At 35.1% G+C, this 69,004-nt stretch overlaps 3 protein-coding genes across 3 annotated transcripts in view; 2 read left to right on the forward strand and 1 right to left on the reverse strand.

The window, feature by feature from the left end:
• Smp_160700 (putative set domain protein) overlaps nt 1-1,388 on the forward strand; it is a gene marked incomplete at both ends in the record, with an annotated part of 34,176 nt that extends 32,788 nt beyond the window's left edge. Inside the window, one exon of the mRNA XM_018796981.1 lies at nt 1,323-1,388. Coding sequence (XP_018652068.1) covers nt 1,323-1,388 — 66 coding nt within the window. The remainder of the gene's footprint in view (nt 1-1,322) is intronic.
• Nucleotides 1,389-21,869: 20,481 nt separating this feature from the next.
• Nucleotides 21,870-52,009, forward strand: Smp_160680 (hypothetical protein; the record flags this gene model as incomplete). Its single annotated transcript, XM_018796982.1, has 18 exons — nt 21,870-21,886; nt 22,088-22,166; nt 22,202-23,400; nt 24,723-25,193; nt 27,730-27,939; nt 28,493-28,589; nt 34,471-34,872; nt 36,962-37,199; nt 38,663-38,862; nt 39,031-39,094; nt 40,896-40,981; nt 41,680-41,959; nt 42,535-42,770; nt 43,346-43,564; nt 44,790-45,119; nt 47,086-47,172; nt 49,482-49,853; nt 51,770-52,009. 18 exons carry the CDS (start codon nt 21,870-21,872, stop codon nt 52,007-52,009), a joined length of 4,827 nt encoding a protein of 1,608 aa, XP_018652069.1.
• Nucleotides 52,010-55,008: 2,999 nt separating this feature from the next.
• Nucleotides 55,009-69,004, reverse strand: part of Smp_160670 (putative paired box protein pax-6) — a gene marked incomplete at both ends in the record, with an annotated part of 20,902 nt that continues 6,906 nt past the window's right edge. Inside the window, 4 exons of the mRNA XM_018796983.1 lie at nt 55,009-55,778; nt 57,986-58,789; nt 60,405-62,196; nt 66,728-67,074. Of these exons, the coding sequence (XP_018652070.1) occupies nt 55,009-55,778; nt 57,986-58,789; nt 60,405-62,196; nt 66,728-67,074 (3,713 nt within the window). The remainder of the gene's footprint in view (nt 55,779-57,985; nt 58,790-60,404; nt 62,197-66,727; nt 67,075-69,004) is intronic.

Below are 69,004 nucleotides of genomic sequence, written 5' to 3' on the forward strand. Positions count from 1 at the left end.
GGATGCGCAGTGCTGAGGAGTCCCAGAATGAGACGAAACGGCCGTCCAGTGTTTCCAAGTTTTCCTTGATGGTCTAGCTTCAATTGACTCATGCTTTCAACTATGCAGATAATAATTTGTTTATTTTTATCCAAGCTAAAATATTGCCTTTATATGGGCTAGCTATTGAATGAGAATAGCTATTTTCACCTACGTTGACTATAAATGAATGTCGGTTTCATATTCAAAAGTATTCGTCTTCCTGACTTTAAAATAATACGGTTATTGATAAAAACTCTATATTACATCAAATTCGCATATTTTCTTCCGAAATCTGATTTTTTTGAGGATACAATGGTCGTTTTTCCGCAGCGTTCAAATGGATAGATAGAAATGATCAAGTTGTTTAAGCTGTCGTTCTTAAATTTACCATCTTCGTTAACATTTATCCAACTTTTCAAAGTGGTTGTAGGGGAAAATCCGTTGTCATGATCAGAATCTAAAATAGCACTCTTCTAATCCTTACGTTGTATGCTTTTAATATCTACCACAGACTTAATGTGTCAAACTTGCATTGAGTATATCGTTTCACTGGGATTGATATTACCAATAAGTTTATGCACATTGATAATTTATAAATTAGCTAGGGTACGGAGAATTCCTATCCTAACAACAGTATTATCTGTGCATTGCGCATTACATTAACTAACGATCTAGTTCATCAGGATCTATGAACCTCCTAAGAAGCATCTAATGATAAATACTAATAGGGAGAAAAGGTTATGATAATCAATTTTACACGTTATACCACTAACAGATTAGTATTTTCACAACTTGTCTTCTTTTTACCACTGTTTAGTCGTTTTTTCAAGACAAAAAACTATAAAGTGATAATCATTATTATTTAATATTATAAATATTATATTGCACATTGTAAACAGAAAAAGTATATGTCATGATAAGTAAGAAAGTAAAAAGAAGACAGTGACGATCAAAAACGCATATCAACTGTTTACAAATCTAATCATTATTAATGAAACAGCAATTAAAATAAATTAAGATATTAAAACAAAAAGAACTACATCAAGAATAAACTACCCATTTACATTTACAAAAGTTCAATATTTGACATATCAATAATAATTATCTATTATGAGATTATTTTATTTATACAAAGATGCAAACCATAAATATAAATGAAATGTAGAGAATAAGAAACAAATTGTAAATAGTTGATTGAACAAATGAACAATTCACTATTAATATTTATTTCTCTATCTCTAAATAAAGAAATGATACATTAGAAGATCCCTAATTGTTTTCTAATTCTTTTGGATTGTCAGAAGCCTGCAGAAGAGGAAAAAGAAAGGTTGAATATGAGAGAAAAGGATAAGATAGGAATGTCTTAATTCATTACTGACTCAACGTAAGTAGGTTTACAACAATCGATATAAACTGTAGGGTAATGTTTTTCTACTAAGAAACGGAGAGAACTAATTGTCTGCTGAAGAAAGACATTGGCATAATTAACTTGAGGCGATCTACGTTTAAATAATTGTAGAGATAAACAAATGAAGAGTAACAACAGAACAATGACCTCAAGGTAAACATAAACAATTCAGGGGGCAACATCTTCTTTTGAATCTTTTTTGCTGACCTGTAATAAATGATAATAAACATCAAAGTATGCATAAATAAGCATAAAAAGATATATTTTATAATTGACAGGAGACATTGAAAATATGAATTAAAGCCGAGAACAATCGTCACTGTCAAATTCGAACAAGTCAAAACTCAAACCCCATATAAATTCAGAATATTGATAGTTGGGTTAGTGGTTTGAAGCTATGCTAGCGGATGGAAATCAACAGTGAGAGCCTTGAAATGATTATCAAATTTATCTATGCTAATAGTAAAAGCCATACAGAATAAGACGATTGACTCTGGTTTTCATCAGGTTTCAAAGTAAGATTTAAAGTAATGACACCAAAGTCAGCTATTATCAAAGTATGAATAAATTCATCCTTACTAGAGTTTACATTAAACTCGTTCATTAAAACAGTATCTCGAAGAAATTTCGAAAGAGCAAGAAGATAGGATTGGCCTTAAAAATGTGATTTATATGTTCTATATGTTTCGAACACTGATTACACCTTTACTTCCCAAGGTATTTCTTGTGAAAGGTCAAGTGATAATTGACAGTTAATTGAAGATAAGGTACAGCATAAAGAGAATTGAAAGATGTTACACTATTCATGGCATTCATATGTTAAGGGCCATCAACGCAAGTTTAAAATGAAAACAAATTGTTCCTGAACGTAAAGATTAGTTTTCTTAATACGCAAGATTTTCACTAATTTAAGGACGTATACCAATAGAACAGATTTTTAACCCCTATGTAGAAGGTTTGAAAGTCTATTCTAATTTGAACGTTACGAGATGTGTTCCAGTTATGAGCCATAATATGAAGGGACCTATCTATCTATTTCCTGTGTTCATCTGAGAATGACACTGGGAAAGCTTGAGACCATTCTAATATATGTCCAACCACCACCCTCAAGTACATACCTCGAATACTCCCCCCTATATCCGTGTGCACACGCACGCACATGTGAAGGAAGTCGAATGTGTATCGTAATTGTCTATACAATGTTTGAAGTTGTATAAAATCATAGGTTTTCTCTTTTTAATAACGATCAACTGGGCAACATAACCCCTCCCCAATCATTGTTCTCAGTCTCCAATTGGAAACTATGCTGGCTCAGTCAGTCACAAAGTAGGACCAGGTACATATATGAATTGGTTCAAGTTGCCACACCTCATTAGCACAACCAGATGAACATCAAATTCATAGTAGTTACTTCAATTGTAGTATTATATATAAGATTGTGTATAAGGATATAGCACAAGAAAGAATTAGTTCGTAGGAAGAAAGATATAAAGCAATTTTAATCTCATCGTTTAAAGGAAAACAAAGAATGAATACACCTACACCATTGTCATCGGTTCTTTTATTTATTTGAACACAAATATTGGTACAAAAGGGCACCGAATAGATATGCGCCAACAAGTCACTTGATTTGTGAATGGGTTGTGATACAGCCCAGTTTCCCAGACCGATTCTGAACCATGTCACTCAGAGTCTCCAACCATAGGTTACGACAGTCGCACGAGCCCCAACCAAGTAGTCGGCATCAACCAACATGGCCGCACCTAGTTTCCTCCCAACCATCTCCAACACTAGTCAGGATTGTGTGTCGCGGTAATCGGTGTTCAGGCATACGTGAACAAGTCACTATCACCATCGAGTAAAATCACCAATGATTTTAAACACTGACAAATCAAATAACTTTAAAGCATATGTTGGACTATCAAAAATAATTATTGGTTTTTGATCTGGTAATCTATTAACAATCATAATGTATTGTACGCGCGTTAATTTTGCTTATGAAAGTTTCCATATTAAAAGGCTTTCGAGTAAATTATTTTGAAAGAACCCTTTACTCACAGTAATTCATTAAAAAGATTGACAGAAGTGTTAACATTTAGCTAGGTGTTGAATTATACTTACCATTTATCCCTGCCACTGACATTGTTTTATGTTGAATTAAATGCATTGTAATCGGCTCAGAGGGCAATTTCAATTCTGAAAATGAATTACACATAAATACATGCTGAACACTTAAAAACAGAGGTGAATCCTATCTAGTAATTTCAATACAACTGTTATGTAGCGATTCCACAGCCAAATCCATTTGCTTCAGTCTACACAATAGGTATTTTTAGATTCTATATAAATGTCTCTAAGCAGTTTTGAAACAGAATCTCCGAAAACTAGGATATTTCAGGAAAGTCATTAGTTCAACCACATAAATCTGCACTTGATGATTTCAACAATAAGATAATTCATTACGAATGCTAATTAGTTTGCCATCGGACAAATGATACTCGCTAAGAAGTGGATGGTGTATAGTTTCAGTAGACGTAACTACTTGTTCACAATGTGAGTCTGAGAAATATAGGCTTAAAATGGGGTTGCATAATAAGATTGCCTGCTTTTAGTTATGTATAGAGTATAAGTGAGTGCCTTTATCCCCGGGAAATGGGGTTGCTGGGACTAGCAGCTGTAACGGCAACGAACAGTTGTCTAATTGGTTGTAATATAAACTGTGATAAGTGGAGTGGAGAGGAACAGGTAAGAACAAATAAAGGGAGGAAACAAGTAAATCCACTACTATATTAAAATAACCAAATGAGAAGGGATATTAAGAGATAAATTAGGGTACATGTTATTTATATCGGGAAATAAGGTGAAGGTAAGACTGACCAGTACAATAACTCTTTACTATGTGCACGTGTACTTAACTTCTATTCTAGGTATAATACAATAACCCATAACTACATACACGATTATGTAGTCTTAAACTGTCTACAGATGTTATTTCATGTGGTATGGGAGCGTTCTGGGTAGAACACTCGTAGGGCGGAAAAATGAGATTTCGCTTCACCCATAGCTTTAGGTGAGTTAATTTTCAAAGGTTACTTTGAGGATGCGACTGCAGGCTCCAGGTAGAATAACTTAAATCATATAGCCTGGACTCAGTATGTTCTATAGCAAGATCAGACCGTTTCTTCTAAAGCCTAACGGCAAAACCGGTTAGTGAAATCAATAGCCGAACGGCTCGTTTATTTTATGTGACTTATTTAGCTGAAGATCTATATGCCAAGCTGATTAAACCTAACTTAATTCCTTAGTACTAAATCGTAAATAACTCGTTCATGCTTTATAGTGGATTACAACAGAGCATGACACACATTATCAGGAAAAAAACAAAGACAGAAAATGACGTAAAGTAGAAGCATTATAATAAGTACACTGACAAGCAATCAAATACTCGTGGGGCAACATACCTGACAGTTTGAGGGCGCCAAGCAAAAATCGGCCTTGGAAAATAAGTTTCAAGTGATTTGAATCTGGCCTCTTTCCCAAACCTATGGTATCATTACTAGCACTAAATGACTTACAATCAGGCCAGTCATTGAACAACGAAGAAGTAATTTGTTCAACTGTAGTATCTTGGTCATATTTATGCTCAAAGAATGATCCATCCGGCATCAATAACTTCAAGTGCACCTACACAAGGACAGAAAATACAAACATTTAAACTTACTGCCATTGTCACTGCTACTGACACAAAACTATTACAACAAGATTTGAGAGCTATGGAGACTACATTAAGCTTCACCAGACTGTAACCCAGAAACTTGGAATAGCGCCACCCGTATTCTACATAATGGGATATTAAAATCAACAAACCATCTTAACACTATGTGGATATCAAACTACTCAGTAAAGTAAAACTCACATTTTGTAGTTGGTGGCTCACTGCTAACCTTTACTTCTTTATTCCTTTTAGGGTCTTTTGACTCCTAAAGATTTTACTTCTATTTAAGGCTGGTGATGTCCTTTTGAAGTGATATATAAGATCATGAAGGGCATTCAGAATTTGATCAGCAGTTGTGATGTTCTGGCAGCTATTGGTCATCAAGTGCATCAATGCGTTGTTTGTATGTTCTTTTCGGTCTATGAACTTCTGTGAACACAAATAAACTCCATTACATCCTACAAGACACAGAATAACGAATTCAATTCGTTCACGTACCATCATCCAGAAGCCTTTCATTGTTGTCTCCACCGGATGCTTTCACAGCTGACAGATTCTCATCACAATTTATCTCAGTATCGACTGTTATTAATGCAACATGAATCACAACTGAAGTCGTTTTTTCATTAGCAAGTTGACTGAACGAGAACATGTTATGTTTTTTTCACAAACGCCTTTCACATTCTATTCCACTCCGGTTCTATATCGATCTGTGACAACCAAGAACCATTTGCAGGTTCGCTGTTGCTCTTCTTCTACGAACACTTTCATCGACTTTTACCAAGTTCATCTCATAGGTCAAACGAAGTAACTAGTGATACCGAATGTAAACGCAGAGAGCACGCTACTCACTTGTATGTCGTAAGGTATTTGTGTTTGCCATCAATCATGTTGGGACACTTGTTAAACAATCAACGAAGTTTTCACACATAGATTTCAATGGATTTACTGTTTCTACATAATTAGACATATATATGAGAATGTTTCACGTTTTGTTATCGAGCAAGGCGGTAGTTTTTGGGAGATTTATGAAAATACAAGTACAGTATTATGCACAGTCAAACGGGATACTTTACATATATTTGTCTGTAAATTTATCCCAGAAACACGAGTTAATGTGGGGGGGAATCGTCTTTTCTCCTTAATTTAGGCTGTCGTCTCGTTTATTTCTCCGGATTTCGCCTTAATTTCTTTTTTGCTGGTTGCTAAGGGTATATTTACAAACTAGTTTTTTGTGATAACTGTCTGATCATTTTGTAGTTGATTTGTTTGGTACACCACGGTGCTGGACAACTTCTATTTTTCCTAACATTTTGACCTTATTGGTCTTTACGTTAAGTAAATATCCTATTGTTCATACCACTTGTTCCGATAACTTGACTATCTCGAAGAGGTAAAAGTCACATTTTCTATTTGACAGCAACATGTGTTGTCTCTAAAAATCCTCAATACTCATGAAAGTAAATTGACAGGTGAGATTTTGTACGGTTTCGGAATGCTTATGCGACAATTATCTTGCAGTTTCACTTTCGAAGCTAATTTAATCGGTCTAGCTTCATTTTAAGGTATCTAATGACTCTATCGACCCGGTTTAAGACTGCTCAGATGTTGTAGCGTTGGTTTGATGACGATACACATCTCAATTCATGCAGTAACCGACCTTTGCTTTCTGATGAAGAAATAAGTGGACGAAAAGTGTTGTGCAGTGTAATAACGTGATTGGTTTGAATATACATTTGTGTGAATTCTTTCTTGAAGGCAGAAGGAATAAAATTATCTTCCTTCCAAGCCTTTAACCGATTAGTTGATTTAGCTGCAACTGCCGAACAAATTATATTTCAGGTTCAAAGCAGCTCTCAAACGCAAATGTATAAATGTATGTCTAACAAAATAGCATCATAAAAGAATGGGAATAATAATATCCAAATTAAGGAGTTGGAGAAAAAATGGAATATGGGAGTTGTGTTTAAAGTGCATAAATTGTCACGTAAAAAAGAACGTAGCGGTAATTTTTGCATTGAAAGAAAAATTATGTTTAAAAAGATAAAGCACATGTAGGGCCAAGTGTTAGTACTTTTCAGATGTAAAATTAAGCGAGATAGTGTCCGCAAAGTTAACTTTCATTGTTTTTTATTAGCATCTCTCTTACCTCTTCATAAAGCTCGAGTTGGTGACGGAAACTTTAGAATCTATAGCAACTAGCATGGTATTAAGAGAAACTATACACACCTAGGTGTATAAGTGGCAGGAAAAGGTAGCGTTCCTAAAAAATGGATTACATCAAAACACCCTTATATGTTAAAACTTGAGCTGTGATTTACTCTTGAAACTGAAAATTTATCACAAACGATGAATGCAGCCGAACTTTCATAACTAGTAGTAATTATGACTTGTCTTAACTGGCTTTAAACCGGTTCTAAATAAAAATGTCGCTAAAATATAATCTTATGGAAAATAATTATGCCATACTGATTTCCTTTATCTATTGCCATGCCTGTAATATCATAGTTTGTGGATTCATACAGAACAGTAACTAAATACGACTTCAATCTATCTTTGCTTGATGGCTTTTCAATCAAGTTTTTGGCGCGAAGAGTTAGAGCTGCTGTCTGGAAGCCTCTAAGTGTCTCGTCAGGCGTCACATTCTGTAGATAATCGATACTAGTACTGGAATGACCATCTGCAGCACCGTATGGTTATTGCTAATATTTGTGTGCATAAACAACTTAATCGGAACTTTTGTCTCCTATGATCAGTATGCCCCGCAGGAAACTGTGATGGAGCCACACACTCTACAGCACGAAGTAATCCAGTATCGGTAGTCACTTCTCGTTTTATATACAGAAGCCAGCCTAATGGTTTCAAAACGTCTTCACTTAGATTACGAGACAGATCAGTCGAATCCTAAAGTTAAAAAAAGACTCGCGTGAAAAGTATGTCTATGTAGAATTATGGTCTGCTTCGTTATCATTACTGCTCTTATAATAGATGTAAAGTTGTAGATATGTTATGATGTGACGGCCAATCTATAAGATCTTGTGTGGAAGTCACATCTTTGTTTACACTGACTCATCATATCGTAACAATTAACAATATGATACTCAGTACTTCTGAAGAACACATTCGGGCTGAAGATAGAATAATATATTTAGTGTGAATAAAAGCAAGTTATACAGAATGATCACGTCTGAGAGGTTGAGCTATGCCATCCGACTGAATGCATGAATATCCCCGCATTCATCATTGATGGCCTTCTTTCCGTGTAAAATGTTGAATATCTATTTTTACAGTTATCTCATGTTCAGCTTTGGGGATAGTGCGGTTAGGACCAGTACCACTACGTATATACTCCATCGATTTCCCTCTAGAAAGTCTAGTGTAAACGTTATCTGAGACAGTTTTCTCAGCATCAGCAACCGTATGTCTTAAAATAGCCTCTATTAGAGCCTTCGGAAACGACTGAAGATAGCTGGTATGAGCATTAATGACGAAGGCGACATTGAAGATTACCCATAAAATGAAGATAGCATTCGTTCTTGTCATTACGGGGTTGAACATCGGTTATTGTTTTATGGCTATAGGCAAAGGGAAGGAAAAGGTGTCGCGGAGTATGTTTAGCGCCTGGAAGAAATATACCTATTAATATTTCCAAAGGAATCGCTCATGTCAGCAGAAAAAATCATCTTACTCTAGTTTATAAAATGTTCATTAGATGATGAAGTATGAGAGCAGATCATATAGATCAACTCTCAGTTCGGAGATGATGCTCGTTGGAATCCAGGAGTATGGGTGTAGATCTGTGCTGTATAAATCGATCTCCATCTAAGGATATCACATGGTCCACAGAACAGCAGACTTTGGACGCCTCAGCAACAGCACAGGAATCTTAGGTAATATTCATTACATATACATGGGTGGGATATGTGATCAGCCAGTTCCGTATGCCCAGCACCTTGCAGTGGCGTCGAACCAACCCCAAGCACATCTGCTTTTGTTATTCCACTCTTGATTCAGCTAGACAGTAGTATTCGCAACAGGAGTGGATTATCTGCTGTGGTTAGCGCCATGAACCGGAAATATGTTGTGACCAATAGAAGTAGAGGTGGTTCGCACTTTTCTCTCACTGTGTGATCAATTCAACACATATCAAACTTATAAGAAAATGTCACTTCCCGAACATCACCTGGTGCTGTTGTGGAAACAGTGGGGACGATTGGGGTATTGCGAAAAGAGCGGGCGAACCGCGTAGCTTGTGAGTGTTATGTGGTGAAGAGATTAGAATGAGATTTGATAGTCAGATATGAGCGATTCACATGATGTAGGGCTCAGATAGGCACTGACAATATGGGAAGCAGCTGCTGGATTTGAGAAACGAGGCGTAAGAACCCCGGTAAAGCTGATGGTCAATACAAACGAAAAGGGCTAGTAGAACCATCATTTTTGGAGGTCGCAAAAGATCATCCAGCTGAAGATCACAAGTTACTGGAAGGCAATTCAAAAGCCGGTACATAGAAAGATGGAGTATTGGGGGTACAGTAGTAGTAAGGCGTCAATTCGATACCAGCAGTTCTATGCTCATTATACAAGGTCTTCAGAGAATTACAGTGCAAATTCAGTCCGAATTGCCCCGTTTGGTAAAAAAAGACGTTGGATAAGAGCATAATTATATAGCTACTAAGAGGAAAGCCGGAACAGTGTAATTGTGATTACGGAAGACAAAATTCGATTATACGCAATGATCCATTCCCCGTACCACTCAATGACGAAACCTTGTGGAAATCGGAGAGTGCCTCATGGATTTCAACCTTCTGATTAGCATCAAGCAACCAGCAAGTCAGGGTAGACTCTAAAAAGAGTGTCATGATAGCACTTGTTGTTCAGACGGGGTTATAGGTTTAAAATGATACCCTTTGGGCTAACCAACGTTCTTGGAGACCTAGTTACGAGGCATGTATTGAATACTCAGGCGACATTGTTGTTTTTAGCAGTGTATCAAGGAACATCCCCATCTTTAGCTAGCCCTAAAGTGTCTTCGTGATGTTGTATAGAGATCCAGCCTAACAAATGTCACCTGCGTAAAGAAACAACCTGATTCGGCCGTTTGATTGAACCCGAAAAGTGTGATTACCTTAAGAATTTTCCTATTTCAAGCCCACCGAATGAAGTACATAGTTTCCCGGGACTGGGAGGATACTGCTGACGTTTGTAAAGAACCATGCAATATTAGTTAGCCCCTTCACGCGCTTGACAGAAAAAAATATAAACTTTGAGTGGTTGAAAAACTCCATTAATGCGTTCAATATCTTGAAAGACAGGCTTTGTTCAGCACCCATATTAACATTACCAAACACTTCAATCAATTGAGGTGTGCATGTCATATCTGCAGATGGAATTGGATCAGAATATCTTGTCTCCGATTAGAGCCTTAGGAAAAGAGAATATGGAGGTACGACATAAAAATGATTTGAAAAGAATTACTGTGTTAAGCGAGAAAAAGTCAGTACCTGTTGTAGAATTCATATGAAAGTACAGAGCGTACCTTCTTGACAGATATTTCATATTAGAACCTCAACTACTCGGAAAGGTAAAAAGCAATTTGGCAAGAATAATGACATGAGTTTGGTTTCGAGTGTATCCACATGCCGGGACACAAATAAAGAAATGCGAATTCCCTATTGCGTTGGCCAGTTAAACCACATGAACTCTGTCTCGTGTAAACCATTGACTTCTAGCCCATCTCAGTATGACTTAGGAGTACAAGGTGATTACATATACAGTTCATAGATGCGGAAACATCTTTGCCTCATCGAGCTGTTTGACACAGTGTACGAAGGCTAACCGAAATAGAAACCAAGTGTAAAAGTTGGGCGACAAATTGTTCGTGAGAGTTGTGGAACCGGCCAGTATTATTCAAAGAAAACTTATGTGTTCAACCAGGTATAAATTATGGACATCGAGTAGAAGTACTACAATCTGTGATTTCAGTGATCTCAGAAATATTCCATGGAGATGTCTGACATGCCGGAAAAAAAAGATTGTCCTAAAAGTCGGATAGAGATATTGGTAACTGCGACCGCAGCAGGACATCCAAGAATTTCCTAAATTTTGTCGCGTTTGTGACCGCATAAAATCCAGGTTAGAGATAGGGAGTGCAGTTAATCTGTATGAAGGATGGGTTCTGAGGGATGTGCTGGTAGTAGATATACTGGGACCACTGTGGAAGATAACTAAAGGAAGCAAGTAAATTCACACGTAACATCACTGACAAATGTGGCTTCAAAGTGATGAGAGCAAATTACTGACATTTTTTCAAATCTAGTGTTTAGAATAGTGTGCTATTACGAACTGGCCACGTTAACTGTCAAGGACAAACCCATAATGGGAGTATATTAATATAATGGATTCTGAGTTCGTGATACTGTCTCGACTTTTATCATTATAATCGATTGGGGCGTCTTATGTTTTCCTTGATTTAAAATATAAAGTGAAACTAATTTTTTGTATTCTAAATGACAACTTTTGTAATATGATACATTCTGTCGAGTTTTAATTTAATCTACAGATGTCGCAGACATCAAGTGTTTTGCGACTCTTCTGTTCAACGGTTTATACGTAGAATAGTTGATGCGTCGAGAGGCATATGATTTATTCTGACCAGTTGTTGCGAGGAAATCATAACACGGCTTGTTCAATGGCAACCTGGTGTGGTTTCGAGACAACACCTTCTTCTAGGGTGTATTTAGCAAAACAAATGAGATTGCGTTATTTTAAGTCTTGCCCACTAGTGTTGTTCACCAGCGATGATATTCTGAGTCGAATCATTGGGGGCCTACTCGAGTTAAACAGGAGTGGTGTGACCAACCAGCTAACGCTGAAGTCACACCTCACGGCTAGTGCCTGACGGGGATTGCCCTTTCACCGTATTCAGGTACTATGGCTACCTTAATGACCGTACAACATAAATGACGTTACTGCAGAAATGTATTAGTAAGAGTAGGTACATAGAACAGAGTGCAGCCACTGCTGGATGGGCTAGTCCATGGCCTGCAATTAATTGATGCTCGTTGACTGTCCCTGTCCTTGACGATGATCGGTAAATTGTTACGTATTTTGTGATCAGACTCGGATAACATTTCACTGACTTACAGAAATCTTTCTTGCGAATTTACTCGCCACCACCTATTATTTCTGGGTTCGCCACAAGAACACTTAGAAATCATAGTCAAGATGGTGTAAAGCTTTTGTAAACAAAGACCAGGCGTTTCGAATGACTAGGCTGAACAAATAGTATTGTCTCACTGTTGAAAAAGCAAAAAAATCTCTAAATAGATGCCTGTTGTAAGGAAAAATGTGGGTTAACTACAGGCTACATCTGTATCAGAAGTGATAGAGTTACAAGAAGCAAGGGGGGAGCCATAGTGTTATACGTTAGGGAACGCTTTCGCATACAATCGATCATATCGGAGGCGCATGCTAGTGGTACGTGTGAGGTAGCATGTTGTACAATGAGGTCTAGAAACGGGTTAGTGACCATAGGAGGAATATATCGTAGTCCATGTTGTCTCGCTGATGATTTTATCATAAGACACGTCTGTTCTTGGAGTAAGGCAGAATGTTGTCTCATCGTTGGAGACTTCAATACACCCCATATAAACTGGATAGAGCTCACAACTCCAGGTGGGGGTTTCGATAACGTCCTTCTGTCATCTATTATTCAGTGTGCACTTGTACAATGTATCGTTAAGCCGACGCATGTAGACTTGGAACATAATCCGTCATTGATAGACCTTGTCCTCACACACCACTGTGAAGATATCGTCGACATTCAACACCTTCCCCCACTGGTGAATAGTGACCATGTAGTACTTTCCTTTAAGTTCCGGATACATGGTATTGAATTTGCATCTGCTCCACCCCGTCCTAATATCTGGAGAGCTAATATTCCGGCAATCAGGGACTATGCTATCTCGATTGACTGGTCGGTCGACGCTGATGGACCGATCGAAGACGAATTGAATAGGTTTAAGGCTACGTTCGAGTCCGTAACTCAACCGTTGTCAACACGTAAGCTATCACATTGCCCTCCATGGATTAATAAGGAAACCCGGAAGCTGTTGAAGCGTAGGAAACACTTCTGGGACTTATTCTTGTCAACAGGACAGGCATCATTTAAGCGCGAATATAAAAAATCCGGAATATATGTAAAAAGACCATAGCTAAATCCTGTACAACTTACGAACGACAGTTGACATACGACAGCCGCAGCTGTCCGAAGAGACTATTTTCGTACGCTAAAAGTTTGAAAAAACGTAGTAATGGTATCCCCTCGTTACTGTTAAACGAAAATTCAGATTTACTAGCTGAACCCAGATTTAGCAAAAGCTGAGACATTTGCTAACTATTTTAGTGAAGTGTTACAGCTACTTGTCCCATTTACAAGGAGATATTATAGGATCTATACATGTGACTGAGGAGATTGTTCTTCCATTGATAACTAACCTCAAACCTTGTAAGATACCGGGCCCCGATTGGTTACACTCACGTTTGCTGTCATCGCTTGCGGACATTATTTCAAGACCGCTCACGATGCTCTTCACATGTCCCTTTCACAGGCTCAACTACCTAGAGACTGGAAAGACGCCATAGTTAGTCCTATATTTAAGGATGGTCAGAGACGGATCGTATCTAACTACCGGCCTGTCAGCCTGACCAGCATAGTAGTTAAGTTGCTTGAAAAGATAATTCGGGCTAAGCTACTGAGTCACATAGATTCGTACAATCTGTTAACTCCCGAGCAACATGGGTTTCTTAACAAGCATTCATGCTTGACTAACTTACTCATTGCGAGAGAGGATTGGACAGCTGCCCTAGACAACGGCCTGTCTGTCGATGTGATATTCATAGATTTTAGCAAAGCGTTTGATAAGGTTTCACACTTAGGTCTTATGCAAAAGCTCACGAACTTTGGAATAATAGGTGCTATACAGGATTGGATAGGAAGCTTCTTATGTGACCGCAGACAGAGAGTGAGGGTCAATGGAACGCTATCCGAATGGAAACCGGTCAAAAGTGGTGTACCCCAAGGCACCATCTTAGGCCCTTCACTTTTCCCTCTGTATATTAATGAACTACCTTTATTACTTAAGTCGTCGACGTTATTGTTTGCGGATGATGTTAAAACCTGGAGAACAATAAGAAATAAGACTGATCGTTGTTATCTGCAAGCAGATTTAGACGAATTAGTTAGGTGGGCTCATGATTGGGGCCTGGAAGTTAATTCCAGGAAGAGCGTGTTCATGCACATCGGGCGCGATATTAGTTACCACTATACCATTAATGGTACATCTCTTCCACGCCTTCAAGAGTATAAAGACTTAGGAGTAATTATAAGTCACGACTTGAAAACTACTACGCACTGCAATGCGGTTGCTTCCAAAGGCTCTCGTGCGCTATGGTCGCTTCGCAGAGCATTTAAATGCTTCGACGAGGATATGTTTCGAATTTCATATCCCACCTATGTAAGGCCACACTTAGAATACTGTATCCAAGCAGCTAGCCCTTGTCTGATAAAGGATACTAAATCGCTTGAGCGTGTCCAGCGTGTAGGGACAAAATTAGTGAAGGGTCTTTCTAAACTCCCTTACGATGAGCGTTTAAAACGTCTAAACCTTTCCCCCTTATCTTATCGTAGGACGCGAGGTGACCTTATACTGGCATTCCGTATCTTTAATTATGATTCGGGTGTTAATGTGTCTTATCTTTTTACTCCCTCCAGCACTGATAATCTCCGAGGTCACAGCAAAATGGTTCTGGAACCGCGATCTAATAAACTAAAGGTGGGGTCCCGTTTTTCTGATCGAGTGATCAATGACTGGAACGCATTACCCGAACAAGTGGTATCAGCACCAGCAGTGAACATTTTCAAGGAGAAGCTGGACCTTCACTGGAAGGTAATCTGTCAGGATTAACACAGGTTCATCAACCTACTATCCTTATTACTGAAGACTGAAGAGTTAGTGGGCTCGAGGTCAGATGAGGGTCGCGGAAACTCTGTGCTGGATGCTTCGCGCCCAAGTTGTATAGTGGAAGTGTAGCACGTAGTATTAGCGTTTACTTGGAAGCAGAAGCAATCTTAAACAATAACACAACAGTCAGGACCTGTAAATGCCTCTGAAGTAAGAACGCAGCGTACTGGCAAACATACATATTTAAAACTGAAAGACGTGGTTCGAGTACAAAAAAAGAAAACTTATCAGAAAATAGTTTTATCCATTGTACTGCAGGTTCAGCTTATGTAGGGCCTGTTCCTCTTTCTCTGGTAAGTTTACTCTTTTATGCCCTGCAATAAGAAAAACAGACTCGCGTTAGTAACGTCACATATAATGGTTTTTAATTCTGCTATATAAGACCTTACCTTGTCAACTAGTTTCGATTATCAAATTATCTAGGTAGACTATAATATACCGACAAACCAATGAAATTAAGGGTGGCAAGTCCTGGAATTTCGGTGTGAAATTCATTCATATGTAAATGGCATTTCAGCATTACATTTCATCAATCTGTATGAACTGTCAAGTTTTGGCTTGTGTTAACCTCTAGATCGGTGGGTTTTCTACAAGGGATAACACGACTTTGGTATATTATGTCAAAACTTACAGATTCGTGCCTTTGGGGCATTTCAAATAAAAGGTGTTAAATGTTCATTTTAAAAACCTACGTATCTTTTAAGCATACACTTTTCTGATCTGGTCGACCCACAACTTATTATGTGAAGTTAATACATGCATTTAATCAGATTAGGGTGCCGTAGAAATTGTTGGGGTTTGTAGTTTCACATCGAAAACTGATTTTCAATCATCTAATTGAGTTCAGTCCGCAACGTTAGACTACATAATATACCCATGCAAGTACTGACCGGGCCAAGCGTTGCTTAACTGTCGTGATCGGACGGGAACTGGTGCTTCCAACGTGGTATGGTGAGAAAACCACCTTCTCATATTTGGGCACCCGGGAAGTACCATAGCCCTCACACAATAAATATGGCGCATATCTATCTGATGCCCTCTTGTACCAATGTTTATGTGTTCAAATAAATAAATAAGCATAATATACATTGTGGTCTCAGTTGTCAACATTTTTGTTCATAGGAAGATTACAAATGTTAATAAAAGAACTTTTCTCTAATTTTTCAAGCTGGGGAATGGGAAATCTTGATTCCAAAGCAATGATGTACACGAGCTTCAGAATTATGAGGAGACAAATGGCGCATGGACCTATTGTTAGTCGTCGGTTGCCACGGGATTGTATCTCACGTCACCTCACTGCCCTGTGGATTAGATCTATAGGTCAAATGCTCGGTGGAGTGATCACCCGTTTCGGTTTGGGTACCTAGACAACATTCCAGGCCACACAAATTGAATGATAACTACTTTGTGTGACGCATATATATTTTGGTGCCTCTTTGTACCGATATTTGTTGAAATAATAATAATTCAAGCTGTCCTTAGTAAGACTTAGTTAAAGGTTAATGAATAATGTCCCTCCGTTTTTTAAATCATCTATTTTTCTACAAAGATGGATTTAAACAGGTACCGCGTGAAATCTTATTCAAAGTTTGAACTAACGTTAAGTTAATGGCGATGGCAACGCGTACTTCATGGTTTCTACATATGATGATAGACCATCAACATCAACGCTTCTAATCCTTTTGGTGCACTGCTTTTATTTACAGGGGTACTTCTAGGTTCCTAACGAAGTGTACCTTTGGTTTTGTGTCATGATTGAATACAACGGTTCATTACACCATAGGCAGTTGCAAGAGTGTTTGGTGATATTTTATATTGGTTTTTTGTATAAGAAACATATTTGTTTTATTTAAGCACATAAATATTGGTACAAAGGGGCACCAGATATATATGTACCACACAAGTCTCATTTGATTTGTGTGAGGGCTGTGATATTGCCCAGGTGCCCACGCCGAAGCAAATGGTTTTCTTAGGGGACCACACCCGGAGCCTTTAACTTAAAGATCATATCCACAAGGCAGTGGAGCATCGTGAGGCGATGCATTCCCACGGTAGCCGGTGACCAACAATTGGTTCATACACCATTCGTTCCCTCAGGATACTGGAGCCCATGTGCACGATTGGTTTGGAATCAGGGTTTTCCAACTCCCCTAGGTGGGCTTTCCGTGTCCACCAACCCGGTTAAAGTGTCGGACATTCACTTTTCGTCCTCTCAATTTCGTAAACAACAGTAATGCCACGAGAAGGCAGTGAGTAGGACTTCCCTGGCAGACCCGTTCTATATATGTAGAAGACCCGAATACACTTGTCTCCCTCAATCGAGCAGCAATTTGAGGTCAATAGACAGAAAAACTGAGAATAAATAAATGAATGAAAGTATGGTTCCACGGTGATAGTTTCAGACTAAGGTTGGTATGTTTCCGTACTTATTATCACAGTTTGTGCGCTCTCTGGTACTGTTCACATATCTTAGACCAAAACTGCTCTCTTAATATGGCAGTCGGAAATGCCTATCGCAGTTACGCAACTGAGTTATGTTGTCTGGAACATGTTCTTTTGAGTTGTGCCATGTCAGCCAAGTCAATTCAGTTAGTCAGTCAGTCACAACATCGAACTTCGTACGTACGTACATCAGTTCGAGTTGTCATATCACATTAGCACAGAGATGCAGTTGTCGATTCAAATCCCATAGTGGTAGAAGTAGTAAGAGTATAAGCAGTAAACCGAAAGATTAGGGTTTGAAGATGTTATTGAAGGAGTATAATCCAGAGAAATAAATTTGAAAAGAGAAAAAAGATACAGACATGAAGAATTCAGAAGATTAGAATTTGGTAGAACACAAAGAGTGGATGCACCTTCGTCATTGCAAACGATTTTGTGCCATGTCATTCAAGGTCTCTAACCATCGATTGCTATCATCCCGCGAATCCCAACCAGGTAGTTTACACCTACCAACATGGCTCAGTCCAATTGTCAGAGACTTCATGGGTTTGTGCCACGTTTTGGTCTGGCCGCCCCTAGCTTTTTTCCAACCTACTCCTACACCATGAAACATTGCACCTCGGGGCAGTCGGTGATTGGGCATACGTAACACATGTCCCAGCTATCTCAACTGATGAAGTTTCACTACTTCATCAATCGATTTGCCATCCTTACCTAGTACCCGTTTCCTAACAACTGCATTACTCACCCGGTGGTCCCAGGATATACGAGCAATGCTTCGAAGACACCTATGATCGAATACTAGTAGCCTACGAATATCCTCTACTCTTATCGGCCATGTTTCACTAGCATAAAGTAGGACGAAACGAACTGCTGCACAGTAAACCCGTCCATTGGTTGGTAGATGGATATCTCGCCTACGCCACAAGTGACGCAAGTTGGCAAAAGCTCGCCGAGCCTTCTGTATCCGTGCTGAGATTTCGTCACACACCAGACCACAAGGGCTGATGAGACTCCCAAGATAAGTGAAGCTGTCAACACGCTCAACTACTTCACTCCCTATCATTAGTTCAGTGCCGATGCAACCCAATCCTGAAGTAACATTTTGCACTTCGAGAGAGAGAATCGCATCCAGAACATGCCTGCATAGTTGCTTATAGTGGTCAGAAGACTGCATTTTGTCAGCGTCTTCACTAAATAGAACTATGTCATCGGTGTATTCTAAGTCAACAAGTGAGCCTCCCGGTAAAAGTTCAACTCCTGGAGATTGAGATAATGAAAGTGTAATCTCTAAAAGCATGTCAACGACAAAGTTAAATAAGAATGGAGAGAGTAAACAGCCCTGATAAATACCACTTGAGGTAACCAATTCTGATGACAGTTCGCCATAGGCTCTAACTCGACCAGTTGTGTTCGAGTAGAGAGCCTTTATGAGGTTAATGTACTTCTTTGGTACTCCTTTCACTGACAAACACTGCCATAGAACCTCACGATCAACGGAGTCAAATGCCGCCTTAAGGTCGAGGAATACTACTATTGTGGGACGTCTGAATGCGTGTCTATGTTCTAGGACCTGACGAAGAGTGAATATCTGGTCTATACAACCACGTCCAGGTCGAAAACCAGCCTGGTTTTCTCTAGTCTGCTCTTCACGAGCTTTGGTTAGGCGTCGAAGTATTATTAATATTTTAGACACTATATTAGTCAAACTGATTCCTCTGTGATTTTCACAACAGGACTTTTGTCCTTTCTTATAGACTGGGACAATCAGTGATTGGGATCAGTCAGATGTGATTACGTCTAGTTCCCAGATCCTACCTAAGACCTCAGTCAATCTCGCTGCTAGTACTGGACCACCATCCTTAAAAATCTCAGGAGTAAACCTATCAGGGCCTGCTGCTCTCCCTCGCTTCAGATTTCCTATAGCTTTACATCAATTTGCCATTCAGGACGACTGGGGATCGTGGGTAACTAAAGTGTGGCTGAAGGCCAGTTGAACTGATCCCTAAAGTGTTCTGCCCATCGATCCAATCTCCTGGATTAAGAATGAATGATATGTCCATCGTTATCTGAGATAGTTTCACTGATAGTTGGGTTCCTAATACCGGTTTCTTTAACAAGTCTGAATAGCTGTCTGCTGTTACCTATTGCCGCTGCCTTTTCCATCTCTCTTGCTCTCGCTACCCACCACTGTTCGTGATCATTGCGCAGGCTTCTTATTAGCCTGCGCTTAAGCTGACTCCGCTCTTCGTTATGTTCAGAGCCAGATGGGATGAGTTTACGAGCATCCATTAGTGCGGTAGACGCTGCCGAAATCCATTGTTTCTCCTTGACCTTATGGTTTACCTTACTAGCGGATATCACTGTTGTTTCTACAGCTTTTCGGATGTCATTCCACGCTGCCTCGTGGTGGGCACAACTTACATGGCCGCCTAACTGTTTTTCTAGTTGTTCCTGAAATATATTCTTAGCTTGTTTATCGTTAGGTAAAACCCTAAAAGGTTTCCTTGCAGTGTCTTTCCTACGTCTAGTAAGACTCAGACAGATACGTGGCCGTGCAGCCTTTTTAGCACCCAGAGACGAGGTTCTACTGTAGACTGTACTTGGATGTGTCAGCAGAATGGCTTTTTCCACGGATAACTGGAATTTCAAGTGATGTTACTTTTCCACAAAAAAAGATTTATAAAGATTCGTCCCTAAAAACAACTCACTTTGCCTTGCCCTAAGAATTCCCAGTACCAGCGGTAAGGTTTGGAAAGTCGGGAGCTAACGAAAGAAAATTACCATATATTACCGGTTCCATACTGTTGTCTTTTGATTTTTATGGTAACACTCCTAGGTCAGCAAGGTAGTCATCATTATTAATTTCTTTTCAATGTACCTTCAGAAGAAACTACCTTCCACAATATACCAAACATGTGAATGTCAATCATCCACACTCTTCTCATTGCACACAGTATTACTTTTATTCTTACCACCGGTCTTTCTGTAATCCCATTTCTTTCAAGTATAACGGGCGTTAATTGTCCGGTCATGCGAAATGTTAACCCTGGTTTTCTGGAATCGGACTTTGAAATCCCTGATACAATTTTCAACATCACAACAGACAACAATTTTAATTCATTGCTTGGATCCTAACCATTGATGTTTAGAACTGTAATTAGTCAGTCTCATATTGCAGCCCTAAACATCAGTGTTGAGATTCAGACAAACGATTTAGAAATGAATTAAAACTCCACCTAATTTCACAAGCTAGTGGCTATCTAAATTCAGTAGCTAAGTGGATGAGGCGATGGCGTTTGAAGCGAACGGTACTGGGTTCGAGTAATGGAGATTCAGGAGATACAGGCACATCCATCTGACAAGTTCCGGGTAGGACGAGACACGCGTTCTGGATTCCACTGCTAGCCACCATCCAACTTTTCTTATAGGGCAAGTTTCTTCTAGCGAAAATCTCAAGATCTTATATTAAATCTTATATTAAATGACCTTTCCAATTTACAAATAATACAATTTTGAAGTATATATGTCGTAACAGATGCAAACGTTCACCATTTTTAACATATAACATTGTCAAATTAATTAATACATGCCTCATTTTGGCCTTTGTAAAATATCATAATAATTATGGACTTATAACTGTAGAGCCTGATGATGAAGTTATTGAAAACAATTGTTCGCGCAAATATTGTTCATTTTTGTATATTGATGTGTGTTATGCGTCTAAAACCCACATAAATGATCCACATTTTGACCATTCGTCTAGGATCACTTAACCAATGTGAAAAACCATCTCGAATCACTTCTCATGTTTTCGAAGGTTCGATAGCCTTTTTTGTAGCATTTCTTAGGAAGCAGGGAGCTATTCTTTAACTGGGTAGCTATTGATAATCGTTTGTATGCTGTCTGATCAACTGTCACGGTAAAAACTCGGGAACCGCAGGATACCCTCACTACCTATTTGTCGTTTGTATACACCCCCACTAAATTCAGACCTAATGAAAAAGAAAATGAATGATATATAGCTTTATAACCTCATCCAAAAAACTTCATATATGAAATATGAAAGTTAAGGACGCGAGTAGGCTGCATATTTGATTATTAATGTCTTCAGTGGTTTGCTTGCGTACCTGTTTATCTTTAATAACACTTGTGTTGGAATTTTTCGGTTTTTATTATTTTAAAAAATAATTGTGCACTGTTCATGCATTTATTTTTATGTACACTAGCTACGTTTATTGCATAAAGTTTTTAGGAAATGGATTTCGAAATGAAGTTTGTTAATTTTACGTTTTCGGTTGCTTTCCCAGGTTCATTCAAGAAGTAGACGTAAATAAATCATTGATGGATTTCTTATCCTCCGTGACTGGATTTATATCAGATGTGTGTAATAATGCTGAAAGCATTAACTTTGAGGATATCATAGATGAATATGAAGCAAAAAGTAATGTAAATTATTCATTCTTTACTATACAGTCTAGGTGCCTCCTTAATCAGACCCTTGTTCAATATGGGAGATGATTGCTATGTGGGCCTTGCAGGTGATGGACCCTATGTAAGTCATCAGATCCAGTCACTCCTATATTTCAGAGTCCCTGCATCAGCCCTGATGTCAATGAATCTTCTAGACCACAGGAGTTATCAGTATACCCGAAGTTAATTAACTTTGTCTATCCTTCAGAAGACGAAATGAAAGCAGATTACGATACAGTATATATAATGGCTTCTACGTCTGTGAACAAACGAGTAGATTCTCCTAGTCAAGACTTTGATGATAGTTTTACTGGTTTTGATCTAACTCAAATTATGAATGTTTCCGAAATCGCTAGTTATAAAAGTGTTGACTTTAGTATAGATTCACATTTCACAGGTATCAAGACAGGTAGAGGAGATTCTGTGACTTTGAAAGATGTATCCTCTCGGAAGTTTGCCAAAACACTTGTGGACTCGTCGAACGTTTGTGATGATGATGTGGATGTGGAGAAGAGTCACGATAATCACGATTCACATTTCACTGGTTTCAAGACAGGTAGAGGAGATTCTGTGACTTTGAAAGATGTATCCTCTCGGAAGTTTGCCAAAACACTTGTGGACTCGTCGAACGTTTGTGATGATGATGTGGATGTGGAGAAGAGTCACGATAATCACGATTCACGTTTCACTGGTTTCAAGACAGGTAGAGGAGATTTTGTGACTTTGAAAGATGTATCCTCTCGGAAGTTTGCCAAAACACTTGTGGACTCGTCGAACGTTTGTGATGATGATGTGGATGTGGAGAAGAGTCACGATAATCACGATTCACATTTCACTGGTTTCAAGACAGGTAGAGGAGATTCTGTGACTTTGAAAGATGTATCCTCTCGGAAGTTTGCCAAAACACTTGTGGACTCGTCGAACGTTTGTGATGATGATGTGGATGTGGAGAAGAGTCACGATAATCACGATTCACATTTCACTGGTTTCAAGACAGGTAGAGGAGATTCTGTGACTTTGAAAGATGTATCCTCTCGGAAGTTTACCAAAACGCTTGCAGACCCTTACGTTTCTGGTTATGATTTCGTAAAAATTGAAAATTGCTGTCAATCTTATAATTGCAATCCCCATAATCTTAAAGACAATTTATCATTGTGTGTTTACAGTGGCGAGAAACAAATTGGCGAAGTGCATGATGATTTCTGGGAAGCTTCTCATATTTATATTGACTCATTTAGAGGATGTTTTGATACTCAATTTGACTTATCATTCGAACGTTCTGAAGGTGATACTCACATGATGGAAATTAATGTATCGTAAGTCAGTGTCACCTATCTGGTTGAACTCTTTGTTTAAGCTTTATAATATAATTGTTGTATCATGGGAACCAATGCTAAATTTCAATGGAATATACACAACTTTGACTCATATAATTATCTTGTCTAAACTTTATTCGAGTTTGTTATTTCGTTTGGTCGTTTTAACTTTTCTACATTAAATATTCTATATGTTTTCTTTTAGTTAACTTACATTCCTTGCGTGCAAACGTTTATTTTCTTTTTAAGGTAACATTTCGAGGTGTATCTCATCATGGGAAGAATAAATAATACTTTCGTGTCTTGTAACGGGTTTCTCTTAGTGTTATTTTGGTGATCATATCGTTCATAATAACTAAATTCTCCAGAAGTTCACGTCAAAGAATAATTTAAAATAATTCACTACAAAAATTGGTTTAATAATAGTTCAAGAGATATTTTTGGGAGAATAGCTTTTTTTTATCGTTAATCGATTTTAAACTTTTTCTCAAATTTTAGCACAACAAATATTGTTTTTGTATGAAAGATAAGTCAGCCTAATGTCTTCCAGATTATCTCTGCTGAGTAGACTACAAAGTTTACGCACATTTTAGGCTTAATTTTTATTACGAACGGAAACCAGCTGGAGAAAATGTGACCTGTTTAGTTAACCAAGTTGATATAAAGTCAATAACTCCCTGATAATATTAAATGACGAATACATTTTTATTATGAACTGACTGAATTTGATATCGTTTGTCACTAAATCCCGACTCAATAGTCTAAATGTATTGTGGTTATTTAAATTAGAGGTGTTTAAATAAAAACTGTTTCACTAGCATTTAACATGTTAATAGTACCCTTAAATAGTCGTATATATATATATATATGTTTGACTTTTCCTGTTTTTGATATTAAAGACTGCAATCGACCGGTCTCTTAAAAAATATGTCTTCTGAGCAAGTTGCTTGATATTCCCATCAAATGTCGGTTTTAATAGCTCCGATCCAACTTCAATAAATCATTTAATACAATAAGTTAATTATTTAACTTGAGAGATACATTTGATTGAGATCATATACCAATCAGAAACTTTTATATTATTTGTTCAATGGTTTAAATTTATTTTGGTCATTTCTACTTCATCGTTGACACGTATAACTTACCTTTTCTATTTAATTAATCTAATCTGTTAATTACAAATTCACACTTAAATGCTACTATATAGTTAAATGTTGCCGAACAAAATTTTTCTGTTTTTTTGTGTATATGGGGTTTCGCATTTTAATATTTTTGATAGTCACATATTTTTACTAAGTGAATAATTATTTCATTGCAATTAGATTAGAAGTGGAACGTGAAAAAGCACGGGCTGACCAACAGAATCTGATTGCACATAATCAATCAATTCCATCACCTAATCAACATGTGCTCTCTACATCTGATATTTCATTGAATACTACATTATATGGACTATTGTGGAATATACGTAGAAGATATTATGGGACTGAGATATTAAATTCTACAAATAACCAGTCACTTTTAAAATGGAAATTATTACTTGCTGACAATGTTAATAATCAAAAGTTATCTGTTTCTTCTACACCACTTCACTTACCGAAATATTTGAAGCTTTTAAATGATACTTATAATAAATGGTCTTTACAGACTGCAGATAAACTTTACTGGTTGCTGGATATGAAGTATATTATGCATACAAAAAGTGAAAGCAATCTTCCTATTTCTTACAAATTCCATTATTTTGTTTTGATTCCTGATAAGTTTGGATGTGTTGGAAAACAAGAAATTATCAAGTAAGTGTCATATTGGCACTCAAACTTATTTTCCATATCCATTGAAAAAGTTCCGAATTACAAAATATGTGTAACTAACCCATGTGTCAGTGTTTAATAGAAGTAGGTTTAGTTTGTTAGTAAATTATGGGTGTAACTGTTCTTTCATTAAATTGAAATCATATAAGTGACGATTGCATGTTTTTATTCCACTTCAAACCACCTGCTTTTTTAATAATGATTTTATTTGAAGGTTGATAATTATGTGACATAAATAACTTAAAGCTTACCGGTTATACATTTATCTGACGTATTAGCTCATAGCTAAATAGATCTAGGATCGCTTCTGGGTTACTGTTTCCAGATCTGTAATCAATTTTCTATTTTATTTCACTAACCAGGATTATCATGTGAATTTAGTATTAATACTAAGGGTTGTTTCAACAGTTTCAGTCAAACTACACAACCACGCCAACTATTTCATGTGTTATGAGAAATAAATCATCATTCAAAATGATGGTATTTATCAACAAACTGGGTTTTTAGTTTAGTGGGTTGTTTAGATCATTGAATCTGCAATTTCAAATTGTGGACTGACTCTTGTTAGACAAGCATCTGAAACCAGGAAATATTGAACATCTGTTTTGTTCTAGTACAGAGTTCTAATGAGAAGCAGTGACCATTTGAGCTCAATCCTATGGGGTACGAGACAAATATCACGAATGATAGTCTATGATGGTTTTACAGTATCGCGAATCGGCTGAATTTATAAGTGCGAAAATTGGGTGCCAGCTCAACGGTCTAATGGTTAAACGGTCATCTCGATATCTGAATGTTATGCGTTCAATCCCTGTCACAGTCGTGGATGCATATTATCAGGGAATCTCATACTAGGTTAAAACAACTGTCTAGTGCTTCCTGATGTTAGATGGTTGTATAATTAAGGTTAGTTAGTCATGTATGACTAAAAGTTGGTGTTTTTTCAAATTTCATTTGCATGTTCAATAAATTATAAGGACCCCAATCGAATCATATAATTCTACTTCGTCTTTTTGTATTCAGATATCCTTTATTTTGTCGTATCATTCATATGTCAAGTCGCCGTAGACACTTCAGTTTTTCATCCAATAAGTCTTTGGTTTGAACTCGTCAATCAATTACTTAGTAATGATCAGTGTGAGATCTGGCGTAAATGTACTATGGTCTAATCTGCAACTTCACATTAATCCAGATGTAATTAATAAGACGAATGTCACTATGGTCACAACGATGACAAAAAAGGTTATGTATTTAGATAGTACCATTAATGGTTTAGTAATAAGTGTTACTCACATCTTAGCACACAAAACTGTGTTTAATTACTGGGTTAAATTGTTTCATATATTTGATATCGGAAAAGTAGAATATTTTACAAAAAGTATAGTAATATGTTGATTTATTTTCATATTTTCATTTTATAAAATCAGAAATTCACTTTTGTTGCATTTTTTGGTAAACGATATCAGGGCTAGTATAATATCTTGATGGAGCGTTTATGTAACATGTTCTTCTTCACATAAAAGTATTTTAGGTGAGAATTTCCTTCTCTGTTATTGAGTTTATATTCTCGCCAATAAATTACATCTCTATGTACGATTTCCTGTTCATGGATTTCTAAAAAATAATGAAACGTTGCATTAATTAGCTGTTGAAGTATCCTAACTTACACCAGGATCAATCCTCCCAAAACCTTAGATTACAAATATATACAGAAGAAATATTACTAAAGTTATTTTCATTTATTCATTTTGTTGAATGTATATAAATATGTTCAAGATTCATTTATTTACTTAATTATAACAAATAGAATTCCTGGTACAAAATAATGCACCACACAAAGTGGAATATTAATATCGTGAGAAGAAAACAGACGAAAGGAAGTTCATACAATCAACCGATAAATAAAGAGAAATAGTACTAATTAGAAGGTACTGTTCAATTAGGAAAAAAATTCAAGTGATATTTCGTTCAGTTAAGAATGTTCATTTTACTTCTACAAAGAATGGATGGGAAACCCATAGCAAGATCTCCACCTGCTTCTATTTTGAGACAAGTTGGATAACACTTCAAACCACTCAGTTGTATGAATTTAAGTATCCCCAGCGAGAGTTACCCATCGCATTCAGATATACTTCATATTACGGTTACTGTGAGATTGCGTCTCTTTTCACAGTTTCACTTTCTTTTGTGTCAAATCTTTGGGTCAAAATGTCGTGAGATCTCTGAAGAAAATCGCTTGCTTCATTTTGTGCATTCGGCATCCTTACACAAATGACGATGACTCACAATAAGATATAATTAAGATCTTTTCTTGTGAGTAATGTATGTAGACATTAGATTATCAGCTAGATGTTAATTGTTGTAAATGCTTTTATGTTGTATACTTTGGATTTACTCAATTGAGTAGTGATATTGCTCACTTTAATACAGTTGATGTAATCCACATCCTGGTATGTCTGAACATATCCAATGAAAATGTTTCGTAAATTCAAATACTTCATTTTTCCTTTATTTTCAGTTCATTTTTGAGCTGTCGTAAAATTTGTCCAAATTTAATTACCCGTGGTTGGATTGAAAATCATTACTTACAAATAATGTGGAAAATTGGTACAATAGCCTTACTTTACAGTGATTTATGCTCAACGTTACTTTGTGACTATTGTGCACCGATTCATGTTCTGAATGAATTACACTATCGTTATGATCGTGAAATAGAAACCTGTCAAAGGTAATTTCTGTTCAGAAACACTTTGTATCTGATTTTTATCTGCATAAAGTGATGTGTTATTAATAGAATAATTTAAAGAAACTCTGAATATTTAAGGAAATTTAATTTAACTTCACGTTCCACTGAAACCGTTTTTTTCCATTTTGGGCTGTGGAGATTGTTGAGTTTCATTGAAATCATCAGCCGATCAATGTTAGACCAAACCTGGAAGCACTGGACGGCCGTTTCGTTCTGGTATAGGGCTCATCGGCAGCCAGTATCCACGAAAAAGCCGTGACCAGTGTAGTTCAGCCGTGTCGGGTGTGAGGCATTTACCAACCGAAGACAATGGAAGATGGTCGCTCAACATCGTGGATTGGTTGAAGTTAGACATTAACACTGTTGGATGCCGTCTCAGTGATTGTGTATTGTCAATCTACTTGAATGTTATAATTTTACTATAACACGAATATCTCTTAGCTTATAGTATGCTTCAGTCAACTGATCATTAATCCCTACATGGTTTTCATACTGTTATCTAACTACACTTGTATTCTCTATGTATTTACCATAGACCAGCCCTTCGGAAAGTCATCGAACAAGACGATACACCGGCGCGGCGCCTAATCTTGTGCGTCAGTCGTATAGATATTTTTGACCAATGTGTAAAGGTTAGATTTTTTCTATTTAATTTCAGTAACTGTTATCTCATTTTGATTGCTGCTTAAATGTCCGGGTTAGTGGTTGTTACTTTGATTTAGTTCTCTCCAGTCTTACCTACCGAATGAATCACTATGTCGCTAATTTCTGCCTACGCTCCCACTGACTGCAGCCCGGACGAAGTGAAAGATGGCTTTTACAGAAAGCTCTCTGAACTTCAAAAAGCTAAACGCGCAGACATACTACTCGTAGAAGATGACTTTAACGTCCAAGCAGGTAGCTTAAACCAAAAATAAAAACATTTAGGTGAGTATTTTAGTATTTAGAACAACATATATAAGCGAACAATATTGTTTTCGATTAGATCCTCATCAGGCTTTACTCTAATATACAGTAATATTTATATGCATATACGAAATTATTAAACCAATCAAGGCAGTTTATGAGTCAATGATAACAGTGGAATAGATTACATAATCAAAATTAATAATAAGTGAAAAGTACAAATTGATAGTGTAATGACAGGTGTACTAGTTGTGATAAGAATAATAAAAGGCTTGAATCAATGTTACATAATAGGAAAATAGGTTGATGATTAGAAAAATATAGACACTGAAATAACATTCATAGAAATTCTAAGATTACGTAATAAGAAGTGTTTAGATAATTGGACGGTGAAGCGAATATTAGAAAAATTATAAGTAAATAATTGATAGGGGGGTGAAGAAAAATAAATGAAGAAAGAGTATGGAAAATAAAATTATTTATTAAGGCCAAGGGAGATATAAGGGTGTTACAAATTTCTTATGAACACAAAGACTTGGGTTGTTGGATCGAATTCCTATAGCTTCTGCTATGTGTAAGAGACGAGATCGAACCCCATAAGGAAAACTAGTAGGAATACGATAAATAACTTTAAAAGACTGGTTTCTGTCAACTTCATGACCGCTATCAATCAAGTATTCCTGCTCAGCGAACAGATAATGGTGATCGTCTGTTGCAACTGCGCTCAGACAATCGTTTATTTTTAGCAAACACTAATTTTAAGCATAAGGAGAAACATTCTCTAACATGGCGACCACCCGCACCAAGCCAACGATGGATTCAAGTAAACCGTATTGTCGTCAGTCGTCGTTGGAGAGGCTCTATAGAAGATTGTCGCTTGTTCTGCAATACCTGTTTGGACTCCAATCATGCCCTAATACGGGCATGCATTTGCTTGCGCCTCATTGGACTCAGGAAAACCACATTACGAAGACTCATTAGAGTTGAACTGAGTGACGAGAAAGCCAAAAGTAGATTCCAGGAACAACTGAGGTCACACTTAGGTAGTTCTGAGAACGAGGCTAACCCAGTTGTTGCTTTGAAAGATATACAAACAGCTGTGGAAACAAGAGCGACATCTATTAATGATTTGGACCAAAGGGTCACGAGAAATCAGTAAATTTCTACCAAATCTATTGCACTGATAGATTCTCGTGAACTCATCCCATCAGGCTCTGAACACGATGAAGAACGAAAACAAATCAGATCTAGGTTAACCAAAAGTCTAAGGAACGAGCATGAGTAGTGGTGAGCAGAGAAACCAAAAGAGATGGAAAATGCAGCGGCTATAGATAACATAAGACAGCTCTTCAGACTAATAAAAGAAACCTGAATTAAGAAGCCAAGTGTAAGTGAGGCGATCTCGGAAAAGGATGAAGCCCTTATCTGCTCTCAGTCTAGAAGTTTAGAACGATGGGCGGAACACTTTAAGGGGCAGTTCAGCTGGCCTTCAGCTACTGTACAACTACCCACCATTCCCAGACAACCTGAATAGAGCATTGAAATAGGTCCCCCAGACTCTAGCTGAAGTTTAAAAGGCTATAGCTAATCTGAAACGAGGAAGAAAAGCTGGTCCAGATGGATTGGCTCCAGAGGTCTTTAGGTTTGGTGGTCCAATTTTAGCGATTAGGTTGACTAATATCCTAACTAAAATCTGGGAGTTGGACGTAATCCCATCTGACTGGTCTCAATCACTGATTGTCCCAATATATAAGAAGGGGCCAAAATCATCCTGTGATAACCATAGAGGGATCAGTTTGACTAACATAGCATCTAAAATACTAGCCTCGATAATTATCGGGCGCCTAACTAAAACTCGGGAACTGCAAACACGAGAAAATCAGGCTGGCTTCAGACCTGGTCGTGGCTGTATCGACCACATATTCACTGTTTGTTAGGTTTTAGAACAAAGACATGCTTATCGGCATCCGATAATGATAGTTTTTCTTGACTTGAAAGCAGCATTTGACTCTGTAGACCGAGAGGTTCTGTGGCAGTGTCTGTCATTGAAAGGTGTACCTCAGAAGTACATAAACCTTGTGAAGGCTCTTTACTCGAACACTGCCAGTCGAGTGAGCGCTTATAGCGAACTGTCATCTGACTTTACAACTTCAAGTGGTGTCCGGTAAGGCTGTCCACAATCTCCATGTTTGTTCAACTTCATCATAGACCTACTACTGGAAATAACACTCTCGTCGACTGAATTTTCAGGAATTGATCTCCTACCAGGAGGTACACTTATAGACTTAGAATACGCAGATGACACAGTCCTGTTTGGTGAAGACCCTGACAAAATGCAGAGTCTTTTGATAGCACTGAGTAACAATGCAAGGATGTTTGGGATACGTTTCTCCCCCTCTAGATATAAATTGTTGCTCCCGGACTGGCCTGCGTCAGCACCTGAACTAAGGATAGGGAGTGAATTAGTTGAACGCGTCGACCACTTCACTTATCTTGGAAGTCTGATCACCCCTAATGGGTGGTGTCTGACCGAATTTCAGCACGGATTCAAAAAGCTCGTTTGGCTTTTGCCAACTTACGTCACCTATGGCGAAGATGAGATATCCGTCTATCAATTAAGGGACGAGTATACTGCGCAGCAGTTCGTTCTGTTCTACTTTACAGCTGCGAAACGTGGCCATTAAGAGTAGAAAATACTCGTAAGTTACTAGTATTTGACCACAGATGCCTTAGAAATATTGCTCGTATCTGCTGGTATTACCAGGTAAGTAATAGTGAGATTAGACGCAGGGTATTAGGGAATGATGGTAAATCATTTGATGTGGTTGTGAATCTACATCAACTGAGATGGTTGGGCCACGTGTTACGTATGCCTGAACACTGGTTACTACGACGCGCAATGTTGAATAGTGTTGAGTGTGGTTGGTCAAACCAAAACGTGGAATCAGTCATTGAAGTCACTAACTTTTAGTCCGAGCCATGTTGGCAGATGCTGACTACTTGGTTGGGGCTCGTGCGACTATCGTAACCAATGGTTGGAGACTCTGAGTGACATAACTCAAAATCACTTACCATGGCGTGGGTATATACACCCATTGTCTTCCCTCAAACCGTGAGGTTAAAATTACTTTATTTCTATGAACTAATTCTTCCTGTATTATATCCTTATACACAATCTTTCTTTTATATATTACTATTATTGAAGTAACTACTTTTATGAATTTGGTGTTCATCTTGTTGTGCTAATGAGGTGTGGCAACTTGGACCGATGCATATATGTGCCTGGTCCTTCGTTGTAACTGACTAACTCACTGATGTCGCTGATCCGAAAATTCTTATTTTAGCCTGCTTGACCAAGTTATTTGATTATAGAGTCCGTTTAGAATTTGTTCACTTTAGGACTGTCCGACCAATGATTTTGACCAATAACTCAATAGCTATAAAATCCTGATTCCCATTGGTCCAACGAGCCAGTCAGAAGACGAACAGAGCAAGCAGATAAACTTGTTATTATATTGTCCTCTTATCATTCTTACCCAAGTCATGGGATTGTATACAGTAATTGCATGTTCATGACAACACAAATAGGAAATCACAACCTGTACATGACCACTTTACAAGTGATACAAAATTGGGCAATAACTCCATAGTTAAATAACAATGATCCCGGGACAGTCAAACGTAAGAGCTTATGAGTCGAGCAGAATCTTAAAGAAATTTTTAAATAATACAAACCAAGTCCTAAGTATGTATACAATAAAATTACGTGTAGTAATTCTTCCCCTATCTCTCCCATTTTTTCTCTCTCATCCAACATTGGCCGGATAGTTTGTTCTCTGTGGTCCTACCATGCCAATGGAGATGGTCAGAAAATAGTATTGTTCACCAGATGTGATTGGGTGTTCATTTTACTTCATCGCCCAATAAGATGAATCGTCATGGTTCACTGGTATTTAATGACTAGCTTTTGTGCCTCGTAGATACAGAAATTTCAGTATAACTGTATACTGTAATCTCTAGGCAGTCAAATTCGAGAAAACCACTTTTGGTTTTTCGCATGAAATTCAAAGTGAAGAACTCTTATCTTAGATCGCATGAGAAGCCCAATGTAAATACCTTTGCATAGCGCTTAAAACGTTTAAAATCGACAAAAAAATCGTATTTGCTATTATAGGGTGAGAATGCCAGCATTAAACTTTAAGTGTTTTATAGAAGAGATGGATTGTAATTAACAGTGAAATCCAGAACGCACGTTTTGTTTTATCTGGAACTCTATAGCTGGATTTACGTGCATCGTAGAGTTGATATGTCACTCCACTGCTCGAACCCAGTACCTTTCGCTTCGAATGCTGACACATGATCCACAATGGGATTACTCAAAAACCCTTGCAAATTAAACCAAATGCACACATGTTGCACAACTGAGTGGCTATCTGAACTCATTACCTAGGCAGATAACCTATTGGCATTTGAAACGGAAGGTATTGGGCTCGAATCCCGGAGTGACATCAAATCTAGGATGCACGTAAATCCAGCTATAGAGTTCCAGATAAAACGAAACGCGCGTCCTGGATTCTACTGTAAATTACAATCCATCTCTTCCATAAAACGTGTGACTAAATGGCTTTATCGAAGCAGTCCGCACAGGATACACATACACCAGCTAAGACTGTTGACAATTCAGTTAAGAATATCAACAAAGGAATAATTCGAAAAACCTTTGCACAGCATTTGTCTATTTCTTCCCATGTAGATTGTACATAAAGTTTAAAATAATGACTTTGTTCCAGATTACTTAGAACGATAAAGACATTTACTGTGTCTTCACTTATAGTTATCTATAGACAATTCGAGGCAAGCGTTTTGTAAGGACTCAAATGGATTATGAAACACGACGGTCTCTAATTTCGTTTTAATTTACTTGTATGCGGATTGTAGTTAAGATATCGTCAAGGTTGAGTCCTACAGAAAACCAATCTATAAACCCTGGTGATGAACAAAAACTTGCTTCGTAGGTATCATTACCAAGTTTTGATTTGATAATTTTGAATAAATTCAGACCTGTTTTTGATTGATCGCCTAATATTCGTGTTGTCCGTTGTACTATTTAAACTTGGATTAATGTTAATTTGGTTGTTTATTCTCTGAAGAAGTGGCTTACACTGGGTCACGAAACGTCAGAAAATCTAATTTTTCTACTCATTGGGATATTACAAATATATTATTTATTTAAAAATTTACTGTTTCACATCATCACAGCTGGATAAAATCCATTTAAGAAGGGCGGAAGGAGTCAGAACTTCCACATTAATGGTAGTAGAAAGCCAAACTTTGGAAGAAAAAGTCGAGGAAATCTCAATTGTGAAACTTTGCTAAGTCGATCGAGTAATTACACTTGAGTCATATGTGCTCTTGGTTTCCAATTTAACATCCATCTTGGATCAAAATTGCTAATTTCTTATGATAAGCAAGTATGTTATACAATCGCATGTCCGACGTAGATTTTCGAAACCTCATAGTGCACTTCGCATATGTTTCATTGAAAGTTCTATCCTGTTCTCACATTTTGGCTTCCTATTTATCAATAATATTGTTTTTATTTCAAAGAAGGCTTGTTTGACAGATGGCTGGTATCAAATTGCTTGGCATCCAGATCCCATGCTTACAACACTGATTACTTCTGGTAAAATTCGTGTTGGTTCGAAGTTAGTAACTGCTGGTGCTGAATTAATCGTAACCAATCCATCATCTACTAAGAGTCAACCTAAAGGGAAGTGCTCTTCAGGTGATGATCAAATTGACGAATTTAAGCATTTATATGGAGATGATGGTGTAGCTGTTGGAATGGCTTTGAAGTTGCATGGAAATTCTACACGACCTGTTTCTTGGTGTTCACGCCTAGGATTCACTACAAAACAACCAAGTTCAGGTGCTGGTCTGTATCCTGTTCCTCTGTGTACTCTCAGTTCAGATGGAGGCATCTGTAGCTCGATTCGAGTAGTGATCCAAGTATGTTCCTGTCTTTTTCTCTGTTTAAATACTTTTCAATAAATTAATTTGTTGATTGGTTGAAATGGTTAATTATTTACCCCAACAAATTATGCTTTTAGGTATTTTATTCTTCTGAGTTTTGTAGTTCATGTTTTTCTGATGAAGTAGATTACATATTTGTTAGGAAATTAATAAATTTCCTTGTCAAATGCAACAACATAACATAGAATATATCTTAACTTTATTGCTCAACGGTAAAACATACTATTTAAACATAGATCGTCTGGTCTAATTTTCAGTTCTCAGGAAAGTTGTTCATCTGCAAATTGTATATTAGCTTAGATTGTATGTCTTTTCCTTACAACTAATTACAATACCTTTATGTTCAATAAGGTGGCCATATTCCCTGGATTACATTATAGAGATACATACGTATGTTCGTAATGGAGCTCTAAAAATTTGGGACGAACACTAGGGGGTGTTTATTAGTGAATATGTCCAACTTCTAAATAGTGATTTCTTCATTTTTTTAAAAATTATTGTCAGACAACAAACAATTGTGATAGTTCATTAACTTTTCATACATGATTTAGTTTAAATAACCAAAGTATTTTGTGGATCTAACAAAACAAGTCTAAATAATCGGCAAAGTTTATGATTATTTCTAATTTTTATAAAGTTTCCAAGCAAATATTTACTCATTGATACATTTTCGAATTGACCCTGATTGTTAAATGTTCTTTTTTATTCAACCAACGATAGAAAGATTCATCTTTCAACTGGTTAGTGTGTATATGGCCTAGCGTTAAAACTGAATCGGCCTGTAGTGATTAAACTGCAAGCATTGTTAAGACTAGTAATATGAATTTATCATATTTTAACTAAGAATTCTGACAAGTCATACTCTCAGTTCGTTACTCAAATAGAGTTAGATAAATCATAATTAAAAAGTTGTCAAAATCCGACAATGAGATAAGTGTTAATAACCACCTTTTGTTATACAGAGACAGCTTAGAATGGGATAAGCTTGATGCAAGTTGAAATCTGAGTTGTGTTTTTTTACTTGTTTGCTAATATTTGTTGCGTAAAGAAACCATTAGCGCTGGTTAATCGAATGATTGGTGGGATCAAAATAGAACAATGTAAAGTGATGTATTTACTTCAAATTGTTTAAATTTACGAACAAAAATGTAAACTAATACCAACGTTTTATCCTTTTTCTGAATTTTAACTATTCTATGGTCACGCTGATGATCCAAACTAGTGACCAGCAATTTCATAGATTTCAGATTAGTTTCTCTGAAACCTATCAGTGAAGACTAGAGACTCGGAAATTCGGGTTGATAATATGGTGAATTATTGTCTGATGTAATAAGTTGACCATACATTGGCACATTCATCAACCACTGATCTATGCGTCACACCAGTCATTGTAATAAAAGATTACTGGTTTTTATGCTTTTAGTAAGTGACATTTTGATGAAATTAGAGGCATAAATTGTTAAATATCGTATTTGGAGTAACCCAAAATCAATCTCATCAATGCAATTCCAGTGACTTATTATCTTTATAATCCTAATACTTTTTGATTTTCAGTATACATTTATCTGCTTTCATAACTTCATTTAAATGTGCAACACTCGTTTTGATTAGCATTCTGATGTCCAAGGATTGTTTAACAGTCTGGACTTAATTCATTGGACAGTAAGTGGCCTGCCTACAAGACTGATTTCCTCGAACCCCCTGGTTATTTTTCTGTTAAGAATTAGTACATAACCGTGTTATTCCATTAGATAAAAAAAACTTATCCATCTGTCTAATGAGATCGTTTTAATATCACTTCATTGGGGAATTGGATTCGAGCCAATAATCCAGTATCATAAGTAGTTGGTACCCAGCCACGTCGTACCATTCCTCTCATTTGTCAATCAGCATTCTATTCATTCACTTAACAATCTGATACTTGTTCAACAAATTCATCCTCTTTAATACATTTTAGAATTGAATTTTGACTATGATTTCTAACGTTTAATACTAAAAGTAATAGCATCGCATATACTGGTGATCGTTTAAATACTGTGTCTTTTCTTTGCATTTCCTACAACAGCGTCGATATTCCCTACAATATATGGAGACATTAGAAGTCCCAGAACAAAATTCAACTACATCAACTCTTTTGATACGTGCAAATTCTGGTTCAGATGAATTGTCTTCAAAGCTTCGTTTAAATCGTCGTCGAATTTTTCGCAGTGAACGGGCTGAGGAGGCGGAAGTCAGGCTATATGAAGCTCGCAGACTCAGAGTTATTGACAGAGCCTTAGATAGACTTGTAATTAACGATTCAAGTATGTTTTCGATTATAAATTCCTATTTAAGGTTTGTTTTCCTAAAACTGGAAAATCATAATTATTTCGACGAAAATAATGTAAACTGTTTTCCGATTGGTCTCTTGGTCAGATACACTAGAAATCTTGAATGATCACTGAAATCAACTATTAATTCTTATATGATTGATGACATTTTCAAAGACCTAACGTAGTAAATATTGAAGGGTTGGACTAAAAGTCGTTAACTTTTCTATGTTTACCACACATATGTAACAAAAAGACAAATATGATTTTAAAATGGCTTTAAATATATCCAATTCTAAATATAAATCAACTAAAGGCCATCAACTAATCAGGTGGTTAAAGATCTCAGTGATTGGATTTTAATATGCAAGAAGAGTTTTAAAGCCTTAAGAATGCTTTGTTCTATCACAAAAGTATGTGAAACAGTCAACACGGTTGTGGTATCACTAAACAAAAGAAAGCAATCACTTAATGTTTCTTGGTTTTCTAGTTATTTTAATAGTCTTTATTATCACGAACTGATTTTAGTTAGACTTCCATTGAAAACCCGAAAGCATCGGATGGCAATTCCGTCCTTGTATGAGACTCCTCAATAGTGTGCATCCGAGAATCGAACTTACGGCCTTCGGTCTCGCGCATGAACATCCAACTTTTGGTCTACAGAGCCGGCATCTAACGGTGTTAATGTTATTGTTTAACCGATATTGATATGTGTATTGAAATTTTTATCCTAAAACGTTAGCAAGTGTATTCGATTGTATAATATATACATTTGCACGTAGCAAATAAGAGTTGACTACCTTTTGGAAGTCACATTACGTTTCAATCAAATGCTTCTATTTTAGTTACTTTGTGTTCAATATTTTCGTATAATGAGGCCTCGGTTTAGTGTGTTAGCATCTGATACAATTCACCAAGTACAGATTCGTGTGCTCGGCTCTTAGGCACAGTTTATATGTAAAGGCTAATGAAACTATCCGGCTACCTAAACTGAAGTAGGTTATGTGGGATTCGAATCTGTTTTCTAATGGTTAGCAATCGAATGCGTTATCCACCAAGCCACCAGCTTACACTATAGCATCGGAATTTCAACTCTTGATTTACGGGTTCGAGTTTCGTTATAACTACTTCAATTTAGGTAACCAGTGTCAGTAACTCCTATCTATAAAAGTATACTCCATAGTCGGTTGCTGCATTGTTGTTCTAATTAAAAGTAATTATTTCAAGTATTTACTAAACAGATTATTCTTCAACGTATAATGTATAGTTTAACTAATTTATTCTACTTGTTCAAAACATAAAAGTGATATATGACAACTTCATTGAATGTATTTGGTTGATTGGATATTCAATAAACATTAAAAAACTATTATATTCAATCATTCTGAAGATGATGTTTAGTCGTCTATTAATGAAATGATTACTTTATTTGTACCTGCTTTTTATGCGTTGGCTAGGTAAACGTCGAATTCAACCTACACATGAACAATTAGTAGCTTTGGGAAATGATGGTGAAGCATTGTTACAAGCAATTCTAAATGCCCCAGATTCTATGGAAGCTGAATCTAATTTAACTCAAGTACAACGTGATGCTATACAACATTATAAAGAGTCTATCATTCATGATGCAATTGTTGAAAATGTCCCACCTAGACAGGTTAGATGACAAATTTTTATAATCCTTTTTTATATGTTCTGTTATTTCTGTTTTTTTCAAGGGATGTTTTTATGTCGTTTTTATTTGTTAAATTTATGATTGATATCTTAATTTCATTGGCTAAGTATCCATTTTGTTTACTGACCGTTTATTTTTCCATTTCAATAGATTACTCCTCTTTTGCGTTTGAGAGTTTCAGGAATTCATCCTAGAGATATTGCTAGTGGTTATAGTGAGTTAGAAATTATTAGTCTTAGTATTGATTTTTTGTGTCTCTTGTTATGTGATAATTATTGATTCAGATCATTATGTTGTCACGTATAATATGCTTTGGTAAACAATTCAAAAATCTGACCAAATTACGTAACAAAATTTTCGACTGTTCTTGATTATTTTCTCACTTTAGCCCGTCCCCTTGTTTAAAAGATTAAGAGGAGAAAGGAAACTCAAAAAACTTGTTTCAGTTCTCATCAATAATAATGATACAATGAGAAACATGTGTGTATTCATAGTAAATTTTAAAAATTTTCCTAAGAATCTGCCATTAAGGATATTTGTGAAACATCAAATTATCATTTTAATCCATTCATCATTTTCTTGGTTCTTTGAAACAACTGTTTAATATATTCTATCACTCAACCGTAACTCATAGGAGGTTTTTAAATCCCACTATGAGTATCATTTTCTCTAAGATTTCAGATATTCATTGCTGATGAGTGGCAACTAGCATGAAACCTAAGTTCAGAATTTCCTGTCGACTTATTCCAACTGCCTAATACAACTAGTACACATATCTTTATATGTCTGTCATTCATAGAGAAATGCAAACGCGTAACTAGTTACTGCCAGTACTTTCAAAGTACAATTAATTACTTTGCTATGATTTTTTTATATTTCTTTCGTAGCCCTATAAAAACGTTGTCCTTAATTTTGGTAATCTCACTCCAATATTCCACACTCTACCTTGACTAGAATAGAATCACCTCTAATATCAAGTAACATTCACTTTTCAGTTCTGCAGCGAATATTTCAATGAAAACGTGTTCGCAGAACATGGTGAATGATTACCAGTCATTTTTTAGGAAAATTGTTTACAATAGCTACTTTTCGTTATGAATTTAAAAGGCCGTCGCCAATTTGCTGTGATTTTATGCCCGGTTTTTATCACGTGATTTATTCACCAATCGAAATACGACTTTTCCAATCTTAGCACTGTGCCAAAACAATGACGTTCGACCTGTATGAGCAACCTAGCGTCCTTATTGGTCCTTTATCCGCCTAGCCCTTCCAGTTCAGTCCCGAACACCAATAACAGATTCTGCTATCCAAATCATTTATTTCAAAAATACTTAGCTTATATACCAGACAGACAGGCCGCATCACACCATAAGATAGAAAATAACATTTGTACAAGATCAAGCCAAAATGTGGCCATAAATGTGCGAGATAGTAATCAATAAACTAGTATAATAATCGTATAATAATAATTTATGGGTCAAAATGAAGTTTATGATAAGAGGAATATATACATAATCTAGTTACTGAACAGTTATACGATAGGGATATATATATATATATATATATAACATTAGTCCATCAATAGATCTCAGAAGTTACCCGTACTTACGTCTTCACTAGGATATAACACTTTTTACTCGATTTTTTTCTCTCGGATTTTACAGACGTTGAACATTATTTCATATTAACTCTGTGATTATTTGTTTCGTTGACGTGGAGGATGATTTCGTATAATAAATAAGTTTAGTTATTTATTTCTTAATGGCCAGTCGTCTTTAAAATATACTGAACTACTACATGGGTGATTTATATCCTTTTTGGCTGAGACCTTTCCAACAATTGAATAAACACATTCGTATCGATTATTACGATTGTGCATTCTGAAAATATTTTAATTAGCCCAATGAATTGCGTAATAACTGATACATCATATATTTTTCCTCTTAAAGATATCGACACAATTAACGTTTCTGTTAAAGCTCATATAATATCATTACCATTTAAATGAATTGTAGGCGCTTCGATTACTTTATGGAATCCAACGGATGAAATGTTATCACTTTTGAAAGAAGGGGAGGTTGTTGAGTTTTATCGTCTGCAAGTAAGTGACAAAATTCTATTCCAGAAATAAAGTAAGTCATTCATTTGATACTACCTTTGTATTTTAATAATTTAAGGTTTGAATATTCTGTTGTTATGATGAACGAGAATTCTTCCTAACAGTTAAGTTTTAATTCATTGGCGATATCCTGATATCGTCTATCTGATTTTAGCATAAAATGTTTACTTTTCTGTTGATAATTTATAGATATTCATGTTATATATATATATATATATATATATATATATATATATATATATATATATATATATATATATAGTTCATCTCTAACTAACTACATGTTTACATACTTGTTGTTGAGCTGAAACTTTCCCACAAATGTTATTGATACTACATGGCTGCCTAAATCGAAACTGATGGAATTGAATAATTCTTGAATGTTAAATGATTGAAGTATTAAGCCACCGCTCTGTATGCACTTAAGAAATATGCAGCTTTTAAGTTTCCTTCTAGTGTCAGGATGTTAAGTAGATTTTATTATGATACCAGTAAGGTTAATAAATGTTTCTGCTGTATATTTTATCACTTATCTGTCTACTTTTATATAGTTGGTCTCTTTTTTTATATAGTGTATCTCTTCCGGTTCTGTAATATACATTAATGATCAAAAGGAATCCCATGTATAAATATTTAACCTATTTATCCATTAGTTACTTTTCTTGATCATACTTTTTTAGGTGTCGGCTACACGTGCAAACGATCCATTTGCATCTCCATCAACTCTTCCAGGATTCGTCAAACCTATAGGCGTCAATATACCTTCTGGTTTTGTATTAAGCCTTTCTGGTGGTCGTACAACACGCATTTTATCATTAGGTCATATTTCCAACTTGAAAGGAATCGTTTCTACTGATAATATTTCTCGTGTATATCATCCAAGAGTAAAATTAAGCGTTTCTGAAGCCTATCAAACAATTATTCAAGAGGACCAATCTTCTACGAGTTCACTTAACAGAGGTATAATTCTTACTTTGTTGAAATAATTTCAAATTATAAGTGTCGTTGCCTGAATAATGAAGATACATGTTCGTTGCTTGTTTGTTCTATGATCCAACAGATTGTAAAATAATGGACTATTTTAATAAATAATTTATTACAGTATTTATCCCAGTATTTATAGTTTCATATTTTAACGATTTCTCAATAAAATTTTTATTCATGGTTGTCTATATGTATTGATATCAATGATAACATATATATGTTGTGTTACAAAGTTTAGTATAAATGTAAATGTTAGTTATACACTTAAGTCGCGTATAAGATTTCTAAGAGTGTAGCTACCGTACTTCTGTTTCGATTCAATATTAAAAGACGAAGATTATCAGAACTATGTTTTGATAGTCTTCTTCTTATAACACTATCGAAATTTATCAGAAGGACTAATTGCTTCAATATTGTAAGCTTATTTCACTTATTTCAATTTCTTTCTTCATTCTTTTCCAGACTATATTTTAGATAATTATTCTTGATATTATTTAAATTGTATATGAGGTATTTATTACGTTATTTCTTCCATTTAAATTATTTTTTAGGAAATCGTGAAATTGATTTATGTTGTTTGATTATAGCAATTTATCATACTCCAATGCATTCGAATCAATCTTCTAAAAGCTATCCACCTGATGTTAAACAACAGATGGACCATCCAAGAACAATCGATACTCCTTTCAAATATCCTTCTTCTGATGTCGATTGCGTTTATGCAGTGGATGTGAATTGTAAATCAGAAACATGTTTATCCGTGATCAAATTTTGGGATGGTTTACAGGTTGGTTTTACTGAAAGATCAACTGTTAATAATATGCATATTTGTTGTCTAATGATCAGCTGGATGTGTTTATCATAGAAAATCCTTTTCCATTATCTTCTCATCATTTATTCAATTTATTTGAACAGGAAAATGTGATATCTTAGAATTTAGTACTGCATTTCTTTTAGGAATCATAATTGCTTAAGGTGTTAATCCTGTGAATCTTGTTAAAACTAGAGGAACACATGCACATCTGTAAGCTTTTTTCATAGAGTTTAAGAATTAGTAAACAAGACATTTTCAATTTGTAATCATCAGTACAGTCAATACATAGCTCGGGTATTTTACTTTTAAAAATATATGGTTAGAAACGTCTTGAATATTATAAGCAATGTTGTATGGTGGCTAGCAGTGGGATCCAGAACGCGCATTTCGTCTTACTTGGTACTCATCAGCTAGATGAACATGCATCGCAGATTTGATGTTCACTGCAGCGCTCAAACCTAATTCCATTTACTTCAAATGCTAGAACTCATGATTCTACACCTCATAGATGAGTTAATATATAAGTATAATCTTCTCACTTCCTTTAGGCTCTTCATTTAATGGACATAGTTCAAATTGGTCGTGTCTTATGTTTCAACGACTTGCAGTTACGTCATTGTCAAACAATTAATACAACGTCTAAATTAAATAATCAACCTTCGCGTACAATTCCTCTCATTACCTTACATTATACGTCTGCTAGCAATGTTACAGTTGAAAAACCAGTCGCTCGACGTTCCAGCCGGATTGCATCAACTAATGAGTCAGTAAGTTGACTGTATATTTTTACCTTCGTTGTTTAATCGTCACGTCAAATAATTATTATTTACAGTCATATAATTCACATCGTATTCATAAAAACACACTAGATATATATGCTTACTATTTAGTGAATCAATGGATTTCTAAACATTTAAGAAATGAATTTACACTGTCCATGAAAATATTCCTAATGATCAATAAATTATAATTAGTCTTTGTATACATACTATCAGCTAAGCACGACTCATTGATAAGTATAGTCATTTTGCTGATTCAAGGAGGCTTAGTACAGTCAATGAATAACTTTTCCATGAAATGATGACTTTTCAGGAAGAAATTTCCTCATCATTGTAGATTAAAGCCATTTATTTTGTCCCAAGACTAAAACAACTACTAAGTTTTACAGTCAGTAGATAGAGTTTGTGAAATATTTTTACATGTTTAAACTGAGGGTTGTATTTTACTCCACATCCTGAAGAGAATCAAAAGTCTTTCTGTTCATAGAAATCTTATATAATTTATGGTATAGTGTAATAATAGTGCTTTGAATCCTTTACTGTATTCAGCTCTTCTGGGTCCTACAGTCTATTGAATTGCTTTGACTTAGTTTCAAGGTTTTAGAAATATTAATTAAGCAGTAAACTTTGTCATACATTCCCAATACACTAATTTCATCGAACGTTTCAGAATTAATTTATTCAACGTCTTTGACTGGAATTCTATTGGGTGAATTATTTTCATCTGAAATAAAATATTTGAGAAAAGTCATGCCACATTAGTTTAACACAAATAGTTAATCCGTATTCTGGTTTGTTAATACAACCACATGTTATTGTGAAGCTGGAATTGCTAAATAAGTACGTAAACGATAACATTTAATTGTTGATGTACACCTATAAATTCTCGTAAATGGATAACCAAAAGCTACGTAGTGTATGTACAATGTGAAGGGCATTTCCCCAGTTTTTTTTTTATTGATGGTTGCACTAGGATTGAACTTATTTAATTCAAATAAAGTAACAAAATACATCAATCCTTTCTTCATAGTATTCGTGTCATACCACCAACAAATATAACATCCTATTAGACTTAAGTCGATCAGGTTAGGTGAGTTAAATGTCAAATACTGTGTGTTTTGTGGTCATAACTAAGAACGACTACCTTAGCATACTTCAATCATTTCAATAGTGAATATTTTCTGTTGATATGTTCTCATTTTATCGTTTCCAGGATCCTACTGTTGTATCCTGTTTACAACAAGTTTTAAAGGACTTTCTGTCCTCAAAATCAGGATGTGAAATAGATTTACAAATATCTAATTCTCCTTTGAATCATAGCAAATCTTTAACTCCTGCATCGAATACATCACATTCTACTGGTGTTGGTTTGTCATCATTATTACGTGGTTCTATTGGTCGTGTACAATCAACTCCTGTTCACACCACAATAGAAACTGCGAAAATTTCCACTTCACTCGAAAATTCTTCCTCTATCTTAAATATAACTTGTCCATCACCAACTGAATCAATGCTTAAGCAAGGTCTTCCACTTAAAGAACAAGTATGTTATTTGCAATATATAATGTGTATATATAGAACGATATTTTACGTAATATTTTTTGTTGAGGAATATAACAGATATCATAACATAATGTTTTAAGGATAGAAGAATAATGAATCCTTAAGGCAGAGGTAAGGAAACTGTGACAGATCGTAATTATGTGCGATATGAATTCGTTTAGAAGTATTCATAACATCGGCTGGAAGTGTAATAATGTAATTCTATGTTACTTAAACATTACACTTTATATTGAAGTAGGAAATAATGATTGCAATCAGACTTAATCTACTACGTCTAAAAAGCTTGAATTGCGATTACAATGATAAATAAACTGATTGCTATCAACTCGTGTAAATATTTGGAAATATTACCCAAAGTGGATAGACATGACATACTAATTGTCCAAAAGGTATTACTGCGGAAGCTGACTACTGAATTTTAACAATTAGTGAAATGTGATATACAGAAGGGAATCGGAAAAGAATAGGACACAGAAAATAAAAAGACTTGACACATGCAGTGAAATATCTCTGTAATTTTTATATGCGATAAATGTCATGTTGTATTTATTATTTTATTTATTTAAACACATAAATATTGGTACAAGGAACCACCAGATAGATATGCGCCACACAAATCTCATTTGATTTGTGTGAGGACTGTGATACTGCCCAGGTGCCCAAACTGAAGCAGGTGGTTTTCTTAGGGGGCCACACCCGGAGCCTTTGACCACCTAAAGGTTTAGTCTACAAGGCAGTGGGGCATCGTAAGGAGATGCAGTCCCATGGTAGCCGGTGACCAACAGTTGGTTCATACGCCATTTGTTCCTTCAGGATCCTGGAGCCCATGTGCACCACCGGTTTGGAATCAGGGTTTACCAACTCCCCTAGGTGGACTTTCCGTGTCCACCAACCCGGTTAAAGCGCCGGACATTCACTTTTCGTCCTCTCAATTTCGTAAACAACAGTAATGCCACGAGAAGGCAGTGAGTATGACTTGTCTGGCAGAGGCTATATATTCGCGTGGCCATATGAGAGCATTTCGAGAGGGAGAGCAGACTCTCCCCACTCTCGGCTGTACCAGGGCATTTGGGGGCTGTCGTGTTGTATGCTAAGCGAATGTTACCTGATGGAAAGTACCATGACTAGTTTTTTTCATATGTTTTATTATCAACTTTGAAAGTAGTTGACAAAAACCCTACATCTAAGATGCTTGTTTGACGATATTATCAAATTTATACGTTGGTATTACCACTTCCTATAATTTGGTTCCGTATTCAGAGAACTACTTCTCCGTAGGTTACTCAAGTTTCTGCCCATCAATCTTGTGAAAGTTCGAATCAAATAACTACGTCGATCTCGCGATCATACTCAATGTCCAGGACTTCATTCACAAATTAAAATTTTCCTGGTAGCCCAAATCTACCAGAATTAATTGACACTATTTGTCGATTAGTAAATAAAAACAAATTCTATGACACTCTATGGGTTAAATCTTATCATTCATCTCCAAAATATTAAAGAATCACAATATTCATGTATATGTTGTTGTGATATTAGCTAATGGAGACTAGACAGAGAGAGAGTTTGCGCTTAATTCGAATTTGTAACGTCCTTCGAATATCAGTAATATGTGTCTTTAAGAAAGTGAGGTCTTATGAAAATAACTGTTGTTAGTTAAATTTCATTGTAATTCGAATAGTTACTCGTCTAATTTTGTTTTTTAACTATCATGAATGAAGATTAGTTTTATGGTCAAGTCGAATCATTTTTGTCACTAGTTTCAAAATTCGATTTGTATCATCTTTAATACATTTATACGTAGTAGTGTGTGTACAAACCACGTAGCACCCATGATTTTACTGTGATAAAGCTTTTCTTTTGTATTAATTATTTTAACCTCAAAGAACTCTTTGTTAAGTTGGACTTCTTTACATTTATTTAAGCATGTTTTTTTTCATTCTTAGGATTTTACTCCAATTAAACGATTTGTATCAACAACCACTACTGACTGTGAACAATCTTTAAACAACAATACACCAAAAACTGTTACTGTACGTTACATCAGAGGCCAGTTTTGTTTCGTTGCATTTCATTTTTTTTATATCTATGGTAATTAATGATTCTAAACCTGCAGTTCAACTTATATTTTGTGGATTTTAGCCTACTATTATCTAAAATAAAGTCTTTGAAGGTTAGATGAACAAAATATACAACTGAATTTAATTGTATGTCGGTTTTTTTTTAAGAGAATTGTTAGGAATTATAGAACGTTGTGTAGCTTTTTCATTTTTTTTTATTTTTGGGATAATGCTAATTGCTTTGATCAGCACTATGTATTTAGTACAATGTGGAATTCTCAGGATAAAATATTTTAACAAGCTCTTTGTACTACATTATATAGGAATAATATATATTTGTAAAATCTCAGCGAATGAATTTGTAGTAAATCCAACGTTTCGCCTGGCAACCTGGTCCAAGCTTTTTCAAGGAATTATAATCAAACATTAAAATTATCGAATATAAATAGGTACATGGTTCTCCGGGTTCATTGTACACTGAATAGGTCATCCAATCAACGTTAACAATGTCTAAACTAGGTATATGTATTAGTGTGTAAGAGGTGTGTGATGTGAATTGATGAGTGTTCATATAACATATTGTATAGAAAACGTAAGAGGTGAGAGGAGATATTACATTCACATTAGATATTGTCTCTTATCGGTGAATTTATAAGGAAAACATACAATTTGTAATATATGATATGAATCATATCTGTCACAGCATGAAGATAAATAAACAAAATAAAAATAATAAAAGAGTGAGATTTGAAGAGTGTAAATTTTTAAAAACTGTATGTATGTGTCATTCTTAATGTTCCAGTGAATTGTTAAACAAATTCCGATAAGACAACTAATTAGAATCATCGAATGCATTTGTTGTCATTTAGATAATACGAAATAGATAAAATCGTTAAGGAGTTCAGGTTTTTTTTACTTATTAATGATTAGCTGCCATGGCACTGCTAATTATATTCCATCCCTCCTATTAATATTGTTTGGATTAGCCCAAATGTATAGGGCTTCAGCTGTCTGTCTTTCCTTGTAAGAATTAAAATCTTTTTGAAGGATTTTTGTGTGAACGAAATCAATTGTATGACCCGATTCTATCGAGTGTAATGCTATCGCTGATTTGTTCTCTAGTTTCCTTACATCAGCTCTTTGTACTGTTCATATTATATATATATATATATATATATCAAGTTAAGTTTATGTAATAGAAGAACAATCTGTATAGCAGTGCATAACAAGGTTGCATTTCCAAGATCCAGGAAGTATACAAGGAGAAGAATATGAATGGTGAACGGTTTGTATCTAATAGGATAACACTTGTCAGTTGCTTTACAAGATTTCAAATGTTTGCCAACAGTCATATTCATTAAAAAAATATTTAAAAGAAAATAGTTCATCCTTTGCTTTGTCCTATTTTTCTTGACGCTGAGAATCAACGAACTCAAATGGAATCGAATACAAGATCTTCAGGTCCAAAAATATGGTCAATTACCATTCAATCCATGATTTAAGATTATCGGCGGATGATCATCTCATTTACAAACTGAATAAATTTATGGTGCTCAACTTCCCGTTAGAATTAAGTTAAAACAACTGGGTAATACACTTATTTTCCAGTTACTAATAAACTATCTTAAAACCTAAAAAAAAATCTCTGTACATTATCAATTAAAATATTTTCTATATTTGACGAATTCGCATTGTTTTCGATGTAATTTCAGTGGTAGTTTTGTTGAATATATATATATATATATACTGAACTACTCTGTGTTCATCAGTGTAGGTAGGTTTATTGGACGAAACTGAATGTATGTTTGATGTTAATTAATAATTGAATCCAGAACACTGTTCATTACTCCCTAACTATATGTTTTCTATCATAGTTATTATGAAGGCTTGTACTTCTGCTTCAGATAGGTGATAAGTACAGTTCAGTGGACTAGCTAATCGGGATAATACTTGTTGGTTTTTTTTTGTCAAGGGGTACTAGATTCAATTGTTAATTAGAACAGCAACACTGGGATTCACATATATTCAGTGAGTGTGTTCAAAATATTACGAAATACACTATTGGGAAATTTCGTAATAGTCATCAATATAAAAGCGCACCTAATAATTAGTTTTCGTATATACGACAGATTCATCAGATAAGGAAGTGTTTATTACTCGTAGTTTTGGTTTTCATTTGATTAAATTTTGTTACATTTTGTCGTTGATCAATTAGCTTAGATTATTTATTGTCACTGTTATTCACTAATAATCGTTGGAGTATTTTTCTCTTGAATTTTTAGTGTCCTTACACTCGAACCCTTCCTAATCGAAGTGCTTCGCGTACAGGTCTTTCACGAAAAACTCGTGTTCGTTCTAGTATCCCTGGATTAAAAAATTCGTCTATAACTGTTTCAGATAAATCTATTTCTCACGAAATAAAACAATCTGAGGTCGTTGATATTGCGAAGTCACCAACTCCTGATATTATTCACTCGCTACTTATTACTGAGGAACCATGTTTTACTCCTGAGCCTAAAGCTAAACGTCCTCGCAGTTCCCAACGTAGTAATCAATGTGATAATTCATTAGAACTTTGCAATAACAAAGAGATTTTAGAATGTATTCAATCACCTAAGGATATTTTGAATAGTTCAGTGGAAGAAAAGGAAATTGTGAGTTGTTTGACTAATTCAATAATATACGAACAGTAAAAAAGTTTGCAATAAGTTTTTGTTTCAGAATTATTCTGACTAATTTTTTATGTCTATTAACTGTATTGTTTACTCATACGCTTTTGTTAAACAAGTCTAACAATCTGTGGTCATGCTAAATACCTTGAAACTGTACTGGGGACTTCACAGTAGCTAATAGGGTGAGAAATAATTTCAAGAGCGATGGAAATCTGAACGTGAAGGTTGCTGCTTGAAGGGAGCAAATGTGGTTGAAGAGTAAGAAGTTGGAATGGACAGTTATGTAAGTATTTAGAAGAAGATAGAGTAAATGCAATAACATCTCCATACACTGATTACGAGTATTTTATGGAGCCTAAAAGAAGGTTTATACCTACCAATGTACCACAGGCCAATAGTTAATGAATTCATGAATTGATGACATATCTTGACTTGTCAACCTCTTATTTCTTTCTAACCTACTCTTATGTCAATCACCGTTGAATATCTGTGACGAAGTTTGCACATGAATGATTAGTCACCAAAATCCTAACGATGTCCTAATTTCTGGAACTCTTCAAATCCCCTGGCAGAAAACAAAAGGCGGCACGTACTAAAAAAGCCTTACTTAGAAAGGCAGTTAATGTCCAGAAACCTGGGGTGCTCGTTGGCCTACCTATTACTTTGAAATTCTGAGACCAGTAGGTTACGACTGTTTGATTATAGCTGTCTCCGAAACAGTGCTTGTATCTCTAAAACAACTGAGTGAACCACAACCTTAAGATACTACATAAACACAGCAAGTCGGTTGATGATTTTGCGAGTTTTTCTGCTGATTTGAATGGGACGATTGTTACCCATACTCAATCAACTCCTACCTCGACCTAATTGAATAATGTATTAGGAATGTTCAACTACCACCTACCTCGACGGGGAACATTGGCTGGTGTAGGTGTAGATTGTTAAGAAGCTAAGAATGACAGATGAAATAGGGTAGGTGCAGACCACCTAGTTGTGGTCCGCGCGATTACTGTAACCGGTGGTTTGACACTCCAAGTGACATGGTTTAGAATCCATTTTAGATACTTAGATACTTCCTCACTTCATCTTTCCTTAGGTCTTGAGTTTCGAAATTTCCCTATGCTTTTTTCGCTCCACTAAATTATTTTTGTTTCATGAATTTTATCGTCTATGTCTAATCTTTTTTTCACTACTAATACTGTTACTAGTTTTATTACTTTGGTATTTGTTTTGATAATTACATCTCACTGTGCAAACGTGGTGTGGCAACCTAAACCAATGAATATATGTGCCAGGTTCTATGTTGCGTGTGACTGACCGTCGAAATATGGTAGATGAAAGCTACGGTGAGTGAAACTAACGCATGAAATTAATCCATGAAGCCATTCACCGTCAGTCTGAATTGTTTAAGGAGGTACAAGCTACTTAACTGATATCTACACAATTGTTATGATCTGTAATTGATGCACGTAAGCGATATGGCTCGGTCCCACTGACCTATTCACCGTTTTTGTCTTTCCTCTTGAAATCTAAGTTTAAACTCGAAATCATATTACTAATTCTTAACCTTCTATTCGAACTATACTCTGTTTAAACACCGATATTATTATTACCTCGATTTTTGTTAATTATCTCAATGTCAACTCATTGCATTAATTTGATGTATCAACTTTATCCAATGCACATGTTTGCCTGATTCTACACGAATTGTGACTGACTGAATCACTAAATTTTAGCTTGATGCTGACTGAATAATATAATTTGCATTACTTTTCCTCAAACTTTGCTGCAAACTTATCGTAATATAATGTTTATTCATTTTGCTATAAAATCTAATCCCATAAAATATGTACTATGACCGACCATTTATATATTGTTTCTTCTTTTTACAACCAAAGATATCATCGTCTGATGCATTTCGATTAAAAACTCCTCCTTACAATTCAGAAATATTCACTAATTCACAGCTTACAAATGATTCATTTGATAACTCCGATATGAGTATTGCAGATTTAGTGAAAACACGTCAACGTCGTCAGTCACGTTCATCTCAACACATCACCACCACATCACCAACGCAACATTCCACACCAATCATATCTAAGCACCGATTATCATTGAAAAGAACTTCGAAATAATCCATTTTTGCTATTTCATTTTTATCATATGTTATTGTTGTTACCCTATTTCTCTTTGCATTTACTAAAGTATTCAGTGTTCCAACAGAAATATCACCAATTTTCCCTTTATTTTTGTTATTATTTTCTTTTGAGTTTAATTTCAGTAGTTATTTGACTTTTCACATAAATTTTCCTCTAATGTTATTAAACAGAAGTGAAATTATTGCGAATTGTAATTAACAAATAGTCAGTTATTTTTTGATAAATATATTTTTTTAAATTTTAGTTTACTCTTGGATTGTTGAAACAGTAAAAAGATATAGTAGCTTGTTTTATTTTCTTGTATCTTTCTGAACAACTTCATAATCAGCATATAAGAACTTTCGTCCAAATTTGACAGAATAGTTTCATGGTATTTAGGCGCCTATTTGATGTAAGACATTAAGGAGGAAGAATGTATTTGTAAAATCCCAACGTTGAATTTACTTCATATTCATTCGCTGAGATTTTACGAATACATTCTTCCTCCTTAAGTTTCATAATCAGTTTAGATAAATAATAAAAGTATAGAATTTGATGAACAGATTTCTGAACGAATTATTTATCGCAGCTCCATATTTAATTTCTATTTACTGTTGACGTAAGGATTAAAACCGTATTGTTCTCGATCAAATAGATCTTCAGACTTTACTCCGAAATGTAGTGATATTGATATGCATTTATAAAACACTAAGCTAACCAAGACAATTTATAAGTCAGTGATAACAATGCCGGAGATCATCTAAGTAGACATTACAAGTTAAGAGTATAAATTATTAGTAAAACGATAGATGTGATCGGACTTATATTGATAGTGGAAAACATCACAACATAAAGAAATATTTCAAAATTGAAATTAAGTCGGAACTCCGCGAAAGGATATTCCTTAAGGGTTACATGATAAGTGTGTAAATAATCAGTTTAAATAATAGAGAAAGAAATTTTCCTTTTCACGTTAAAAAGTTCTTGACATTTTGCAGTTCATAAAGAGTAATGATAATTTGATTTATGCAGATGTATTTGTCAGTTCAATAATTACTTTTAGCGAGACGAAAACTGATAGACATGAAAATAGGAATACTGTCAAAGTCCCATACCCGAACAAAACGGTCGTCCAGTGTTTCCCCGGTTTTCAATATTTGTCCAGTCTAGATATGTTCATGATTTCAATGAGAATTCGAACCAATTAAATAAAGTTCACCAACAGATCTAGTGTTTTACTTAATGATTTGTGCTTCTTGGTGAAACTGTAGGACCAGTTTGCTATTCGTGGTTAAAGTTGCGTTGCTCAGAGATTCTCGTATTTACATACTCGGCAACTTTAAAAAGGGAATTTATTTTTTTCCAATGATTTCTCATTTGTTTTCGAATAGGAAATCTAATCTCGGTTGCCGTCTAATTTTTTGTTAGTCGTATATCTCAGGTAATAAATAATGTTGTTACAGAGTCGGTTACTTGTCAGTTGACATGATATCTAATTTATGGGTCCAGGGAACCCTAAGAATGTCAGAGCATTTAAAGAAATATACCACTTCGATCAATCTATATATCATTTCAATATTATAATAATTACTTTGTTCACCAATTATGAACACATAATTATTCGGATATGATCCGAAAAGTCTAAAACTTAGATTAATAAGTTTCATTTCATTGATTAATGTATTTTAATAAGTTGGCCAGTTATTTTACATCATTTTCGTCCACTCATATATAGACTTGCTTAAGATTTAGCAAATGATTTTAATTTTGTCATATCTAATTAGTTCAGTTATAAAATTTACAATTCGTGGTATACTAACGGTTTTAATATATAAATGAGTGGATGGGAAAACGTGTAATTTGTAGTCCGTTAGAAGATGGAACTGACATATCAATCATACAAGCCATTATTAAATAGAAACAATACATGGTATGAACCTCTTAATAGCTCTAGCCAACCAAAATCGAATACACTCTGCCTACAGTTCCCTCAGTCCGCATGTTGTATTCCTAGACTGGCAGGTCCCCTAAATTATATATATATGATGAACTTCGATTATAAGGGACAGTCAGTTTGACACAGTACTGTTAAATGTAATTTGTTGAAATTTTTCACCCTTGTCATTATTTTACCCAGTAATATTTCGGAACCGGTCATTAGCAGTGAATGCAATTAAAGAAAGATATAGGAATTTGGAAAATGTTTACTATAAAACTAGGAGCCACTGAATTTGACTTTCTCCTTTATTTTTACCAAATATATCTAGTTGGCGATTTACTGTAATTTATGTAACTAGCGCTAATAAATTACAGAAAACTAGAAGAGCTAATGCAATAATATCCCAATCAGAATTTCTTAATCAATAAACTATCACTTACTATCCTTGAAATATGTTTCTATCACACAAACAATTGACTGATGATTTCAACTATGCAAATATTGAAATCTCCACAAAACCCCTTCTGATAATAATCATATGCTCACTAGCGACTGACTTTAAGATATATTTCCTATAGTTCTAGTGAGAAGCAGTGACCAGTGGAGTTCAACTAGGTCTGTTGTGAGATATCAACTCACTAAAGACAATTGGTGAACGGTTGCTTAACTTCGTGGATTGGTTGAAGTGAGACATTAACATCATTATATGCCAGCTCAGTGGTCTATCGTTTGAGTGCTTTTGCGCGAGACTGGTAGGTCCTGGGTTCGAATCTCTCACTGCTGAGGAGTCCCACGGTAAGACAAAACGGCCGTCCAGTGCTTCCAGGTTTTCCATGGTGATCTAGCTTCAATTAACTCATGATTTCAACTATACAAACAAAATGATTGTATACAATTTAATAAATTAAAGATATATTTGCAAATATTTTAAAGTCACTGTACATCAAAATTGAAATGAATATTTAAAATGTAATTGATCAAAATTAAATGCCGAAGATGTTTTTTTTCTTTGTTAGTTCTGTTATTGTTATTCTCAATAATGACGAGATTTTAAAATTTAAACAAAGTTCTTGGTTATATTTTGTATATTATTCAAACATGTTTGTTGTTCAATTGTTGATTGATCCAAATTATTTTGTGATTGAATTTGTAGATGTGGAGGTAGATAAGTCCATTGTTTCTCTTCTATATGATGATAGAAAGGATTATGATGAACATTATATCTATCATCATTATTCTTTTTAACTAATAAATCAGTAGTTGAGTATCTGGTAGATGATAACGATAAGAAATCATTTAATTTACTGCCTTTTACAGGGACTTTTGATGATTGAATTTTATAGTCATCCTGTAATCTGAGTGGATCAGTTGATCCACAATCAATGTTTTTATTAGATATATTATCAATACAATTGGTCATATGTATACTACTATTATTGTCATTACTTTTATGTGGAATTTCAGAATAAATTGAACGATTTGTATTATTTATTTCCACTGTTCTAGAAGTATTATTGATTTTATTTTTTAGACTGTCATCAGTATGATTGACATATGTAGTGTTTACAACAGATTTTATTGTCGGTGTCATTGTTAAACTTGATATTAATGGGTTGATCTTGTTATTATTATTGTTACTATGATACTGATGATGAATTGGTTTCTGTTGATTTCTAGAAGCTAATTGTTTCATTCGCATTTTTTCTTCACGTCTCCATTTTGCACGTCTATTAGAAAACCAAACTTGTATACGAGTTTCAGGCAGTAGAATTCGACTGGATAACTTTTCACGAGAAAATACATCAGGATAATGTGTATGCTCAAATTCTAAAAATTAATCAAGAATATTAGTTATTATAAAATTGAACAGCAATAAGAATTATGTTTGAAATAATCTTAAGGATTGACATTCAAAATAATTCTAGTGTTGACCCCGTCAAGTTTGTCTGGGCAATAATCAAAATTAAACATACAAAAGAATAAAGAAAGTTCAAACAAGTTTATAATGCGAAGCGTTAGAATTAATTAAATTACAATTGCTGAAACTATTTCAAGTGCATTCACTTAGTATTGTTTGTTTGAATCATCCCATTGATATTTTAGGACTGCAACTGGTCAGTCTCTAATATGCTATATGTGCACACTGTGCGTATTGTCTCGATACAATTTTTGCATATAACGTCTTCTATCTATTGGGCATCTAATGTCTGTCGAATTATCCTTTAAAATATTGACAAATATTCACACGAGCATAAATAATCTAGGAATTTTAACTGTCTTGTCTGTTTTCGTGTATGTTACTAAAATTCAGAAGTTACCTGAAATCAGTCTAGATAACTGTTGTAAGGAAGGAAATAAAAGGTGATAAACTAGACAACCTTTTTTGTGACATTATTACTCTCATTTTTTACATGTAGTTATAAACGGTTGGGTATCGCATTTCTTCTATTCTCTTAATCTCAAGCTTTCACCAAGTTTCTAAGTTGTCACAGTATTTTATTCTATTCTCAAATCGTTTGAATTCTATCGTGGGCTTCGTAGTATCTAGATTTTGTACTCCAGCCCCTCCCTATTAGGGCACACAACATATTTACTTTATTACTATCGCGTGTTGCGATCCAATTTGTCACTTCGTGCACTTTTTGACTACAGTTGTTTTCTCTTGTTTCTTGCCAACTAATCAGCATCCACGTAGCAGGTCGCTAATCAGTGATTAGGATAGTTCCCTGCTGGCAATACCAGTTAGTCACACATCGAACCCAGTCATTCGCAGTCTCAAGGTTATATTAAGTAGCCTAGCGTATCAAGGCCATTAACGAGTTTTGAGACAAATTATTCTGCATATTTAACTACAGAACTAGTGGGAAAACCAGAATCATAATGATAACCGATTATCAATCATTAATAGATGAAATACGTGTCAATGTTCATAAATTTTAATGACAGTATCTGTTCAATAACATGACTTCTAACAAATAACAGGATTTATTCATGTCTATGTTGATGACTATAGTTGCTTAGACTTGTGACTTCATGTTAGTGACATTTCCAGACAGTCATACGTAGATTCAACACTGACATACTTAGAAAAGTGGGACCATATAAGGAAAATCTAAATATTCTTATTTTGGCATAGAAATATCTTGAGTATGTCAATATATTATTGGTTTTCCTAATTATTACGAATAGGCTGGTCACTTGATAATTACTCGTAAACACCGAACTGCAGATGAAAAGCCTTCAAATAAACGGGCATGTAAAAGACCAAAACAACTGATCTGCAAAGAAACATATTAACATTAAGTGATTTCCTGTGGTTAGTGAGTTGCTCAATGGACTTGACATTTTGACAATATCAGCCTGTTTCTTCGGTCATAATACCAATGTTAAATAACACTAGCGTGAAATAACCCCCTGAAGGTTGTTTTGTACCAGTTGTCGTAAACTGTACGCTATGTCGTCATGTTTAATATAGTACCTTTTCGTTAAGGACATGTTAACTGTAATTGTTGAAGATACTAGATCCCGAAAAATCACTTGGTAAACCTCTAATTTCGGTAATTTAATTATAGAAATTTGAATTTTTCATTTTCACACAAGTGCCCTATCTTCATTCTGTGTTTACTACCTGGAAGGATTTTAAATGTCATTGGTTTGTTTTCTCTTTTAGTACAATATTTTGTGACTTTTTTCAAAGACATCTTAGTACTGTATATACAAAGATGGGTTGTGTGTTTGTTGTTTGCTCTTCCCTTCTGAATCTGATCTTCTTCCTCTAGTTAACAGGGCTGGGGCGCAGAGGAATAGTTTGGCTTGTTCTGTTGTGTTTCTGACTTTCGTTCCTTCTGCCAGTCCTAGGTGATTTATTCCCTCGAACATAGCAGTTATCTCAAATCAGTATATATATAACATACTGACAGTTATTTTGATCATTCATTATCTAGGGTCCGTTCAAGACACTTTCTTAACAAAAAAACACTATGATGTTTCTCTTTCTAACAACCTGATAATTTCTTTGTAAGCGAATAATTTACCTTTTTCAAGTTCTTCTAATTGAAGATTAGAAAATGAAGTACGACTGCGTTGTTGTTGCTGCTGCAGTTGCTCCTCATGATGATGATGACGTTGTTGTTGTTGTTGTTGGTCTGACTGTTTCTGTTTATTACTTTGATATTTTTCATCAGTCATAATCATTTGTGATAAATTTATTTCACTTAATACAGAATTAGATCTTTCATTCAATCCAGATTTTGTACTAATCAACGATGATACTGATGATGTTGATGTTGATATTGACTGAACAATTGCAGTAATACTATTCGGTCTCTTATTCATTGTTCTAACACATAAGTCAGAATTATCTGTATTAAGAAAGATTCTATTTTTAATTAGTTCTTTTGACTGTTCTATTTGATTTGCTTGTAATGTTTCTAAAAATGTTTCTTGGGTTTCATTTAATTCATGATAGAATTGTGAATTTAATTGATTTTGTATAAAATCATTTCTTTCACTTGTCATATTACTACTACTATCATTACTAATACTAACACCACTAGCAGTAGTAGTAGTAGTAGGAATGTTATTGGTCAATTGGATAAATTTATTTTCATTCTCTGTCAGTGCTGTTGACGATGATGATGATGATGATATTGTTGTCGGTGTTCTTGGTTGTTGTAAAGTTGTCGGATCATTATTGTTCCCCTGTAATAGTTCATTCATTCGATTTATTTTCATTATATTATATTGTTGTTCATGTTCATGTCTTGAATTAATTTCATTTAATTTTCTTGTAAAATTTTCACGAAATTCTCTTCCGCAAAATTCTGAATTCGATCCTCCTAGAAAGAAAATATAATAATTTAAGATGAACAGACAGAAACGAGAGGGAAGTTACTTCATTTTTATTAATTTTTTTTAATACTTATTTACAAGGGTGAGTATATTTTCTCTATATTTCCAACTATAGTTTAATAAATGTTGGATATATGTTATGATCTTGCCCAGGACAGAGTTAATTGGAGAATGCTGGTAGATGGACTATGCCTCTCCATGAGGGTTAACAGGTGTAAGTAAGTAAGTATATAAATAATGCATTTGTAATATCTCAATGAGTAGAAAAATTAGATTTTCAAATTTAATCATACTAGCATTTTCTAGTGTACAGTGAATAATACTACTCTATTTGTTTCTTTGAGACTCGAGGTTAAAATGTGTGCGTAGTGAGCTTATCGATCATAAATTCCTAGGGCTGTGTAGACGTATTGTTATATCGTGATCACTGATTCTATGTCCTTATTTCACTGTGGAATTTCGGGTTCTGGATAGTGTACATCGTGGACGATGATTTATGCATTTTGAATAAAATACATGAAAAAGCTTTACGGTCAATAAACAACAATTGAAACTTTATCACCCTCATCAGTTTTACATGTGTCAAGGAGTAATGAAAATATTTTGGATATGTATAACTGAACCTTAAGCTTGGAGGGGGGGAGCAGCGAGGAAGATATTTGACCGCTACGAAATCTAGAAGATATGTTCTAAATTGAAGATATATTTTAAGATAATAGAATATGGCCCAAATATAAAATACACTACAATATAGTAGTTATTTATGTGTTGATCTATCTTGGAAGTGTTCATTGACTAGTTTTTACAATATTTTCACTCATGAGACAACGTTTTCCGATGGTTTACAGAATTCGGAAGCATAATGAGTAATCACTAAGTAGTAATCAATTTCATCTCTATATATTCTTCAGTGTTGATCGAATTCTGTTAATAAATTTGCAATGTGACCTCTGGTTTAAGAGATTCAACATCATATGGACTATTTTTTGATGTCAGGTTGTTGAAGGTAATCGACATGGAACGTTAAACTTATGTTTCGTGTTGCTCCCTCCTCATCAGCAAGATTTCTCTTAATCTTAATGGGATTAATCATCCTAGTGGTATGCAAATCCGTACTGGCTAGTTTCACTGATTTATTCAGGTTGTGAATAACCACCTGTAGGACGAAAAGATTTACAATGATGGATCACTGGGGAGTGATTAATGTCATTCTTGCCTAGTTCTTAGAGCTGACCGAATTCTTTCAGTCAAGTTTCTATTCTGTCACAAGCCTTTGTGACTCAAATTGGCCATTACCACAAGAGATCGATCGAGGCTTGTAAAGCTCACTTGTAAATTCCCGTATATAACAATGAGTGATGTGGGTTCAAGCTTCGCCTGAAGTAAGAGTTTCACCAAGATTTTAGATACATCTTGCTGACAAAGATTATTGCCTTGAACCTTTCTACAATCTAGAAGCAAATTTTTAGAGAACTAACCCAATACAACATACCGAATATCATTTTCTATACCATGTTTAGTTGTTATCTCTAAATTATGGAGTTTTGGAATTGAATTTAAATGATTAGTAATATATTTATGTATACACAATTTATGACCTACTTGTCATGAGTAACTGATTGTTTTCTATGAAGCTATCATCACAAACAATTCGATTTTCATTTACGGAATTTTTAGATGAATATGTTTCACTCCCAATGTTTCTTTCTTTAGAATCGTTTATTTGCTTAAGATATAAATTTGCTGTTAATTTCGGGTCTAGGATTTTCACAGAAGACGATGATAACGACTGATTTACATGATTTTCGTGACTACTTGAAACAGCTGATGCTGAGGTAATTGCTGCATTACAATTAACCACATCATCACAATCATCATCATCACCATCGTCATTATCATCATCTTCATCATCATCCATTCCCAATTGTGATTCATTCATCGTATGCTCCTTATCTGTATGAGGAAATGACTGTTCATCAATACTTTGCATATCTCTGCTTGATAAATAATGATGTAGATGTGTGCTAACAAAATCATCTTTATGTGACTGCATAAAATTTGCTGTATTCTCATTCACATTACTTATGTCTTCATAATTAAATAATGGGTTTATTGAAAACCTTCTTCTCGATCTGTCTGTTTTTTCCTTTTCATCTAGAAAAGAAGCTAACTGTTTAAATTCTTCTGTCTCTGATTTGAACAAATTATTGTTTGATCTCTGATGGTTTTCGGCTTGATGCATAGTTTGATGATGCTGACCGTTGTAATGACGTAATGAATCTGCATTGAATGACCATTTAGAGTCCGGTTTCAACTCATAATTATTCGATAATAATGACTGATGCACTGGTGAGCTATTTTCATTATATATAGGCAGTGTATTATGCAATGATTGATGGGATAGCATAGATAATTTCTCCTGATGACGATGATGTGACTGTTGTTGTTGTTCAGAACAATCAGGTGATGATTCATTTATACTACGATTATCTAGTTCATTATTGATTTCCACATTCCCTGGACACTTCATTCCCAGATTAGTGTCGTTCACTGAGTTAACTGCATTTTCTAGGTTCTGATAAAACCCAGGCAGTCCACAATGATTTAAGTAATTTAAAGATGGTGAAAACTGTTTTTCCTGAAGGAATTCATTTCTCTGACTTGAATTCGATGAATTATATAAACTGGAATAAACACTATTGGCCGATGCAGCCGCTGCTGAATACCATGCTTGTGCCCATGAAGTTTGTGATGCGCCCGATGAAGCAGTTATTAATAAATCATTAAATTTATCATAAGGTAAACGCATTGACTGTATGTCTTCATGTCTAAAATTCGACGGGACAGATTTACTTATACCATCTCCTGTTTGGAAGGAGGGTATTATCGGTGAATGTGGGTTTTGATTTAAATTAGAATAGATTGTATTATTTGCATGTATATGAGGTGTATTAGGAACAGTTCTATGTGATTCAATCACATTATGATCATTAAAACAACTGTTAGAATGTCTATTTAGATTTGAATTTTGTTGACTATAGAATTGTGATATCGAAGGTGGTATTGTGAATATATTATGATTATTATTGATATTAGTATTATTTGCATTATTATTGTTGTTTGTTACATGATATGGTGTAAAATTAAACATAGATGGCATAAATGATTTAGTTAAACCATGTAGATCACATTTCATATTTGACAGATAATTTTGTGTCGAAATATGTTGATTTGTATTCGATACACCCATTGAATTTGAATTCACTTCATTTCTGTGTACAGCAGCTTGAGCTGCAACAGCGGCCGCAGCTACAGCAGCGGCTGCTGCGGCAGACGACAATTGTCTTTGTGATTCGTTTGACAGATTACGAAGAACTCTGTTGATAGATGAGACCTATAAAAAAATATATTATTTGGACTTGTATTCGATTAGTTAAATGATATTTGTTTATTTATTTAAACATAAATATTGGTGTAAAAGAACACTAAAATATACATACGCCATAAAAAAAGTTATCATTCAAGTTGTGTATAGTCTGGGATGCTTTCTGGGTGTTCAAACCGAAGCAGGTTGCATCCTTAGGAGGCCACTCCCTAAGCCTTTGATCCAGAGGTCTAGTTCACATGGTAGCCGGTGACCGGTAATGGTTTTATACTCTATTAATTCCCTAAGGATCCTGGAGCCACTGTACATCACTGGTTTGGTATCAGGGTTTTCCAACCCCCTAGGTGGGTCTATAGTACCCACTAGCCCGGTTCGAGAGCCGAATATTCGCTTTTCGTCCTCTCACTTTGGTAAACAACACTTCCGCCTCGAGAGAACAGCAAGTAGGACTGACACGAGCTCATTAGTGATTAATTATTCATAGTTGAGATGATTATTTTTATATTCTTCTTCAACAATGTGATTCGAAATCAGGTTAGCCATGACCCAAATAACTAGGTAGCAATCTTTCAGTATAAATTCATTTAATGAAGATTTGAATAGCACATGAGTCATTAATTTCATGAACTTTACAAAATACATCTACCTAACGAGTCATACCTAGCATAAAACCTTTGTCGAATGTTTGTTCCCAATTATCTTTAACCATCTAACATCAACATTTGAAGACGTTATTGTCCAAGTGTAAATTTGAAATTTTCAAAGCAACTACTTAAATTCGTAATATTTATTAGGGTTTAGAAACAAGATAGTTATTTTATTAAATAAGCACAAACTACATTTTTTGTTTTAATATTTTGAGAATCTAAGAATAAATTGTGGTAATTTAATTGACTTCAATCAGTAGAAAGAAACTAAAGACGTAAATTTAAAAAGAATAAGTTGTTTTAATGCAGTTGAAATCATGAGTCAATTGAAGCCAGACCGCCATGGAAAACCTGGAAGTACTGCTTCAAGGCCGTTTCGTCCTACTGTGGGACTCCTCAGCAGTGCGCATTCACGATCTCGTCTCGCGAGATTCGAACCTAGGGCCTACCAGTCTGGCGCCAGAGTACTTAACCGATAAACCGCTGAGCCGGCATCCGATAGTGTTAATGTCTAACTTCAACCAATCCACGATGTTGAGCAACCGTTCACCAATTGTCTTCAGTGAGTTCCTGGGTTCGAATCTCACGAGGCGAGATCGTGGATGCGTACTGCTGAGGAGTCCCGCAATAGGACAAAACGGCCGTCGAGCGCTTTCAGGTTTTCCTTAGTGGTCTAGCTTCAATTGACTCATGCTTTCAACTATAAAAATACTGAAATCTCTACAAAACCCCTTCTGATAGTAAATATATGTGTTTACAGTATAGTGAAAAGTAGTTCTACTATCAAGGATATTCGTTGGTCAAGAAAAAACTGACCTCAAAATTGTAAGAACATTATAATAAATATATTCTGAGTGAGTTGTTTCTTAGTAATGAATTTCTATAAGATATCAATCTGTTATAAAATAGTGTCTGTGCTTATGACTAATTCAAATGGAAAATCCTTAACAAAAATATATTTATGGATCAAGGAAAAACTAAGATTTTATAGACTACATACTTATATTGACACTAATCATTGATCAGTATTATAAGAAAATGAAATATAAAATTCTGTAAATAAAAAGGGGTTTTAACTTGATGGTCACTTGTCAGTTTGAAAAACTTTTTTTTCTTTCCCAAAAAATTGATTAATTCATTGACAACAGAATATAGTGAGATTAAAAAAAATCCAATTACCATTGTTCGCTAACCATCAGAACTATTATCTAAATGACACTATTATTCATTGGTTCAATGTCATAACCTTTTGTTATATTCTAATAAACTAATCACTATTCAAAACGGATTATTTAGTCTATTTTTAAAATGTTATACATCTTTCTTTATCTAATTTCTTAACATTTGATTATAGAACAATGAAGACATATGTATCTAAGTAAAATAAATATTTTGAAATCTATGACAATATCTTATTACCATGAAAATTGATTAAAAATAACAAAAAAACAAAAACTTATTTTAAAAGAAAAAGGGTGTAGTTTTTTTTGGGGGGGGGGCACCTGAATCAGATTTAAATCTCCACTTTTTTTCTTGTTCAATATTGTTCGATTAAACATTAACAACAGTTGTCTCAACTATTTAAGTCATTGCCGAAATGGTTAGATACATATTTTGTGTTTTATAATCAACAATAGATCATGGAGTATCCATGTTAGAAATATGTTTCATTTTTTAAATAATAATTTGTAGACTGAAAAAAACAATATATATGGAATGCAAGACTGTTAGGGATTATATTAATAATAACTGTAATCTGTTGTTCGTCTTTTAATTATTAAGGGAAATAGTTTAGCAAGTAAATTGACAACTGTTTTCATTCATTGTAAGCAAAGATGGATAATGGCTAGCAGTGAAATCCAGGACGCGCGTTTCGTCCTATTTGGGACTCGTCAGCTGGATGTGCCTGCATCTCAGAGTTGATGTTCACTCTAGAGACTGACCAGTTGCAGTCCTAAAACATCAATGGGATGATTCAAACAAACAATACTAAGTGAATTTAAACTTCACCCCATTGCACAAGCAAGTGGCTATCAGGACTCAGTGGCCGAGTGGATAACGCGATGGCGTTTGGAGCGAAAGGTAGTGGGTTCGAGTCCCAGAATGAACATCAACTCTGAGATGCAGGTACATCGAGCTGACGAGTCCCAAATAGGACGAAACGCGCATCCTGGATTCCACTACTAACCACTATCCATCTTTGCTTACCATGCTTGTGAATTTAGGCTATATCGAGGCAATACGCACAGTATGCACATATGCATATTAGAGACTGACCAGTTGCAGTCCTAACACATCGATGGGAAGATTAAAACAATGAATACTAAATGAATTTATCTTCATTCAATTTTAATCGAATTCCTGATATTGTTACAGTATATTTAGCTATCAATATTATTTTTAAATGATTTAGTTGATTATTATAATAAACATCAAAATTTGAAGAAAGAAACTCAATCTCTAAAGTAAACTGAAGTAAAGTATGCAGATATGAGTATAGAAATATATCACCATTGTAAATTAACTGCTGATAGGGTGATTATGTTTATCTGATCTTTAGCTTTGATTGAATTTCATCAATCATGTCTTACTTGTCTAAGTGACTCGACAAAACCCACACTATCCAGTTGACAATGTCCAAGTGAGACAAAATGCACATCATGGATCTCATTGTTAGCCACTACTCAACTTTGAAAAAATTGTAACTTAAAGACACACGCCCAATATGCACATATGCAACAGGGCCTGATCGGTTACAGGCCTTAACAACAGGAAAATGCAAATCCATACAAAAATATTACAATCGATTGATCACTGAGTAGTGACTAATGTCATACATGTCATATCCTTCTTAGTGTTGATTGAGTCCTGTCAATTAAGTTACAACGTGGCCACTAGTGTAAGTGACCCTACATCTTGTGCACTATGTTGAGATGCAATGTAATTTTTGGAAGTAGTCAACAGGAAATTCTGGACTTGAATTCCTGGCGACAGCCCAGAGAGCTCGATAGCAACGTCTTTAACTGTGAAGCTGGGTGATATGAGATCAAATTAGCCAGGGAGCATCAGTCCCCTCAATATTGCAGGTACATCTTACTGACGAGTGCCAAATAGTTTGAAACCTGGGTTTCCTATCAACTATCTTTAACCATTACCTTATCAAAGGAAATTAAGTGGTTGTTATTTGTATTTCATGATCTATTTCTATTTCCCCATAGGAACAAGTGAATTTATCTACAATATCGAAAAAGTTTAACTAAACTTATGAAAAAAGAAACTGCCTTTCCTAGAAAGGAAGCCAACTGTATATAAAAAGAAATTAATTCTAGGTTCATTCAGTTCTGAGATAGAGTTTTCCTTGAACAATCGACTAATTTAAGAGAAATTAGCATTTAATGTTATTAATTAAATATTAGTGAGAGGTTTACATAACTATCTGAAGCTACGTGTACTTTTGAAGATATACAAAGTATCAGCTACTACGTTAAGTCTCTTGTTCTTGTGCTCAATTAAAATCAAAACAAATATATCAGCGGAAGGAAATTTTGTTTCTAACTACTTCGTTTTCAAAAACTGTGTAATTCTGTTTCTGAGATAATTAGATTGATGAACAAGTTTTGTATGTTAAAGTGTATGAGTATTATACGAAGAAATCATGGAGTGTTTTTTTTGTTGTCATGGGTAAAACAGACTAATGGTAAATAAGCGAATTATCAAACTGACAAGAAACTATAGGTTCTATGAGAGATTAAAGGTCGAAGATGGGACAACCCTGTTGAAAGATTTTGTTGTAATTTGATTAATAAGGCTTTTAAAGTTAAAATATATATAACATTTAATAATGAGTCAAAAAAGTCAATCTATCAACATACATCATAAAAATCTAAACTCACACTAGGTATATTATCCGGTGTGCATACCCCTTCTTGTAATAATCGATCACGTATTTCCCAAGCAAATATTGATGGACATTCACGTTTATAAATATCAATTTTGGTAACAACTGCATTTGTAGCAACTCTTGGCTTACTTCCACCAATCGCTTTTGGTCTAATTGAACCAGTTTCATAATAACGACATAATATTTTTGAGACGCAACCATTGGACACTTGTAGAATACGTGATATATCACATGGACGGGCTCCTGAATGAGCTAACTCAATGATCCGTTGACGTGTTGTATCAGGCAGAGGTCGACCATTTACAAACATTCCACCCAACTGATTCACACCGGAATGACCTAAATAAGAGGACAATAATAATAACAACCAATTTATGAAGCAATACAATTATAAGTGTCTTTCTTATATTCATAAAGTCATGTTAGTCGATTAATTGGTACTTCTGTATTTTTGAATCATGTACAAACATTTATAGAATGTTTTTTTCTGTCCATATAAACATTTGTACGCTATCGACTATTTGACTGCTGTTTTGTAGCATCTGAAATTACTATTAATGAAACATTGTTGTATGTGTGATAGAATGAATTCCATCTTATTGACTGTTAAGTATTCTCTGTCATTCAATGACATACAAGTTGTATACATTAGTTCATAATAAAAAGTAACTGTAAAAGATCATGTGATGGATTTCAGACAACTTCTTACATAATCAGGAACAATTTTCAAGACACACTTTCAGCAGCTGGTGGTGAACAAGAGAAAAATCAAGAAGTATTGCATAGATGTTTAGTAATCATTTACTACTTCTCATTGGTATGCACATGCGACTGTAATTTGTAGCACTGACTAAGTTTGACATTATAAGTGTAGTATTTTTTTTTAAAAAATGCTTTTTTCTAGTTTATTACGGTCTTCCTATCGACTTGGTTCAAGTCATAATTTCTAACTTTATTCTCAATCTCTTCAAATTATACTTGGGAGAAACCAAAAATCGGAAAACCATTTAGATAATAACAAAGTAGGTTAAAGGTTTATTTATGAATAACCTAACTGAACAATAACTATTGTATAAGTACTATAATATCAAAAAATTTAGTAAGTAATTTATCTAGGCTTCATAGATTCATGTATTTATTTAGTTGAACACATAAACATTGGTACAAAAAGGCACCAGATACATATGCGCCACACAAATCTCATTTGATTTGTCTGAGGGCTGTGATACTGCCCAGGTGCCCAAACCGAATCAGGTAGATTTCTTAGGGTACCACACCCGGAGCCTTTGACCTAAAGATCTGATCCACAAGGCAGTGGAGCATCGTGAAGAGATGCAGTCCTATGGCATCCGGTGACCAACGACTGGTTCATATGCCATTTGTTCCCTCAGGGTACTGGAGCCAATTTGACTATTGGTTTGGAATCAGGGTTTTCCAACTCCCCTAGGTGGATCCTCCGTTTCCACCAACCCGGTTAAAGTGTCGGACATTCACTTTTCGTCCTCTCAATTTCGTAAAGAACATCTCCGCCGCGAGAAGGCAGTGAGTAGGACTTCCCTGTCAGAGGCTATATACGCGTGGCCATGTGAGAGCATTTCGAGAAGGAGGGTGTTCCCTCCCCACTCTCGGCCGTACCAGGGCATTTTTATGTATATCATCAAAGATCTTCATTATGAATTATAATATGATTTCATAATCGACTATTGAATAGAATAAAATTCTATAAATATACATTTACATTGATTCGAAAACAGTTTTCTTTTCTTTAAACCTACCTGTTATTCATAACAAATAAACAAATCATTTTATTGTATGTCTTTCATAGCTAGCTATCTTTTCTTTCTTTTAACAATACTCTTATTCACCTACATTGTGTGTGTGTATGTTTTCTTTCTCTTTTCAGTAGTATATAAGTATTCTGTATATATTTCTTATTGCTTATAACTGTTATCAGCTATCATGAATCATTAAGTATAAATGATTTATTCACTAAGTGAATATATCTCATAGATATCAACTAAATAGTTTTACTAAGATAATTATTCAAGTGTAAAAGTTGTTTAAATTATGAATGTATACATACATATTAGTCAATAATATTGTTGACTCTTATGTCATCATTCCATATGTTCTCATAACCTTTTTATTTTCCTTATTGTATACGTTTATATATACTACTCATTGAAATAATGAAGTAATGAATAGAGTTTCTTTTGATAAATTACATATTATTATTATTATTTACAATATTGATTATAATGACATTTCT

The sequence above is a fragment of the Schistosoma mansoni genome, chromosome 4 (genome assembly GCF_000237925.1).
Source record: "Schistosoma mansoni strain Puerto Rico chromosome 4, complete genome".
Taxonomy (NCBI): domain Eukaryota; kingdom Metazoa; phylum Platyhelminthes; class Trematoda; order Strigeidida; family Schistosomatidae; genus Schistosoma; species Schistosoma mansoni.